This window comes from Camelus dromedarius, chromosome 12, assembly GCF_036321535.1.
Source record: "Camelus dromedarius isolate mCamDro1 chromosome 12, mCamDro1.pat, whole genome shotgun sequence".
Classification (NCBI taxonomy): Eukaryota; Metazoa; Chordata; class Mammalia; order Artiodactyla; family Camelidae; genus Camelus; species Camelus dromedarius.
The window spans coordinates 12,380,771-12,440,940 of NC_087447.1; the positions used below are offsets into that span (position 1 = coordinate 12,380,771).

A 60,170-nucleotide genomic window follows, 5' to 3' on the forward strand; every position below is an offset into this window, starting at 1 on the left:
GTTCTCAGTGTGCAAACTGACGGTATTTAATAAATATATCAATTAGGGAACATGTTAGAACATATTTTATTTACCTGTGCTTTCTTTTATACTCTCTATGTTTCAGTTAGAAACCCTAATTTGCCAAAATACTAATCATTATATTTAAAATCTTGGCATACACATGAAGTTCTATATTATCTTATTCTTAATTATCTTTATATTTTCATTTATCCTTTTTCATTTATTCTTTTCCCTTGCTTAGTAACTCTTCTGTGCCATGATGGACTCATGGGCACATAGAGTCTTTCACAGAAGTGTTTATCAAAGTATTAATGGTAAATGATAATGTTCTCTGTAAGATTTATGATCTGTTGTGCCCCATACTTTTGCAAAAACAGTGAAAATGTATCAAAATTGTCAAAATTTTGTGATAGTTTGAATGCTCAATCTCACTTTCAGTAGTGTCTCATCATACAGTGAAAGCAGAGAGTCCAAGGACTGGTATTGGTACATGGACCACACATTGAGTAGCACTGCTCTATGGTGTCCATCCATCATAATTTATCTATGTGCTTTCGTAGTGAAGGATAGCAGATGGCCAGCAATTTGTCTTCACTACAAATAACTCAGTGTGAAAAATTTTCTGGGAGATTTTCCTACAGACAAATTTTTTGAGTCTGATCATATGCACATATTTGATTTAACCAAGTTTTTTCAAATCACTTTTCATAATGGCTACACCAGTGCACACTCCTATTATTTGAGTATGGGGATTCCACACCCTCACTTCCTAGTGAATACTGGTATTTTCCTAATTTTTTTTAGCCAGGAAAATAGATGTAATAGGTGATATCTGATTTTATTTTTTTTTCCCTTTAATTACAAGTAAATTTGATCATTATTTAATGTTCCTAGAATTTTGGGATTCTATTGTTTTGTAAATTGCTTGTTAATTTTTTTTGGTAAAATTTTCTTTTGAGTTGATTGCAGATGGTCTATGTTTATCCAAGATTTGAATCACTTGTCAGTTTTTGACTTAAATCTTTCTCACATTCTACCATCTACTAATTTTGTCTATGATATCCTCTTTGTAATGAAATACTTAAATTTAAAATAACTATCATTTTTTCCCTTACAGTTTCTTTTAAAAAAATAATTGAATAAAGGTCATTTCTTTCCTTAGCTTATTTTTCCAGGAGAGTAAAAAGCAATAAGAAAACTTTTTTTTCCTGTTTTATACTGCGTTGCTGGCATATGTTATTTGTGGCATTATGACTTTTCATATCATACAAATAATTTGATAAATGTTTGTGTTCTCTCAATATTTATTTTTTTACAAAAGAAATAAGACTAAGAAGATACTTACTGTATTCTATGTGAGTCTCTGTATGTGTGTGCAAAATACTTAAATATTTTAAACAATTATATAATTTGACTTGTTATTTAAAAATTTACACACAGACCCTAGACCCAACTATTTTACAGAAACTACTACGAAACATTTATGGAGCAGATAAGTCTAGCATTATATAATCTTTTCCTGTAAGTCTCAAAGAAAATATTACCCAACTAATTTCATGAGGCAAGTGCAACCTTGAAACCCAATTAAGTAAATTCTGAGAAAAAAACTAGAACCAATTTCACTTGTGAATATAGATGGAAACTGCTTTAAAAATATACGTTCAATAATCAAATTCATTAATACATTAAACAACTGATTGCTAGGGTTTCAAAGAAGGGTCCAAGTGAAAAGCTATTTTCTTCCTTTCCCAGGATTTGAACAAGTTGAGAAATAAAAGATGGCGTGTATATATGGAGACCATTATATCACCTTCAGACACCTGGGGGAAAACTTCAAGCTTATTAGTCAAGTTGCTTGCTCCCAATGAACACTGTAAGCAGACAGGCTTATCCACCCAGTCTTGGTGGCAGTGACGCGGGCAGCCCTCTTGCACACTGTGGGGAAGCACCTCTGAAATGCAGGGGCCCGTGGGCTTCAACAGCCTGCCTGCTCCTGAGGGTTAGGGCAGAGCAGGGCGCGCCAGGTTGTTCTCAGATTTAACAATCAGATAAGCCCCTCCACCTTTCTAGGAACGCAGTGAATAAAATGGGGACAGGGTGGCCGTGATTACACAGATTCAGTTCTTTTTGCAGGAGAGAAACATCAGGAGTAGGGACGAAGTATTCTCCAGCAGCAGTCATGACCAAGTTGTACCAATGTGGTATTTCCCCTCATATTAATTCATAAGTTCAATGCAATTTCAGCAAAATGCTTGAGAGAATTTCAAGTACACCTTCAAAACTTATAAAATGTATTATGGAAGAGAAAAGAGCTAAGCATAGCTAAGAGAATTTCAATGGATAAAAGGGAGGGATTTGCCCTATCAGAAATCAGAACTTAATATAAAGCTACAATAATAGAGACAGTGTGGCACTGGTGTGAGGAGAGACAAGCAGGTCAATGGAACTGTGAGAAAGCCCAGAAACAGGCCCACAAGGCACTGAAGCTTCAAGTATGAGAACAGTGGCACGTGCAACAATGAAAAATGGCCCATTAAACTACGGTGCTGTAAATGCTTGTATGTATGAAATGTTATGTTATATTTCTACTTCTCATTTTATCAATTCTAAATGAATTAGATTTAAATTGTAAAGTTGTAAGATTAAAGCATAACAGAATATCTATGACTTAGCTACGAAGTAAAAAATTTAAATAAGACTTAAGTGCACAAAATGTAAAACATTGAAAATTTAACTTTAAAAACACCAACATTTTAAAAAAGGAAAGATTAGATACTGACTGGAAATTTACTCAGGTGAGTTTGTTTGCAACACATATACATGACAAACAATTAGTATCCAGTACGTTTAAGTGATTTCTACGAATTTCCCCAAGGTAAAAATTCCCAAAAGACATAATCAGAATATTTATAGAAGGAAAATCTTAAATAGTCAATAGAAATATGGATATACATGGATATATATACACACAGCTCACTGGTAAGGCAATGTATTAATATTGCATGGAAATATAATTTTATAGTCCTCAGCCTCTAAAATGCAAACTTTAGGGGAGAATGTGGACTCGCTTTTTTTTTTTTGTAGAAGTAAATTTGCATATTCATGTTGGAGACAAATTTGGAAATACTAGTAAAATTAAACATTTATGTCCCTGGGTCCAGAATGTTTACTGTAGGGATATAATCTAGATTAATTTTTGACCACGTAAACAAGGATATGTACACACATTTACATACACATGTAAATATATGTATGAATATGTGTACGTGTAAATATACTTATATACATATAAGAAAATCCATAGCAGCATCTTTGAATATAGTAAAATATAAACTATTAAATAAATCAGTAATAAAAAGTAAGGTGCAGAAGTTAGATGGTGGCTACATGAATGGTTGAATTCTTTTACGTAAAATTTTGTACATCTTAAATATTGTGCAAGGACAGAAGGACAGAAGTTTCTCACAAAGACAAAACCCCACCCCCAAACCTCAGTAGAGGGCTCCTCACTCTGATGTGGGTAACTCCGGGCAGGGCTGTAGCTCCATGGACGGGAGGGTCAGTTTGGGATAAGAAGGTGCCTTTAGAGGTGGGGAGTACAGCAAACCCACCTGTGGCGATGTGGGCAATCTGGTTCTCTCAAACATCTTGAGAAATAAACAGAGTGGGGTAACTCTGTGGTGCTGGAACAAGAAACAATTCTTCTCTTTCAACATTTAGTGATGGTCACGGGCCAATAAGTATGTGTGAGCTGCCTCCTCAGGTTAAATTTATTGTAAAACAGATTAACTGCAACCCTTTCGAGGAGGCTTCCATGCAGTGTGTGGAAGCATTTGCCAGAGGAAGCTAGCACTGGTCGTGTGTCCACTTAAACTAGAATCTTTATGAGATAATGACATTTACCATATTATTTTATTCCTTTTGAATTAAAATAAAATGTATGACATATGGAGACAATTTTCAAGAGCTCTGGAAAACCAGTACAAGGGACACACACACTGTCAAGCCAAGTACCTGAGCATTTTGAACCTCTTATCCTGTACTGAACCCTGGAGGTTCTCAAGCTTCATTTATACCCAGCACTGTGCAGTAGAAGGGAGACAGGCATGGCTGGGTTCAAATTCTGGTTGCACCATCTCTTAGAGGAAAAGGATTTAGATTCCTTTCTTCTCAATTCCACCCTCTACAAAATGTGGATCACAGAATTACTGAGAAGTTGATAATGTTCATCGTAACAATGTGTACAATAGCAGAAGTTTGGATAGGGTTAAACAAGTCAGAGCAGATTTGTATTATGGATCAATACAGAGTCCAAAAAGTATGAGGAATATATATACTTTCATACATGTTTTATGAACGGTGCTCATGTTGTGTTTTCAAATGAGCAGAACAAGCTGCAGAATAATATACAGAGTGTGGACCCTTTCAAAATAAAAATTCCTTTCACTCCCAACTCTGTTTTTCTCATTTTCCTTACCCACGAAAAAGCTCAGAAAGAATTCACACCAAACATACAAGTGGTTATCCTTGGGAATGGGAGTGGGGAGAGAAAGTCTTTAAATTTATAAACTTCATCAACTTTCCTTTTAAAAATAGCCTTAAGTATTTTGAAACAGAAAAGGAAGGGTAAGAGTGAAGTCTGGTTTGCAGTGATGTGACTTAAGGCAAGGAGATTTGTGTAAAATTCCCAGCACAGGGCCAGGCGCTGAATGGGAGCTCAAAACTGATCATAACACAGTCAAATAATACACTGAAGGTATATAGTATCATTCATTCATTCATCCATTCATTCATTCAATCTTTCAATCTTTCAATCATTTGTTCATCCACATCCTTCTCAGGCAACACTCAGCCCAGTTCAGGTCCCTCACTCCATTTCCATTGTGTCACCAGGGATGAAGTGATTACTCCCGGTCTTGGCTGAAACTTACTAGAACTTTGTCTCTGACCCCTTGGCTCTGCTGTTTCCAGAACACATTGGGAGGGCATGTGGCTGGTTTTGAAGAACAGGGTTTGCCTTTTTTTTACTTACACCGGGGCTGCATCCAGATTTTCCTTCTGCAGCTGGCACAGGCTGATGGCCACCAATGTCTCTGTATGTTTCTTTCTAACTGGAGAGTTTAAAGCTGGAGACTAAGGGACTGATACTTGCTCCCTTGAGAAACTGAGCTTCCAGGGGCTGTAATGGAATTGGAATAAACAATGTTTAGTAGTTATTTTCAGCTGAAGAACATTTAAGTTTCCTCTAGAGAAATAAAATTAATCATGTTACGGTCATCAGGGACTTTGTGTGTGTGTTGCCTTGTTATAGAGCAAGGCTTTAAAATTTTTTCTTGTTGTGAGTCGGGTTGAGCAATTCTTGCTATGTCTATAAAGTTGTATTCAGGTCTAGAAAATTGATCTTGTCCCCCAAATCAGCAAAAGACATGGCAATCTGGAAAAAAGAAATCCAAAGCTAATCTGAATTTAAGATTATAATTTTTTTGGATCTATTTCCTAGCAAAGGAAGCAAAAGGGAAAATAAACAAATGGAACCTGATTGAACATAAAAGCTTTCGCATAGCAAAGGATGCCGAAAAGACAATCTACTGAATGGGTAAGGTATTTGCAAATGACACGACCAATAAGGGGTGAATAGCTAGCATATATAAACAGCTCATACAACTCAACATCAAAAAAAAAAAAATGCCCAAACAATCTGATTAAAAAATGGGTAGAAAAATTGAACACACGTTTTTACAAAGAGGAAATTCAGATGGCCAAGAATTTCTGTACCTTAGAGGCCACTCAGTCTATGTAATTTATAATAGAGCCTGAATGAACACAACTGGAAACCACTACACATACATTCCAATTTTATTACAGCAAATAGACACAAATTATAACCACCTCGATAAACATATATAGATGGTAAATTCTGTGAGGTTCCAAACTTGAAGCTTTCATTGTCCTCGGGGACACAGTACCTGCTGGAGTGTCAACATGTGGCTGTACGCATGGACTGTGGCCAAGTCAGGAAGCTCACCTGAACCTTCAGTGTCCACAGTTCCTTTTGGGGCTCTCTGTCACTGCTCATGTGGCTGATCTTTAGTTCTCAATCACGTTCATGGTTATACCTTTAGTCCCCATTTCCTCTGGAGTTTGGAGCTGATAGGGCACATCCCAAAGCCCTGATCATAAATCACACTGTTGGACTGTCCAGTGGCCAAAGCCTCCAGGCAAACAAAGCCACTCCTCTTAAGGATGGCATTTCAGGGTCTTTGAGGTCACTTCCCAGTGGGTGGAGACAAAGTTGGGACCTTTCTTCAGATAAGGTTAATTCTTCACTACACACCCCTACATACATTACCTTTACCCAAGGCCACATCTCAGGGACGTAAACTATGACACGTACCACTCTAGCTCCAGTGGAAGCTAGGAATAAGTACCTGTTTATCTGGCTGCATCACCTGCCACATAACACTGGGTTTTTAAGTGTGGAATGAGAGGAGAATGGAGAGTGGGCAGAAAAACCAGTATATTTTGCCATGACTAGTGGTGGTGAAGAGATTCTTTGTCTTCCAGCTTTTTAAAGTTTTCTCTTCTCCATGTCATTCTTGTTCAAAACTTTTACATGTGATACCATCTTTTCTTCCATTTTGGTCTAGACTAACAAAGTTAGCCATCTTTGCTATTCCTTGATCTCAAATTTTGGTTGAAGAACTGAGCCTTTATCATAATGTCTTAGAGACAGTTGGTGGACACAGCAACCTGGGATGCAACGTGAGATGTTATAAGAACAGTTAGCTGTACTGGGCTGTAGCTAGTATTTTTTTCTCATTGTGGGGCCATAGTCAAATTTTTGTGTGTATTCTTTGCTCATTCTTTTAGTAAGCACTTAATGAGCACATAATGTATTCCTTAATTAATGGATGCTGGGGACATAATAATGAGCAAAAGACAAATTATCATTATGTTTACAGAGATTAAATTTGAGTCTTTGTCATGCACACACCTATGGCAGTATAAATCATATCCTGATCAGGGTGTCGGCTAAAAAATATTTATTCCAGGCAGGAACATGTTCTGGTAGGTTATAAATCAGGTCACAAATTATTTCCTTCAAGGCAGGCACATCATTTCAATGTGATGTTGCAGGTCCTTCCATTAAGTGGTAGTCAGTGACTCCAATTCTTTGAATCTGGGTTGGCTATGTGACTTGCTATGGCCAATGTGACATCAGCTAATGCAGAAGAACACCCTGCTTGGATTCCTCTGGCACTCGGTGTCAGATTTATGCCCAAGCAAGAAGGACTTAATCCTTATTGATTTTAGAGCTTCTTTTACTTCCTCATTTCATAGTCAGTAGATGAGGAGATTTAACATGGAATCGTAATGCCACACAATAAGGATGTTTTCCCTACTCTTGAGAGTTGGTAGATATAGACTGTAAGTACATGCAAGAGGGAGCCCTAAAGAAAAGATAAGAGCTGTCAGGAGCAAGACATCTGTGACAGAAGTCCTTTACTTCCCCTATTCCCGAGGGCAAGCTCAGGATGGTAGATGATGTGTGTGTGTGTATGAGAAAATAATGAGCAACACAGTTCAAAAAGAAGTTAATCACAGGATAGATTAAAAATATTTTCATGAAATATTTTACAATTGAATTATTGAGATGATTATAGATTTATGTGCAGTTGTAAGAAATAACAGATGGAGATCCATTGTACAGTTTGCCCAGATTCCTCCTGTGATAGGCAGAGTAACAGTTCCCAAAGAATCTTCATCTACGAACACCTGGAATCTGTAAACCCATTAGACTGCGTGGCAAAGAGCAACTAAGGTTGCAGATAGAATGAAGGGTGCGAATTAGCTGACCTTGAGATCAAGAGACTACTCGGAGTTTTCTAAGAATCCCTAAAATTGGAAGAGGAGGGTAGAAGAGTGAGAGTCAGAGGGAGATCTGAAGATGCTATGATGTTGGCTTTGAAGATGGAGAAAATAAGCTATAAGTCAGGGAATACAGGTGGCTTCTAAAAGCTGAAAAGAAATCAGGAAAATGGATTCTCCTCTAGTTTACACACAAAGAAATAGAGCCCTGCTAACACTTGATCTAGAGACCCATTTGGAACTTCTGACTTCCAGAACTCTAAGATAATAAATCTGTGTTGTTTTAAGCCATTAAACTTTATGGTAATTTGTTACAGCAGCAATAGAAAACTAATATACCACTAATAGTAACATTTTGCAGAACTATAGTATAATATCACAACCAGGATATTGGCATTGATGCATTGCACTGATTTTATTCAGATTTCTCCAGTTTCCTCCAAACTCATTTGTGTGTGTGTGTGTTTGTAATAAGTTCTATAAATTTTTCTTTTCTTTCTTTATTTTTTAATGGAGGTACTGGGGATTGAACCTAAGACCTTGTGCATGGATTTCACTGAGCTATATCCCTCCCCTGCTAAAAATTTTTATGATCCATGCTGATTTCTATAGTCATCACCCCGGTCGAGATACTGAACAGTTGCAAACAAGGATCCCATGTATTGTTCTTTTAGAACACACCCTACACCTCACCCAGCCCTTACTTCACTCCATCTCTAACCCTGGTACCCATTCATTTGTCCTCAACTTCTATAATTTTGTCATTTCAAATATGTTCTATAACTAGAACTATACAGTGTACAACTTTGGGGTTTGGCTTTTTTTTTTTAAACTGAGCTTAATTCCCTGGAAATTCATCCAAGTTGTTGTGTGTATCAAAATTTTTTTCATTTTACTCTTTATTAATTTCACTTTTTAGGAGGGTGTCCTCTTAACGGTTGAGCTTTGGGCTTCTGCTTCGTGGATATTTGCTTAGCGTTCATCCTGTCTCAGCCTCCAGCTACTCTTCCAGTTGGTTCTCCCTGGCTCCCGGGCTGCTGTTCTAGGCTGGGAACGAGCCCTACTTCTATCCTTGTGATTCCTTGGAATTAGGTCAACAAGTTATTATTATTATTTCTTTAGTGATTTAGGTGCTTCCTAAATCTCTTGCTAGTACCTGATTCAATTGTGGGTGCCCTGTGATTCTACACTACCCTCAGTAAATGTTTGAAATTGCAACAAAACAAAACAAAACAAAACAAAACAAAACAAAACAAAAAAACCAAACCAAACAAACAAACAAACAAAAAACCTGAATGGATGCACAGAATACTGGTTCACTCAAGATGGGGGTTTGTATTTCCTGCTCCCCTCAGTCTTGACCGGCCCCAAACAGCTTAAAGGCAGCTGATGATTTATGAAACATATGTGATTATGTAACATCAGACCACTGCTACTCTACACAATGCCAGAAGGGATGTCTCTCTCTTGGACAAGTGCTAACAATTGCTAATTGTTCCTGTGTCAGAACCCACATCAACTGTTTCGTCCTTACATAAGCCTCTGGGATTTTTGCTACTTTTGTCCATTTACCATTCAGTTTATTTCCTTTTGGGGTTTCTTTCACTTAGGTATTCAATGCCTAGTACTACACAACTCTCCATTTTGTGCCCTATTTCCAATTTGGCCACTTAGACTTAACAATGTGCACTAAGTTCTTCTTTGCTTGATCACCTCCCTCCCAAATTTACTTGAGGTATAACTGATAACATTTGTATATACTTAAGGTATATACTTGGTATTTTGATATAGATATACATAGTAAAATGATCATAACAATTAAGTTCAAAATATCCATCACCTCACATATTTAAACTTTTCTTTCTTTCCTTTCCTTCCTTCCTCTTCCTTCCACCCTCCTCCCTCCCTATCCTTCTTTCCTCCCTTTCCCCCTCCTCCCTTCCTATCCTTCCTTCCTTCCTTCTCTCCTTCCTGCGGTGACAATGCTTAAAATCTACTCTCTAAGCAAATTTCAAGTATATAGCACTGCGTTTTAACTACAGTCACCATGCTGTACATTAGTCTCCAGTTTTCCCCTCCAGGGTCTCAGGAAATCCTCTGTACTTTCCATGAATCTCCAGCTATTGTCCCTGGTCCTGATCTTTGAAGACACATGGATCTGCCCTGGATACAAGATCTCTTTCTTTCTAAAGGTAGAGTTTTGCTGGGCAGATTCTGGTCATGCTGCATTGACTTCAGGTTAATTTTAACTCATCTCTTAGAATTTATGTAGGATAATGTACTTGAAAAAAATATATTCTTTTCTTGCCCAATTCTCCCTGTGTTGTTACTTACAGTACATTCTCTGGCCAGTTCATTAGATTGGCTGCCATTACTTTAATATGAAACTTCCTCTTTCATCTAGCTAGCATGGCAGCTTTAGATTTATGTGAGGATTTCCATCACTTACCCACAATCCATGTGCTAAAGTTTTTTCTGTTAACAGTTTGTCTTCCTGATTCAAAGCACTCTTGGACTCTTGAACTTCTCGCTTCATTTCTAAGTTTAAAGTTTTCTGTCTGGTCTAAAATGATTGGTATACCTTTCATAAATGAATGACCACTGCCATTTTAGATCCACTTACATTCTAGGTTTTCTATCTCTCCAATAGAGAAGTTTCTTTATTTCTAGAAGTTTCCTTAACTTCCTCAAGAAAAGGAAGGATTCAAAATAAAGAGGGTAACTAATGAAAAAACAAGTCACAATGTCACATAAAAAGTAAGTGTTTTCAAGTGCTGTAAGTAGGAAGTACAATGGCCTGAGCCATAAGGTGCTTTTCAAAGCACTATGTTTATTTTGCATTCTGGTTTACACAACAATTGGAACAGAACATATGAAGAGCCTCTTCATAGATAATTTAGGAAACTTGTTTAGATGGATAGGGAACAGTGAACTTCAATTTTAATATTGATTATATGCAAAATACAGTCTTTAAGAACATATCTACAATATATTTGTAATAACTCTATACTTTGTAAAGTCTACACATATTCCTTAATATTTTAAATAAGCTTAAAACAGTTCTTCATGGGTAGTATGTGATGTTTCTCAAAATATATAACTGAAAAATTAGTCCCATGAGATGTCACTATATTTATTACATTCTAAGAAATTATCCACTGAAGGAGGTAGCATTGGTTTAAGAGGTGAACAGGTTCCCTATTTCAGAAACATTAAATATGGTCAAACATCTCTACTGCATACTTTGGTGTGCTGAATTCTAACCCTTGGGATCCAATCTAGAAGAATTTCTTCCCCATCACTTTTAGAGCTTCTTTTACCTCCTTATTTCTCAGACTATAGATCAGGGGGTTCAACATGGGAATCACAATGCTGTAAAATACAGAGGCTACTTTCATGTTCGCCTGGGAATTTTTAGAATGAGGCTGTAAGTACATGTAAGAGAGGGTCCCATAGAAAATGGTGACTGCTGTCATGTGGGAGGAACACGTGGAGAAGGCATTTTCCCTCCCTGCAGTAGAAGACATCTTGAGGATGGCAGCCAGGATACATGTGTAGGAACAGATGACGACTGACACGGTGAACATCAAGTTAAATCCCACAAAGACTACAAGTAGCATGATGTTGATGTCAATGTTGGAGCATGAGAGGGCAAGGATTGGAGGAACATCGCAGAAGAAGTGATTGATGGTGTTGCCCTTGCAGAAGAACACTGAAAATGTAAACCCTGTGTGCACAGAAGCATTTATTGTGCCCATGACATATGAACCAGCTACCAATTGGATGCAGACTCTTCGGGACATGACCATGGGATAGCGAAGTGGGTTACAGATGGCCACGTAACGGTCCACTGCCATAGCTGCCAGGAGGTAACAGTCACTCGTTGCAAATGTTGCATAAACCAATAATTGCATGACACAGCCCTTGAATGATATTGATTTGTTTTCAGCTATGAAGTTTTGCATTATCTTGGGAGTGATAGCAGAACTGTAACAGATATCAACAAAAGCCAAATGTCGTAGGAAAAAGTACATGGGTGTCTGAAGTCTGGAATCTGTCTTGACGAGTAGGATCATTCCACTATTACCCACCATGGTGGTCACATAGATGACCAAAAATACAGTGAAGAGGACATACTGAAACTTGTGTTGGGCACCAAATCCCTGAAGAAAGAATTCAGTCACTTCGGTGCTATTTCCTTGTGTCATGACTATCAAAAGTCTAGAAAGGACCAAGAGGAGGACCAAGAAAGGAAAGGAAATCTTTGTGAGCTATTGAGTAGAAGGGCTCTTATTTTACGTCACTTTTTAAAAATTAGATTTTCATGGTGAGCACTCACAACAGCGTTTATTTCTTTCCAATTTTTTTTCTATTTTCTTGATAAGAACCCACCATAGAAACAGTGATGTGTGAGCCATGGATACATTTTCAAAATAAAGAAGTTTTCACAGAAGTAGTAGGCTCATGTCTAATATCTGCGATTCTAATATAGAACAACATATATTTCCACTATATTAAACAGGTATTTATAGTTTCATAGAGTAATATTCAAACATAATCATGTCCTTTTTTAGTAACCTATAGTTTTTCTCAGCCATTTATCATTTTAATCCTAGTTCAAGGTGCTGAAATTAGTAGCTTTTCAATTAGAGAAATTTTTGAGATTTATTTTATGTCTGAAGGCTTCAGAAAGTTTGTACTGCTGTTTACCATGCACCTCCCTTTAGATGATGTTCTTTGCAAACCAAGGAGTCCTCTCATTGTATATATATATATATACATATATATATATATATATCAGGGTAAAGGAAACTCATTTAATAAACTCACTTTGAGTTTATTAAATGAGTTTCCTTTACCCTGATGTCAGTAACTGTAAGCCGAGCTGTGTATCTGCATATATAAGATGCTAAAAATGTGTCTTTAGTGGTAGAAATGCAGCAAACTAAGCCTGTTGTTGATATGGGCTTCTCTGGTTCTTTAAAATATTTTGGAGTAAGCACAGGTGGATAACTTTGTTGTCAGAGAACAAGAAGCCATTCTCTTTAGTTCAACATTTAGTGAGGGCTGAGGAGAAACAAGTTGGTGCAAGTCCCTTCCTCAGGTTAATCTGCTGTAAAATAGCTGAAATGCAGCCCTTTCAAGGAGGCGTCCATCCTTTGGGTGTAAGCACTTATAGGATGAAGCTAGAATAGATCAGGGGTCCACTTAATGGAGAATCTTGATAGGGTAATTATTACTACATTTACCATATCAACTTGAGTTTGATCAGCCTCTTCTCAAGAGCTAATGAAACTAGTAGAAGCCCCACAACCCATATATGGCACACAATGTGTACGTTAAAGGTGGGCTGTCTCAGTGTGAAGTTCTTTCTTCCATTGAATTTCTCTCTCTCTCTCTTTTTTTTTTTTTTTGGAAGGGAAAGTAATTTGGTTTACCTATTTATTTTTAGAGGCAGCACTGGGGATTGAACCCAGGACCCTGTGCAAGCTAAGCATGCACTCTACCACTGAGCTATACCCTCACTTTCTTTGTTCCATTTAAGGTGAAGGTATTTGCTAATCAAATGAATGATATGTAGAAAATGGCCAACTACTGAGCAGTTTGAATGTGCTTAACATAGGCTGAGTCTCAGTCTTTCTGAGGCTCCATTTATATTCAGCATTGGGCAGTGGAAAGGAAACCAGCAGACCTGGGGTGAATTCTTGTCCTACCAGTTAATAGAGACAAAGGGTGTAACCTCTTTCAGCCTCAGTTCCTTCCTCTGTAACATTGAGATCCCAGAACTGCTTAGAATTTAATGATATTCATCAAAACACCGTTTATAATCAAAAGTTTGGAAATAGGGTTAAATAGATACAGCACATTCTTATTATGGATCAATACACAGTCCCAAAATGTGAGATAAATATATACTTTTACCAAAAAAGTGCCTATGTATTATTATCAAATGATAAAAGTTGTAGAATAATAGGTACAGCGTGGACCCTTCTAAAAACCAAATTTTCTCTCACTCCCATTCTCTCTTTTGATTTCATTTTTTATTTATTTATGAATGAAGGTCAGGAAAAAAACACACCAAACTCTTAAGTAAGAACTCTTACTTAAGTAACCAAACTCTTTTTTTAAAAATTGAAGTATAGTCTATTTACAATATTCTATTAGTTTCTGAGGTACAGCATAATGATTCATATATATATATATATACATGAATTCATATATATACACACACACACATACATACATGTACTTTTTCATATTCTTTTTCATTATAGGCTATTACAAAGTACTGAATATAGTTCCCAGTGTTATACAGTAGGACCTTGTTTATCTGTTTTATACATAGTAGTTAGTATCTACAAATCCCAGACTCCCAATTTATCCCTCTTCCCCTTCCCTTTTGGTAACCATAAGATTGTTTTCTATGTCTGTTGAGCCTGTTTCTGCTTCGTAAATAAGTTAATTGTGCTATTCCTTTAGCTTCCACACATAAGTGATATCATACGATATTTGTCTTTCTATGTCTGACTCACTTCACTTCATATGATAATCTCTAGGTCCATCCATGTTGCTGCAAATTACACTATATTACTCTTTTTATGGCTAGTAATACTCCATTGTGTATGTGCGTGTGTGTGTGTGTGTGTGTGTATCTCACAACTTATCCAATCATCTGTTGATGGACATTTAGGTTGCCTCCATGTCTTGGCTATTGTAAATAGTGCTGCTATGAACATTGGTGTGCAAGTACCTTTTCAAATTAGAATTTTCTCCAGATATATATGCCCAGGAGTGGGATTGCTGGATCAGATAGTAAGTGCATTTTTACTTTTTTGAGGAATCTCAACAGTTTTCCATAGTGGCTGTACCATATTACAATCCTAACAGCATTGTAGGAGGGTTCCTTTCTCTCCACAGCCTCTCCAGTATTTATCATTTGTGGATATTTTAATGATGGCCATTGTGACCAGTGTGAGGTGATACCTCATTGTAGTTTTGATTTGCATTTCTCTGATAATTAGTGCTATTGAGCATCTTTTTATGTGTCTATTGGCCATCTCAATGTCTTCTTTGGAGAAATGTCTGTTTAGGCCCTCTGCCCATTTTTTGATTGTGTTGTTTGTTTTCTTGTTATTGAGCTGTATGAGCTGTTTGTATATCCTGGAAGTTAAGCCCTTGTCAGTTGCATCATTTGCAAACAATTTTTTTCCATTCTGTAGGTGGTCTTTTTGTTTTCTTTTATTTCTATTGCCGGGGTAGACTGCCCTAGGAGATCATTGCTAAAATTTATGTCAGAGAATGTTTTGCCTATGTTTTCTTCTAGGAGGTTTACAGTATCTTGCATTATGCTTAAGTCTTTGAGCCATTTTGAGTATATTTTTGCGTATGGTGTGAGGGAGTGTTCTAACTATTGATTTACAGGTGGCCGTCCAGCTTTTCCAACACCACTTGCTGAAGAGACTGTCTTTTTTCCATTGTTTATTTTGCCCCCTTCATCAAAGATATATTGACTGTAGGTGTGTGGGTTTATTTCTGGGCTCTCCATTCTGTTCCATTGATCCATATGTCTGTTTTTTGTGCTAATACCATGGTGTTCTGATTACTGTAGTTTTGTAGTATTGTCTGAAGTTTGGGAGAGTTATTCCTCCAGCTTCATTCTTTTTCTTCAGTATTGCTTTGGCAATTTTGAGTCTTTTGGGACTCCACATAAATTTTAGCATTATTTATTCTATTTCTGTGAAAAATGTCCTGGGTAGTTTGATAGGGTCACAGTAATTCTGTAGATTGCTTTGGGTAGTATGGCCATGTTAACAATACTTATTTTTCCAACACAAGAGCATGGGATACCTTTCCATTTCTTTAAATCATCTTTAATTTCCTTTATGACTGTTTTATAGTTCTCAGCGTGTAAGTCTTTCACCTCATTGGTCAAGTTTATTCCAAAGTATTTAACTTTTTTGATGTGGCTTTAAAAGGGATTTTTTTTTTTTTTACTTTCCTTTTCTGATATTTCATTGTTAGTGCAAAGAAATGCAACAGTTTCTGTATGTTAATCTTCTATCCTGCTACTTTGTTGAATTTGCTCGTCAGCTCTACTGGTTTTTGTGTGGAGTCTTTAGGGATTAAGTACTCAAATTCTTAAATTATTCATAGGTGTGGGATTGGATGAGAGAAAACTTCAATTTTTAAATTTATAAACTTCTGCACTTTTGCTTTCTTTTAAAAGTGGTAATTGATAATGTTTCTTGTTTTAAAAATAAAGATGACCATTTACATTTTATGGATTCATTGATTTGCTAAGTCTTAAGTGTATCATATATTTTGTTTTCTTTTTTGTTTCAGGTTTAATTTGTTTGCATTTGTGTGGGTCACTTGATCATTTTTAAGAATTTCATTTTGATTTATCTATAGTGGTTTTACTGCAAATCTATATAGTTTTTTTATAAAATAGTTGCCACTCAAAGTTTACATTATATGTACATAGCTGGTGTTACATTTAACAGTTTGAGTGAAATGTGGAATACACTGTGAATCATATTCATCAAGGTTAAAGTTTTTGCCTTATTGTCAAACATAATTTAGAAACTTGAAGAGAAAGAAGGTCTGCTGTTTTTACTCATATTTTTATTCTTTCTTTGCTCTCTCTTCTTTCTTTATGTTCCAAGATTCACTTTTTAAATACCAATTAAAAGGAAGAATTTGACCAGGTGGAAAGAACAAAGCAGGTTTCTGTACACAGCAATTAAATGCTTTTGAATTGCTGTGTACCGGAAAGCTACTTCAAATGTAGTGATACATATATGTTTCGAGGAAGAGAAAAATATATACTTGTGCAAACATTAATCAAAAATGAAAGAGTGGCTACATTAATATCAGAGAAAGTAGACTTCACAGCATAGAAAACTACCAAGGACAAGTGAGAGACAACATGTAATGATAAAAGGGTTAACCTACCGAGAAGAAATAGGAATCTTAGGGTGTGGGCACCAAAGACTAGAACTGCTATTTAAATATGATGCAAAAACTGACAAAACTGAAGGGAGAAATACATAATTATAATCAGATACTTCAATACTCCTCTCTCAACACTTGATAGAGAAACTAGACTGAAAATTACAAGGATATAGAAAACCCAACATCATCATCAACCAACAGGATCTAATAGACATTTATTGAACACTCCACCTAAAAGAGAATATACACTTTTTTTCCCAGTGCTAGAAGTATATATACCAAAGTAGATCATATCCTAAGCCATAAAAAATCCTTCATAAATTTAGAAGAATTGAAATCATAGTGTACCTTCCCTGATCATGATGATATCAAATATGGGAGCTCCATGTACTAGCTTTGCAACTTCTCATGAATGTATATTTATTTCAAAATAAGAAGCTAAAAAATGAAGGAGAGGAAAATGTAAAATCTGCTTTGCAATGTTGTAAGGTGCAAGTGAGCAAACTTAGGTAAACTTGCCTGCAGAAGGCTAGATATTGTATTACGTGCTCAAAGAATGGCCATAGTAACACATGCAAATGTTTATTTAAGGGCATACAATATTGATTGACTGATCAATTAATTCACTCAACTATTTGCTCGATTATGTCCTTTGCTAGGCAATGCTCAGCCCAACTGAGTGACCTCACTGCATTTCCATTACATCACCAGTGATGAAGTGATTGCTCCTGGTCTTGGGGCAAGGCATGGTGGAACACTGACCCTCACCCTTTCACTCTGCTGCTCCCTGCACACACTGCAGTGATACACGTCTCATGTTGAAAAATAGGATTTACTTTGTTTTACTTACACCAAAGCTGTCTCCAGATTCTCTTTCTGCAAATGATGGAGGCTGATTGCTCACCAAGTCTCTCTGCATGGTTCCTTCCAGTTGGGAGTTTATAGCTGGGACCTAAGGGCTCAATATTGGATCCCTTGAGAACCCGAGCTTCCAGGGCCTGCAATGGAATCGGAAAAAACAACATTCATTAGTTATTCTCTGCTGTATAAGAGTTCAGACTGCCAGAGGGGACAAAATATATTTTTGTGTTATTGCCTTTAGGGACTTCCTGGTTTCGTTGTTAAGAGTTGCCCTACTATTGACAAATTACCTTCCTTCTCTCCCTTCCTTTCTCCCTCTGTGTTTTCCTTTCTCCTTGTCTTCCTTCTTTCTTACCTCTCCCCTTCCTTCCTTCCTCCCTTTCTCCCTTCCTCTTTTCTGGCTTCTTGCCTTCCTTTTTGTGGGGAGGTGTATAGCCAATCATCCACATGGTTAAAAATCCAGATGTACCAAAGTGCACAGAGTGAAAAACAAGCTGCCTATCCCTTGATTCTCAATCTCTAGTTTCCCTCCCTGGATATCGTCATTGTTACAATTTCTGTATTCTTCTATATTAGCCTTGCATTGCTTTTGAAAACATACTAACATTATATTCTTTCTTCCTCATCAATAAAAATGACAGTGTATCACCCACATAGTTCTGCAACTTGCATTTCACTTAATATTCTTAGGTGATCTACATGGAAAAAGAAATCTCACTCTTTATTGGCTGTATAGTATTTTATTGAACAGCTGCATTGCTTAATATGTTTAATTAAACTCTCTTCTCTATTGGTACATATTTAGATGGCTTCCAATTTTTACTAAAAAAAGTTATAATAAATATATTAACGAGCATAAGTGTGGGATTAAAGGATATTTAGAAGGATAAACTCCAGGTCAAAGAGTGTAAAACACTGTACGTTTTGATAGATATTGCCCAACTGTCCTTCAGAAGTAGGCTCTGTCAATTTAAATCATTTCTAGCAAGTCTAGAGTGACTATTTCTGCAAATATTCTCTAATACAATGCTGATAACAGTCTCATACATAAAAACAGTATATTTTAGTCTTATTTGCTGTTTTCTCCTGTAAACCAGATTGAATATCTTTTTCCATGTCTGAGAACCATTAGTATTTCATTTTCTGTGAATTATGTTTATATATGTTGCCCTCTTAAAAATATTTTGCTTTTATACTGATGTTTTGAGTCAAGAACCCTTACTTCCTTATAAAATTTGCAAACATGTATTTCTTAATATTAATCATTTTACATTGCTAATTTTATATTTTACATGCAAAAAACTTTGATTTTTATGCAGCAAAGTTATTTTCAATTTTTTTGTTATATTTATTAAGGCCTTATTCACTTTAAAGTTTTTAAAATACACTTTAAAACTGCCCTTAAGGTTAAGTATTGATTGATTGATTGACTAATTGATTTACAATCTAAAGTTATATTATTTTACTCATTAACCTTAAATATGTAACATGTGTATTTCTAACCAAGTCTGAACTATTCATATCTTTAGCCCTGAAAAAGATATAATTTCTAATAGGTATTTTTACCTACATCTGAAAAGCTCAATCTTAAATTCCAAGGTATTTTGACTAGAATTTTCATTATAATTACATTGAATATATATAAAGTTACTGTTATTATCTTAACACAATCATATAATTTGTGTTAGCCAAAATGTCCTATTGATGGTTTTAATTAATTATAAGTGACATATAACTTTATATTAGTTTCAGGTGTACAGCACAATGATTTGTTTACAAGGCAAAATGATCACCATAATAAATCTAGTTAACATCATTACCATACATAGTTACAGATTTTTTTTCTTGTGATGAGTAAAGATTTACTCTTGTAACAACTTTTGACTATGCAATACAGTATTAACTATAGTCGTGGTGCTATAAATTATATTCCCATTATTTATTTATTTTATAACTGTAAGTTTGTACTTTTTGTCCCCCTTCACCCATTTCATTCACCCTCCACCCCCTGCCTCTGGCAACCACCAATCTGTTCTGTTCTCTGTACCTAAGAGCTTGGTGTTTTTTTGGTTGTTTTTTGTTTTGTTTTTGTTTCAGATCCACATATAAGTGAGAACATACTATATTTGTCTTTTCTGTCTGGCTTATATATTCAGCATCATACCCTTCTGAAGGTCCATCCATATGCCTCCATGCTTTCTGAAGAGAAATTAGCTAGTAATCTTACTGAGAATCCTTTTATATGATCAATCAGTTCTCACTGCTTTCAAGATTCTATCTTTGAATTTTGACAGAATGACTATCATCTGGGTATGTATCTCTTTTCTCTTATTCTACTTGGAGTCCATTGAGCTTCTTGGCTGTGTAGATGAATATTTTCCATATTTGGGAAGTTTTCAGCCAATAAATCTTAAAGTAGATTTTATGTCTCTTTCTTACCTCTCCTTCTGGGACTTCCGTTACCGTATATTGGTATTCTCGATGGTGTTCTACAGATGTTTCAGAATCTGCTTATTTTTCTTCATTCTTTTTCATTTCCATTTTCAGACTGGATAATCTCAATTAACCTAGCTTCAGGTAAACTGATTATTTCCTCTGCCTGTTCAGATCTGCTGGTGAGCCACTCCAGTAAATTTTTCACTTCAATAATTTTACTTGTTAACTCCAGAATAGTTATTTAAAAATTTTATATATTTTAATGATATTCTTTTTCATGAAACATTATTCTCATATTTCTCTTTAGTTCTTTATAAGTGTTTTTTTTTAGTTCTTTGAACATATTTAAAATAGCTGATTTAAAATCTTTGTCTAGTAAATCTAAAATATGAGGTTTCTCTGGGACAGTTTCCATTCATTGGCCATTTTGCCATGTGAGAGTCTTATTTTCTTCATTCTTCTCTTTTCTCACTATTTGTATTGAAAAATAAGTATTTTATAATGATAAACAATGTAGAAATTCTGGAAATCAGATTATCTTTCTCCCCAGCATTTATTTTTGTTGCTTATTTTTCTTGTTAATGTTTGTGTTTAGTGACTTGTCTGAATGAATCCCGTAAAGATTGTATTCCTTTTCATGTGTGGTCATTGAAGTGTCTGCTTAATTACTTTGTGGTCAGCTAGTGATTGGAAGGAGATTTATTTAAATGCCTGAAACCCATAAATCTCCCAGTCTTTGCCAATGAGCTCTGAGTATATGTTGGGTTATGCATTTAATCCTCAGTAAAGGTAGTTTATAATGCCACATTTGCCTTCACTTGCTGCTTGAGTGTCAGCCTCAGGGTTAGCCAGACTGAGTGTTTAAGATCTTCTTAGGTCTTTTCATGAACATGAACATAGCCCGGCGCAAGCTCACAGTACTACAGATGGTCATAGTCTTGTAGTTCTTAGGAATATATTGGAAGTTTTCAATATCCTTGTGAAAGTTTCATTCTCCAGCTTTTATTTTTAAGCTTCTGGTTTGCCTATTGTTTGGCTCAACACTTATCTATATCTTTAGGCAGCTGCAATGTTACAGCATGACCTCATATATATATATATTTAAACAAGTTTGCTTGGGAAAAAATCTCTTTGCATTACATGAGAGTTTTGAGTTAGGTCAAATAATGACAGGGGGGTCTTCCAGGGAGCCACCATATGGGTGCAATATTTTTGATCCATGGTTGGTTGAATCGACTAATTCAGAAACTGCAGAAGTGGTAGGAAGAACATAGAGTTATTTTCAAGACCATTGTTTTTGAAAAGACAGTAATTTCGTAATGGAATTGGTTAGTACTTTTTTTGACAATCAGCTTATCATATGTTTGTTGAGCTTTTTTTTAAAACTCTGTTCCATTGTTCAATGTGTCTTTCTTATGTTACTATAATGCTGGTCTATATACCACATCTTTAAGCTAGACCTGAAAAGAGGCCGCATAGGCCCTCCAGCTGTGGTCTTCATTTAAACAATGTTTGACCGTTCTAGGCTTTTTGTTCCTCCAAAAGGGCTTGGTGCTTTTTTTGGGGAGAAGGCTGCCCTTTCATTACTTATTCTTTCCATGTTAACTGTTCTTTGATCTCTTCTGTAATAACTTTTTGCCATCAGTATTCTCTTAGTAAAAAGACATCCTTTCCATCAGGTTCTCTAATACATTTAGATATTGCTCAGCTAAGTATTCTTCTCTTATTTTTAAAGGTTTTCTTTGTTTCTTAGTATTATTTTTTGATAAATTAGCATATCATTTATCCATTTTATTGTTACTTTTAACTTCAGAAAATGAATCCTTAGATTTATTATTTCTAACACTTATGTGGTTTTTAATATCAATTAAAATAATTATTACTTTTCTTCTTTCCTTAATCTTATTTTCTTATGCCTTGAAATGTATACTCATTTAATTTATTATTATTTCCTATTTATTAACACAATTACTTACGGAGTTATAAAATTTTATTTGGACACCCCTGTAGTTTATAGAATTTTACGTGATAGTTGATAAAATATTATATTATATGTATTTGTCAATTTTGTTTTTATTTCATCTTCAACCAAAGGGTTGTTTAAATGAGAGTTTCAGTTTAAAGTGGTAGAATTTTAGTTGTTTTTCACCTTGAAGTTTTACTGTTAAATTCTAGTTCTAAGTCATTGGATCACAGAATATTTTCCATGTATTTCTGATTTTTGGAGTTTATTGTATTGCTGCAATTCTTCTATGGGCACATAAAAAGGAAAGAAGGAAGGAAAAAAGGAACGAAGGGATGGAAGGAGGAAGGAAGGAAAGAAAGAAAAAGAAAGAGAGTAGAAGGAACAAATAAGGATGGTTTCCTGGTTTCAAGCTACTATGAAGATGAAAATCAGTTCTGCCAGTAATCAGACAGTGATGTGTCTAACACAGTGCCAGGAGTCACAGAAAGCCGACCAGAAGCTGCGGGTCTAACTGGACCTCCCAAGTCCACAAGGCAACTGTAAAAAGACTAACAACTCCCACTTCTAAGTGACTGCTACCTTCTCACCAGTGACATACTGTTACTACTTTCCTCCTTCTGCTTCTTGAGCAGTGCTTACCGAGATACCCAGTTGTTGTTCTTCTCCTGCTTTTTGATAGTTTCCAAATCTAGAGAGAGTATCCACTTCCCTAATCCATACTCGGAAACATCAGCAAAGCCCATACACTGCAAAAAGCCCTCTCCCCTTCCTCTTACTGATGTATCCACAGCTTCTGGGGAGTGAGTTGCAGAAGCAAAATAAGTCTAAATTTTGACTCCAAGTGAGTTTCATTGGTAGGCTTCACCAATATAGAGTTTCTGTATATGGTATTTACTCTCATTAATTATGTCAAATAACTCTTCTGTCATTTTATTAAAATTATTTTTCTCAGTTTGATCTACCATGAACTGCAAGAGGTAAATTGACATTTACTATTACAGTAACATGTCTCTTTCATCAGTGTATTTCCTGTTTTTTACTTAATGAATATTAAGACAATATTATTTAATTTACAGATTTTTCCAAGAATATGTCTGCACAGTCCAGTTCCTCTATACAAAGCATTTACAGCCAATACGTTTAAGGATGTTTGTAAAAGGAGACACATCAGAAGGGAAAAAGTTAGAGTTGTCTCTGTCTCCAGAGACGGTTTTGGGTAGTGAAGATAAAGACCTTTCCTTCCTTCTCTGAAGAGGATCTGCTTACATTCCAAGTGAAAGTACAGTTTCTCTCTGCAAAGGAAGATCTGGGCAGGTCCCAGGCAACCTGGAGTAGGATCAGAGCTTCCGAATGTTGCGAGTCTCTTCCAGAGTGCAGAAAAGTGCACTCTGCTACATGGGCTGGTACCGTCTGGTTTCTTTTGATATTGTTCGCGTTATGATTGGATCCATTTCACAGCACTTCTGTGCTCATAATTCCACCCACAATTTGGAACTTCTGGAAATGCTGAAAAAGGCAGTAAACTCTCATCTTCTCAATCCTCTCAGTAGCAACATACTGTGGTTTTACCAGATTAATGAGATTGAGAGAACTACAACATGTGATATCTTTTTGTTCAGACGCCTGGCAATAGGATGGGTGTGCGCTTGATTCTGTCTTTTCCCGAGTGGATGGAACACTCATGCCCAAGCCTAAGTATGACTTCTCAAGTTTCACCTGGATTCCTCCATCTCTCCACATCCTTGGAGACTGAGGGAAATAAGATGCCAATTCTGGGTAAATGAGTCTGTTCTGTAGCACCAAACCCTGCATTACGTCTGGCTGGAGATTCAACTTTCATGTAAAATAAAATTTTACCAAAGTAAGTTGCTATGATCCATATTTGCCTAATTCCTGTGTCAATTTCCTAGTTGGTTACAGACCATGTATAGAAAAGAGGGATATTGCTCCATAATGTCTATGTAGCAATTCGCTCTAGTGTTTTTTCCCTCTTTCCGCATATTTGCTCCAAAAACTGGCTCTTTGACTTATTCTTTATAAAATTAAAATAATGTAGCTATAGAGTCACAGTAAGAGTAACAGCATCTGTCAAGGGAAATCAGAAAAGGTTTTTGTCCTGGTGAGCATTCATGTTATACTTGTTATGGGTACTTTACAACAGTTTTTATACACTTCTCTGTATTTTTCTTTTCTTGTTTAAGGGCAGGTATTTGAAGAAAAAGGCTCCTCAAAATGTACAAAAGCAATATCAAAGACCTTTTCATATGCTTTCTCCTTAAGAAACACATGAATTAGAAACTTATTTACTCATTTAAGATGTTTTCATTACATTTCAGATCTACTGATATAATTAAGGAATGCCTTTGTAACCCACAGATACTTGCCATCCCTTCTGCTGTTGGGAAATAAGAGAAAACTGTTGGTTTGCTTGTTGAACTGCACTGACTTAGTAACTGATGTTCAAACTAGAAGCACTTCTTTCCAACCCCTTTCAGGGCTTCTCTCACGTCTTGGTTTCTCAGGCTGTAGATGAGGGGGTTTAACATGGGGATCATAACACCATAAAACACAGAAGCCATTTTTTCTTGCTCTGAGACTCTATGGTACTATGGTGCAGATACATGTAAGAGAGCGTCCCATAGAAAATGGTGACCACTGTCAGATGGGAGGCACACGTGGAGAAGGCTTTTTTCTTCCCTGCAGCAGAAGAGATCTTCAGGATGGCAGCCAGGATAAATATGTAGGAAAAGATGATGACCAGAGAGTGAATGTCAAGTTAAATCCCACAAAGGCTGCTAGTAAAATGGCATTGAAGGAAACATTGGAGCAGGAGAGGGCAAGAATTGGGGGTGCATCACAGAAAAAGTGGTTAATTTTATTGGATTTGCAAAAGTTCAGTGAGAAAGTAAAACTTGTTTACAGAAGCATTTAGGAAACCCATGAAGTATGAGACAACTAAGAGCTGAACGCAGACTCTCTGGGACTTGACTGTTGCATAGTGGAGGGGGTTACAGATGGCCACGTAATGGTCCACCGCCATAGCAGCCAGGATGAAGCAGTCACTTGTTACAAAAGTACCATAGACAAGGAGTTGCACTATACATCCTACGAATGAGATGGAATCTATTTTGCTCATCAAATTCTGCAACATCTTGGGAGTGATAGCAGATGCATAACAGAGATCAACAAAAGCCAAGTTTTGGAGGAAAAAGTACATGGGGGTGTGAAGGGAAGACTCAATCTTGATGAGTAGGAGCGTGCCAATGTTACCCACTAGGGTGAGCACATAGATCACTAGAAATACTATGAAGAGGACATGCCAAGACTTGTGTTGACCAGCAAATCCCAGGAGAATGAATTCAGTCACTTTGGTGCCATTGTTTTGTTCCATGGCTGGCAAAGATGAAATATTAGCTGAAAAGGCACAAAGAAAGAAGAGCAGAGAAAGCTAAGACCATCATGATCATCTACCTAATTCTGGAATTGAAAATGGTATAACATCTAATCTCATAGTGGGGTCAGAGAATATTTTCTGTGACATAATTAACTCAGATTTTAAAGACTGAACCTTGACACCTGACTCAGATATTTTCATTTCCAGTTGAGGGAAGTTGTCATGGTTTGGTATCTATGTTTTTCAGGGTGCAGAGTGATTGGTATTTCATAAATCTATCAATTCAGCAACAAATGAAATATACATAGACATTTAAGTATGCTTTCTTTTATGCTCACTATATTTTAATTAGAAACCCAACTTGCTTAAATACTAAGCATTATATTTGAAATCTTCACATATCCATAGATTTCTAAATGATCTTGCTCACAATTATCTCCATATTTTCATTTTATCCTTTCGCCTTCCTTAGTAACTCTTCTCTGCCACGATGGTCTCATGGAGTTGTAGAATCCTTTATGGAAGTGTTTATCAAGGTATTACGGTAAAGGATAATTTTCTTTGTAAAATTTCCAATCTGTTGAGGCCCTGTATTTTTATAAAATGCAATAAAAAGGTCTCAGCATTGTCAAAATTCTGTGATAGTTTAAATGACTGATCTCACTTTCAGTGGTTATCTCATCATAGAGCAGAAGCAGAATCTAAGCACAGGTGCTGGTCCATGGACCACACACTGAGTAGCGCTGCTCTACGTGTCCATCCAACATAAGCACCTATGAGCTTCCCTAGTGATGGGTAGCAGATTGCCTACAACTTTTTCCCACTACAAAGAACTCAGTGTGAAATTTTTCTAGGGTATATTCCTGGGAGAACATTTTTGAGTCTGGGGGTGTGCACACATTTAACTTGACCACGTTTTTTCCAGATCACTCTTCATAATGCATACACCATCTACATCCCTACAATTTGTGCGTGGGGGTTTCCATGTTGTCACTTTCCAGTGAACACTGGTATTTTCCTAATCTTTTTTCGCCAGGAAAAACAAGTGTAATGTGTTATATACTTTCTATTTGTTTTCTTTCCATTTAATGACAAGTAAATTGGATCACTGTCTAATGTTCTTAGAATTTTGGGATTCTAATTTTTTTTTTGGTAAACTGCCAGTTTATATTTTTTGTAGACGTTTGTATTGACTTGATTTTAGACATTCTTTGTTTATCCAAGATTTGAATTCCTTGTCAGTTTTTGACTTAACAGATTTCCCTCACATTTTATCACCTTTTAATTTTGCCTACACCATCCTTCATAGAACAGTAATCCTTAAATTAAAATAATAACTATCATTTTTTTTGATGTATGTTTTGTTCTTTTGAGAAGTAAATTTCATTCCCTAGTTCATTTCCCCAAGATAGTAAAAAGCAATAGTAAAAGGTTTTTTTTTTTTTTCCATTTTAGGTTACTGGCACATGGTATCTGTGGCATCATGGCATTTATATCATATGTATAATTTAATAAATTTTACTTGCACTTTCTTAATATTTATTTAAAAAAGCAGGCAACAGGAGAGTGATAGTAGTCACTGTGTGTGTCTCTGTGTGTATATGTGCAAAATATTTAAAGATTTTTAAACCATTAACTGACTTGACTTTATTTAAAAATTTACACACACACTCTAGACACAATTATGGTATAGGAACTTTTTACCAAACGTTTTTGGAACAAATAATTCTAATATCAAACAATCTTTTCCTGTAAGTCACAAAAGAAAACACTCCACATTTCATGAACCTAATGTAACCTTGATACCTAATTAAAGTTTGAGAAAAGAATATTAGAACCTTTTCACTTGTAAAAATAGATGCAAACAGTGTTTAATAAATACATATTCAACAATCAAATCCATCCATTCATAAACAAACAATTGCTAGGATCTCAAAGAGGCTCTGAGTGAATGGCTATTTTTTTCTTTTTCGAGGGTTTGAACAAGTTGAGAAATAAAAGATAGTGTATATATATGGAGACCATTATATCACCTTCAGACACCTGGGGGAAGACTTCAATTTTATTAGTCAAGTTGCTTGCTCCCAATGAACACCGTAAGCAGACAGGCTTATCCACCCAGTCTTGGTGGCAGTGACGCGGGCAGCCCTCTTGCACACTGTGGGGAAGCACCTCTGAAATGCAGGGGCCCGTGGGCTTCAGAAGCCTGGCTGCTCCTGAGGGTGAGGGCAGAGCAGGGCGCGCCAGGTTGTTCTCAGATTTAACAATCAGATAAGCCCCTCCACCTTTCTAGGAACGCAGTGAATAAAATGGGGACAGGGTGGCCATGATTACACAGATTGAGCTCCTTTTGCAGGAGAGAAACATCAGGAACAGGGACAAAGTATTCTCCAGCAGCAGTCATGACCAAGTTGTACCAACGTGATGTTTCCCCTCATATTAGTTTACAAATTCAGTGCAATTTCAGCGAAATGCTTGAGAGAATTTCATGTTCACCTTCACAAGCTTATAAAACTTATATGGAAGAGAAAAGAGCTAAACATAGCTAAGAGAATTTCAATGGATAAAAGGGAGGGATTTGCCCTATCAGAAATCAGAACTTAATATAAAGCTACAATAATAGAGACAGTGTGGCACTGGTGTGAGGAGAGACAAGCAGGTCAATGGAACTGTGAGAAAGCCCAGAAACAGGCCCACAAGGCACTGAAGCTTGAAGCATGAGAACAGCGGCACGGGCAACAATGCAAATGGCCCCATAAACCGTGGCGCTTAAGTGTTTATACACATGAATGACTTACACTGTGTTTCTACTTCTCGTTGTATCAATTCCAAATGGATTAAAGACTTAAGTTGTGAAGCTGTGAGAGTGAAACACAGCAGACTACCTTCCTCCTAACTACGCAGTAAAAAATCTAAATAAGACTTGAGTGCATAAAACATAAAACACAGAAAATTCAACGATATCTAACTTAAAAACACCAATATTATGAAAGAGAAGAGACCTGGTAATGACTAAAATTTTACTCAGGTAAATTTATTTGAAACACATATAAAGGTCAAAGAATTAGTATCCAGTACATTTAAGTAATTTCTGTAAACTGCCCCACGTGAAAAATTCACAAAACGTATAATCAGGATCATTATAGGAGAGACTTAAATGGCCAATAGAAATATGGATATACGCACAGCTCATCAGTTATCAGATAATTATTATTAATTATATTAATATCACATTGAAATACTATTCTATAGTCCTCAGTCTAAAATGCAAAGTTTAGGTTAGAATGTACACTCACGTATTTCTGGCCAGAAGGTAAATTAGAATGGTCATGTTGGAGACATACTTGGAAATATTAATAAAATTAAATATACACCTTCTTTTGATCCAGAATTTCAACTATAGGTACATATTCTAGATAAATTTACAGGCTACACAGACACACACACGTAAGGGTATCTATGAATACAGGTACATATAAATATATACACAGAAGAATACTCCTAGCAGTGTGCTCGAATATAGAAAAAAATAAGAACTATTAATAAATCAGTGAGAATTCAGTGAACTGGTGCCACAACATCCATGTGGACACATTTCTTACACGGAATGCTGGGTACTGAAAAGGAAGTTGGGGAACTTACATGTTGGTACATCAATGGTTGCTACCTTATTTTAAATATATTTTTATGCATCTTAAATATTTTGTCACAAAGACAAACCCCACCCCCACACCTCAGTAGAGGGCTCCTCACTCCGATGTGGGTAACTCTGGGCAGGGCTGTAGCTCAATGGACGGGAGTGTGAGTTTGGGGTAAGAAGGTGCCTTTAGAGGTGGGGAGTATAGCAAACCCACCTGTGGGGATGTGGGCAATCTGGTTCTCTCAAACATCTTGAGAAATAAACAGAGTGGGGTAACTCTGCGGTGCCAGAACAAGAAACAATTCTCCTCTTTTGACATTTAGTGACAGCTAAAGGCCAGTAAGTGTGTGTGAGCTGCCTCTTGAGGTAAATTTATTGTAAAACAGCTTAACTGCAACCCTTTCAAGGAGGCTCCCATCCAGTGTGTGGAAGCACTTGTCAGAGGAAGCTAGCATTGGTCGTGTGTCCACTTAAACTAGAATCTTGATGAGATAATGACATTTACCATATTAATTTAATCCTTTTGAATTAGAGTAAAATGTATGACATGACATTTTTCAAGAGTTATGCAAAAACCAGTACAAAGGACACAACACAACACACATGCACGCACACACACACACAAGACAAGAACACAAGTATTTTGAACAGGCTTAATCTGTACTGAATCCTGGAGACTCCAAAGCTTCACTTACATTCAGCATTGTGCAGCAGAAAGCTCCTGGGTTTGAATTCTGATCCCACTACTTCATAGAGACAAATGACGTCACCCCCTCAGCCTCAGTTCTACACAGAATCACTTAGAAGATAATAGTGCTCATTGCGACACTGATTACAATGGCAAAAGTTTGGAAATATAGTTAAATAAGTCAGAGTAGATTCGTATTATCAATCAATACACATGAGGAATAAACACTCTTAGGGAAAGGTGCTCATACCGTATTGCCAGATAACAGAGCAAGTTGCAGAATTATATGCAGTGTGGGCCCTCTTAAAATAAACTTGAAAAAAAAATCTCCATTCTCTCTTTTTCTCATTTTCTTTATTTATAAATGAAAAAGCTCTAGAAGGATTCACACCAAACTTTTAATGGCTATCCTTTGTCACAGGAATGGAGAGAGGGTCTTTAAACTTGTAAACTTCATCAGCTTTTCATTTTGAAATAGCTTTATTGTTTTAAGAAGGAAGAAAAAGGGAAAGAAGTAAAATCTGCTTCTTAATGATGTGACCTCAAGTCACTGATGTGATTTATGTAAATTTCCCAGCTGACGGTCATGCTTCGAATGGGACTCAAAACTGGTCATAACATATGCAAATAACACACTAAAGCCATATACTGTTCATTCATTCATTTGTTTGTCTAATCTTTCAATCATTTGTTCATTCACATCCACTCAACCCAATTCAGGTCCCTCACTCCATTTCCATTGTGTCACCAGGGAGAAGTGATTACCCCTGGTCTTGGCTGAAACTTACTAGAACTTTGTCTCTGACCCCTTGGCTCCACCGTTTCCAGCACACAGTGGGAGGACACATGGCTCATTTTGAAAAATAGGCTGTGCTTTGTTTTACTTACACTGGGGCTGCATCCAGATTTTCCTTCTGCAACTGGCACAGGCTGATGGCCACCAGGCTCTCTGTGTGCTTCCTTCTAACTGGGGAGCTTAAAGCTGGAGCCTGAGGGATCAATACTTGCTCCCTTGAGAACCTGGGCTTCCAGGGGCTGTAATAGAATTGGAATAAACAATGTTCAGTAGTTATTTTCAGCTGAAGAACATTTAAGTTTTCTCTAGAGAAATACATTTAATCATGTTACTGTCATCAGGGACTTTTTGTGTGTTGCTTTGTTGATAGAACAACTCCTTTAAAATTTTTTTCTTGCCATGAATCAAGTTGAGCAATTTTTACGATGTTTAAAAATTGTCTTCAAGTCTAGAAAACTGACCTTGTCATGATGTTCAGCAACAAACATAGCTATCTGGAAAAAAGAAATCCAAAGCTAATCTAAATTTAAGTCCCTATGTCCCTAATGTAACAAATTGAGTTACTACTACTTAAATAATTATTTATATTACTACTTTGATCATTTTTTAAATTTGAAGTAAAATTTTACTCTTGATTCCTTTTTTTTGGTCTAGTAATGTTTATATTAAAAAAAAAATCAGCGCTGGCTAAAGACACCCATTCATCCTGTGACACTTCATAACTTCAGAATATTTCAGATAACAATCTATGGAATACAAGAGTTTGAGGAGTGTTTGGCTATATTGCTGCTAGAGTTAGAGCTTTATTCAATGAAAGGTGAAAGCTAGATTCAATGAGCCTGTAGCTTCTTGTCTCTAGGAGACTTACTGCCAAAGTCTGGTGAACTGACATTCAGTATTCCTTATTGCAGGACTAGCGTCTCAGTTAAGAATGTGTTCCACTGTGAGTAGATAAAAATCCAACTTACTTTGACTGCTACTTTTATAAAAACAAGGACTTATAGCAACAGCCTGGAAGTCAGGACTCACACTTCTGTGATGTGCTTGGTCTCTCCCACATGCTGGTTGCCTCACTGTCTATCATGTCTGCTATGGTGCCAGACATCACACACCCTTTCAAAGCAGGTGAGAGGAGTCCTGGAGGTAAAGATCCAGGACAGAGTGACAACCACATGCACACTCTTGACCAGGAAGAGAAAAGCTTTGCCCACATCTAGTGGACTTCTACTTCCATTGCGTTGGCGTGAACTGTGTTACACGGAGCAGCAGAAATCTCTGTCCCGCACCACAGACCCTCAGCTACTGGGTATCAGTGCATCCGTGTGTGCGGCTGTGTCTGTGCTGCCCGGGGCAGGCTTCCTGTGGCACCTCTGCTCCCTGCTTCTCAGGAGTATCTCAGAAGCTGTGGAAGATGCTGGGTGACCACCAAGCAATGGGGGAGGGGAAGCAAATTACTGTCTTCAGCTGTTGTCCTTCAGAGGGACAGCTGTGGGGACATTCTACGTAGTTTACCAAAGTCCCCTGTGGGATTGAGGTCCAGGTCCCAGGGTGTAAGGCAGCTAGTTATTCACCCTTTCCTTGCTTTTGTCCTTCTGTACCTCACTCTTCCTGCTCCTCTCTGAGCCACTTAGAATAGCCCCCTTCAGAGAGATTAACAAACGGTACAGTCTGTGGGAACAGTTCCCATAGGGCTGATGTCAGTTCAGACACTAGTCAGAAGTCAAGGGTCATCAGAGCTGCTCGCATTTGTACCTGGCTGCAAATAAGGGGTCTCCACAATCACCCTCAGGTTTGATAATTTACTGGAATCCACTCAATATTATTGACAATGTTTGCATCTCCCCCCCACCAAATTCATCTATTGAAATCCTAACTCCCTGTGTGGTGGTATTAGGAGGTGGGGTTTGGAAAGTATTTAAATCATGATGGTTCAGGCCTCAAGAATGGACTAATGCCCTGAAAAGAGTCCCCAGAGAGTTCTCCAGCTCTTCTCCACCATGTGAGGACATAATGAGAGGCTGGCAGTCTGCTACCCAGAATGGGGCTCTCACCAGACCTCAACCGTGCTGACACCCTGATCTCCAGAAATGTGAGAAATAAATTCCTGTTGTTCAGAAGCCACTCAATCTATGTAATTTGTAATAGAACCTGAACTAACACATCTGGAAGGCACTACACATACAATTACAATTTTATTACAGCAAATAGACACAAATCATAACCATCTAAACAAAGATACACAGAGGGAAATGTCTGTGAGGTTCCAAACTTGAAGCCCCCACCCCCCTCAGGGATGCATCGCCCGCTGGGGTGTCTGTGATGCGCACGGAGTGGGGCCACCTCAGGAGGCTCACCTGAGCCTTTGGTTTGTTCCTTTTGGGGCTCTCTGTCATTGTTCATGTGGATGATCTTTAGTTCTCAACCCCTCCTGGAGGTTCAGGGCAATGCCCTTAGTCCCCAGTTCCTCTGGAGGTTTGAACAGACAGGGCATATCCCATAAATCACACTGTTGAACTTTCCAGTGGCCAAAGCCTCCAGGCAAACAAACACACTCCTATTAGGGACGACATTCCAGGGGCTTTGAGGTCACCTCCCAGTAGCTGAAGGCACAGAGCGACCTTTCTTCAGGTAAGATTAATTCTTCACTACACACCCCCCACATACATTCCCTTTACTCAAGGCCATGTCTTAGAAACATAAATTAAGACATGTACCACTCTAGCTACAGTGAACGCTGAGAAGTATCTATTTACCTGGCTGCATCTCCTTCCACATAACACTGGGTCCTTTTTAGGAAGAAATAAGGAGAGAATGGAAATGGACAGAAAAACAAGCATATTTTGCCACAGCTAGTGAGTACACACGGGGATAGGTGAATAGATTGTTCATCTTTCAGCTTTTGTAAGTATTCTCTTCCCCAGGTCATTCTTGTTCAAAACTTTTATGGTGATACTATATACATTTTTTTCCATCGTGGTATAGACTAATATTTTTCTATAGTGTTAGCCATCTTTGCTAGTCCTTGATCTCAAATTTTGGTTGAAGAATTGAGCCTCTATCATAATGGCTTATAGACAGCTGGTGCACCCCCAAAGCTCTCATAATATGGGATGTTACAAAACAGTTAGCTGTACTATGCTGTACTGGCATTATTCCTCATTGTAGTGGATATGGTCGGTTTTTTGGGTGCATTCACTGTTCACTGTCTCAGTAAGCATTTCATGAGTACTTATTATATTCCAGAACTAATAGACACTGGGGTTACAATAGTGAGCAAAATACAAATTACACTGTGTTTACAGAGATTAAATTTGAATTGTTTCTGATCTATACACCTATGGCAATATAAATCATATCCTAATCAAGGTGTCAGCTAAAAAAAAACATTTTTTTTCCAGGCAGGCACAGGGTGTGGTAGATTATAAAAATGGCCACAAGTCCTTTCTTTCAGTAGAGCCACAGCATTTCAATGTGATGTTTCAGGTCCTTCCATTAAGTGGTAGATCAGTTACTCCAAGTCTTTGAATCTGGGTTGTCCATGTGACTTACTATGGCCAATGTAGTACCAGCAAATATCAGAGAAACACTCTCCACTTGAATGCTATACTTCCTGTATTCTACTAAGCTATCTACTGAAGAAGGTATCACTGGTTTAAGAGGTGAACGCATTCCTTATTTCATAAACATTAAATATGGTCAAACATCTCTACTGCATACTTTGGTGTGCTGAATTTTAACCCTTGGGATCCAATCTAGAAGAATTTCTTCCCCATCACTTTTAGAGCTTCTTTTACCTCCTTATTTCTCAGACTATAGATCAGGGGGTTCAACATGGGAATCACAATGCTGTAAAATACAGAGGCTACTTTCATGTTCGCCTGGGAATTTTTAGAATGAGGCTGTAAGTACATGTAAGAGAGGGTCCCATAGAAAATGGTGACTGCTGTCATGTGGGAGGAACACGTGGAGAAGGCATTTTCCCTCCCTGCAGTAGAAGACATCTTGAGGATGGCAGCCAGGATATATGTGTAGGAACAGATGACGACTGACACGGTGAACATCAAGTTAAATCCCACAAAGACTACAAGTAGCATGATGTTGATGTCAATGTTGGAGCATGAGAGGGCAAGGATTGGAGGAACATCGCAGAAGAAGTGATTGATGGTGTTGCCCTTGCAGAAGAACACTGAAAATGTAAACCCTGTGTGCACAGAAGCATTTATTGTGCCCATGACATATGAACCAGCTACCAATTGGATGCAGACTCTTCGGGACATGACCATGGGATAGCGAAGGGGGTTACAGATGGCCACATAACGGTCCACTGCCATAGCTGCCAGGAGGTAACAGTCACTTGTTGCAAATGTTGCATAAACCAATAATTGCATGACACAGCCCTTGAATGATATTGATTTGTTTTCTACTACGAAGTTTTGCATCATCTTGGGAGTGATAGCAGAACTGTAACAGATATCAACAAAAGCCAAATGTTGTAGGAAAAAGTACATGGGTGTCTGAAGTCTGGAATCTGTCTTGACGAGTAGGATCATTCCACTATTACCCGCCATGGTGGTCACATAGATGACCAAAAATCCAGTGAAGAGGACATACCGAAACTTGTGTTGGGCACCAAATCCCCGAAGAAAGAATTCAGTCACTTCGGTGCTATTTCCTTGTGTCATGACTATCAAAAGTCTAGAAAGGACCAAGAGGAGGACCAGGAGAAGAATGAAATCTCTGTGGCTTCTTAAACAGAAAGGGTTATATTCCAGTCACCTTTTTTTGACTCAGATTTTCATGGCAAACACTCACAACAGGGTTTATTTCTTTCCAATTTTTTTTTCTATTTTCTTGATAAGAACCCACCACAAAAACAGGGATATGTGAGCCATGGATTCATTTCCAAAATAAGTAAGATTTCATAGAAGAAGACTGTTTTCTAATGTGTGTTAATCTAGGAAACATAGGTTAACACATGTTTCCATTATATTAAACATGTATTCATATTTGCTTAAACCAATATTCAAATATGATTTTGTATCTTTCAACAACTTATAGCTTTTCTCAGCCCTGTACCATTTGAACCCTGGTCAAGTTCCTGAAGTTAGCAGCATTCACTAGGGTAATTTTCTGAGATTTGTTTATGATCCACATATGAATGGAAGACTTCAGAGAATCTTTATAGTAGTATCCTTAGCATGCAACTCTATGTGTATATATATCTATACATATATTTATACACACACACACACAACACACACACACACACACACACACACACACACACATACTCAGTGTGGAGTAATATGTCATGGGCCTTTGCTGAGGCAGAAATGGCCTCATCAGTAGATCTGCCTTCTCTTCTAGGCACACAGTTAGACATCACTTCCAACCAAACTTTCTTAAGCTTGACCAGGACACCCTGTTTGGCCAATGGAACTTGGAAAAAAGGAAAGAATGCTGCTTCTAGGCCTGAACTAGCTCTTCCCTGCTCCCCTCCAACTGAAACCATATGACTTTCTACTCCCTTTATCCCTCATCTTTTGACTGGATAGTGACATTCAGGGAAACTTTCGAAGCCACGTGTTAAGATAAAATACAGGACACTCAGTTAAATCAGAGCTGCAGATAAACCACATAATTTGTTAGTATAAGTATAATTTAAATATTGCATGGAAAATCTATGAAAAATTACTGTTCATTTGAAATTCACAGTTAACTGAGATTTGCATTTTTATTTGCTAAGTCTGGCAACCCCACCTATGTCACTATTGCAGCCTCGTTCAGTCTCTGATCTTGAATGACTATGTGGAGCAGAGACCCTCTGCCAGCAACCTGTTTCCTCGACTGGACTGTATGTGATTGAGAACTTCGGTTGTGAGAAGTCACTGAGATTTTGAGATCTGTTTATTCTCACAGCTTGTGTTATTTTAATCAGCTCTCACTGCAGTCATGCTTCTGATTATTCATGAGTGACCTTTAATCGTCTGGTGCACAGTAGTTTGGAGTACTGCTACGGTAAGACTGAGTCTTGTGAGTTGTGAGGGTCTGTATGGTTTAGAATGTGTCATTTTCCAAAAAAGAAAGCATAATTGATACATTTCAATGTCAATTTTTTTTTGTTCTCTGTACTTTGTCTTTTGGGGCATTAAAAGAAATTAAGTGTTCAAAATTCTCTAAACCTAACCATCATGAATATCAAATGACAACTGCATGTGGGAGTGTGGCTGCAAAAATCACAGGACTAATTTATATGCAGTAACCCAGCAAAATATTAAGATTAACATTTTACCAAAATCTCACATTTCAATGACTATTGTCATATTCAATGTGCTTCAGACACTGAATATTTAATACCAGTGATAATGCCTTTAACAAAATAGTTTTTGAAAATTCTCCTCTGATAATTGCTTTCAGAATCTGAAATCCATCTTCCTGAATATAAATCAATAGTGGAAATGTTTGTTCCTTGAGGGGTGATTCAAAACAAGTGAGAAGGTGGGGAGAATTATTTTTGAAAATCCCATTCATCCTTCTGCTCCAAGCCACGTAATATAAAAGATAGTGAGAAAATCAGATTGTACCCAACACCTGAAAATGCTGGACAGCACATAACAAAGATCGCTGTAAAGTCATACTGAGCTCAGAAGCAGGTAAGAAGAGTGCCCAGCCCTGAAGATCTAGAAGGAACCTGCAAACCAGATGAGATGATGCGCAGGCTGCCACAAGGATTTCTGTTGTTATATGAAACAGTGCAATTTGGTCTAGAGATGTAAGTTGGGGATGGGAAATTATGTCTCAGATTTGCAGAGTGTAGATGGAGCCAAATACACAATTTCGGTAAATAATGGCTTAGAATAAAATCACCTTGACAGAAAAAGAGCTTCTGCTTTGGCAAAAAAAGAAGTAGGAGAAGGAGAAGTCCCACCTGAATATTTATAACTATCACCTTGAATTCACATGGGTTTGGGGTTTAACTTTGCAATACTAGGTAAGAAATTAACAGAAAACTGTGCTGGGCTGTGAATACCTTAGCTACCTGGCAGAAACAAAGTAAAATCCTGAAGGGGAATATACCAATAATCCAGATTACCTTAAGATTCCTGCAGGTAAAATCAGTAACAGTGATATTATAACTCAAAAAACTTAAAAAATACAAAGAAAAAAGCCATCGTGAAGAAAACTTTGCAGAAACAACAAATAGCAGGATTGAATAACACAGGATTTAGGATATTCCAGTTACCAAGTATAAAATACAGAGTAATAGACCTTTATTATTTAAAGAAATTAAAAATGAAAATAAAAGCAAGGAAAAAAAAGATTACCAAAACGATTTATAAAAGAGTATTAGATTTCCTTAAAAAATCCCTGAAATGACTCAGTTGGTGAGTTAAATCTGCAAAGAGAATTGGTGAGCAGGAAGACATATATGAAGAAATTTCCTAGAAATGGTACACAGTGACAAGGAGATGGAAACTGTGAAAGACAGGTTAAGAAATGTGGAAGTTAGAATGGAATGCACAAAATTAGCATTTCAGAAGGAAAGAGAATGTTTTAGGAAATGATGGCTGAGAACTGCCAAAAGTTAACAAAATTTGGAGAGTATGAAGCCTTTCAAGCTGAACAAATAAAAACTGTCCACACCTAGAAATAACACTGTGAAAAAAGGTTGAACAACGAAAGGAAACAGAAGATCATAAAAGTAGTCTAAGAAAAGGGAATGACAGAGTCTGAAAAAAAGACTTCCCAATATGACAATAAGCCAGAAGACAGCAGAGTAAGATCCTCAGAGCGCGGAGAGAAAACAATCACAGCCTAGAACTGTACACCCACATCTCAATTACGCAAAGTGGGTGCGGTGGGAGGGTCAAAAGCAGCACCTCCCGTTGTTTTAATGCCAGAAATGTTTATCCTGAATCTAATTAAGACGAAGCTACCTGAAAAAATCCAGCTGATGGGAAATTCTACACATCAACTGGCTTGGACACCTAAATAAATGTCAATTTCATAAAAGACAGAGAAACAAAAAACAAAACTGAGAACTGTTTAAGATTTGAAAAGACTAGAGAGGGGAGGGTATAGCTCAGTGGTAGAGCACGTGCTTAGCCTGCACGAGGTCCTGGGTTCAATCCCCAGTACCTTCATTAAAAAAAAACCTAATTACTTCACCCCACAAAAAAATATTAGAAAGAAAACACTAGAAAGACATTACAACTAAATTTAAAGCACAGTCCTTGATTGGATCCTGAATCTGAAAACAAAATATCTATAAAGAATATTGTTGGGACAAGTAGAATTTAAATAAATAATAGAAAATGTTATTTTATCAATGTTAAATTCCTTTGGAGTGAAAGCTTGGTTATAACAGACTTCCTTTGTAGGAGATAGATGTTAAGTATTTCTTACCTATTTGTCTATGTACAGACGAAACTAGATGGAAAGAAAAAGAACCAGTTAATCTAAGTGAAATGTGTGTCAGTGTTTCTTGTACTATCATTTTAAATGTCAGTCTATTATTTATCTTGTTATAATGGTCTTACATTTAAAAATAAGAAGCTAATGAAAAATATGGATAAAATAAAACACTTTCATGCAGGATCAAATGGAGAGAGTTTGCCATCAACAGTTGTGCACTGAAGATGCTACTGAAGACTGTTGTCTGAAGAATGTGATCTCTGAAAAAAGTCTCAGAAGCAAGAAGAAATGCTAAGCTTAGAAACTGGTAAACATGTGGGAAAGAACATACTGGAATAAAAAGAGGCAGTATTAAATATTAATGATATTGTCTACAGGGAGGTGATAAATTAAAAATATCAGTTTACATTAATAGATTGGAGAATTCATTACATTTGGGTTACTCTAAAATTCTTGTGCTTTAGAATTTTACTTAGATGTATATATTTTCAATAATTACAAAACACAAAAAGGAAGTTTTTTTTTTGAAGTTTAGGGGAACAAATGGAATTTTAAAATCAATCAATCTAAATAAAGATAACAAAGGAGACAAAAAGGATAATAGGAAAAATCAAGATAAACAAATCATCTGAGGAGGCAATAAATAAATTCAAATGAATTAGTAAGGAAAATAAATATAAGTGGACTAAACTCAGCATTAAAATTCAAAGATTATCAAATTGGATTTTCAAAATATAAATCAAGCCATGTGATATAGTAGACAAAAAATGAAAAACAAACTAAATAACTAATAATTAAGTAAACATGGTATAAAGAATAGAATATTATGCAATAGTGTGATATTATGCAATATTCAATACGCAATAGAGAAACAAGGGAATTACCATGTTAAAAGTTAAAAGAGGTGAATTCAATCCAAAGGAAAAACAGAGCAGCTCAGTTGCTGAAAACAATGTTCTGAGACTTAGGGTCAAAAATGGTGAATCAGTCACGTCCACAGTCCTCAAGTTCAACTGTCACAGTGATTCTCTCTGACAAAAGTCAGAGATAACAGTGCCCAAGAGGAGATACAAACCACATGCTATTTGACCTTAGTTCAGGGAATGGTGTCCTCTTGTCACAGGATCTAGAAGACTATTCTGAGATAAGCAGCTTTAAAAGTGTACTAGAAATATGTTTGGGATTATTTCAGGTGGAGATTTGTGCAACCAGGAAGGAAACTCCAAACAGAGGAAGTTCTTTGACCAAAGCGCAGTGATGCTGCCTCACAAGCTAAGGGCAAAAGTGGCAACAGGGACTCACAGTGGACACAATTCCAGGAATGCTGCTCTGATTAGCATCAGTTTCTACATTAAATCACAACAGACTTTTCTTGTATCTCTTTCAGTGACATTCTTTCCCACCCCTGCTAGCTTTATTGAGGTAAAATGGAAATATAATGTTGTGTAAGTTTAAGGTGCGTAATGTCATGATTTGATACACATATTGCTAAATGTTACTGCAGTGAGGTTAGTTAGCACATCCTTCATGTCACATAACTACCATGTTGTTGATGTTGTTATGGGGAGAACGTTTAAAATCTACTCCTACAGCAACTTTCAAGTATACAATACAGAACTGTTAACTGTAGTCACCATGCTGTACATTAGGTCCCCCAAACTCATTCTTCTTATAACCAGAAGTTTATGCTCTTGGACCAACATTTCATTTCCCCTACCTTCCGGCCCCCGGGCAACCACTGTTCAACTCAAAGAAATTCTTAAGTAAAGTTAATTTTGAGTCTAGACCTGACTTCTCCCCTTCCCAAAGTGTGAACTGGTAACTAGGATGAATCAATTCAGTCCCCAAACTTTTACTGAGCATTGACAATATTTGAGGCATTTTAAAAAAATACTCAATGTCCGAAGTGCTCCCAACTCACCCCATCAGTAGATTCTCTGCTCTGTCTCTACTGCGGATTTTCTGGAGGAAGATTTTCTGGAGCCTGCAAAGAACCAGAGATAAAATTCCTGGTGTATTTCTCTAACTTCTAGGCTTAGATTTTCCTTCCAGACACTATAGCAAGTGTCTGCTTGGAAAAGTACAAGAGTTACTTTTTTATGAACTCCCATTTATTTTAGGCTATCCCTTTCTGTACTTGCTGACAAGGTGATATTTTGCTTTTGCTACAAATGAGGAGTTTATTTTTGAGGGCTGTGGGATTAAGAACTAGCCCCGTGAGAATCTCAGACACTGGGGCTGAGCTCAGTGCACCGTATTGAGTTTCCCAGTTGAGACAATTACAAAAATTTTTTTTTCAAGTTTCTGTCCTGTAGGGACTTGGCCTCTTGTTTATTTTCATGAGTTTGGGGATCATCTGTTTCAACCTGAAGCTGATTTTAGATCTTGAAAACCTGATTTTGTATCCTAAATTTTCTACCTAAAATTTTCTAAATCTCAGTTTCTCCTTTAGTGAAAAAAAAAAGCTTAATGACACCAGACATGGCTGCCTTCATGGTGCTGGAACAACACGTGGGGAATGCACGTGCCTACACCTCCCGATCCTGTATGCCTGTGAAGGGCACTGCCACGGAAGGGGTCATCAGGATTATTACTGTCAGAAGGCGTCTCCAAATCTGAGTGGCTCTCTTTCTTCTTTCACTGCTGCAGCTGTCCTCACTGTCATATACCTAACGGGCTCTTGGGGCCTTACACAGCCAGCATCCTCCACTGAAGCTCTGTCTGGCATCAGCAAAGGCATTCACATGTCTCACTTTATCAACACGATGAACTCCATGCCTCACTTGTTAACTTGGGGTGATCAGTATAAGAAAGTTCCCAGGTTATTTCCCTATAGGTCTAGACCATCATTTTAGAGAGCTCTTTATGCATCCTCCCTGAGTTGAATCGCTGAGTGATTCTACAGAATTCAAATCCCTTCTCCTCTAGGCGGTAAATGCCCTGGTAGGGACTCTGGCTGGACAACAGAACGCTGTTAAAATTCATGTTTTTATTGCCTCCTCTTCATATATATGGTGACCTCCCAGTGGTAATCATGAAGTATTGAGTGGCTGTCTCCTTGATCTTTTTCCTAGGAGGATGGGCAAGGTGGCAGGCTGCATGGCACAGGGGTTTTTAAAGCACAAACTCTCAGAGTCATCCTGCCTGTGTCCAAAGCCTGGCTCTATTACCCATTAGCCTAGTGAATACGGGCAAGTTACTGGGCCTCTTGGAGACTTCAGACTTTAGGTTCCATGGGTTTAAGAATTGTATCATACAATTAATTACTTAATCCATGTTTACTGGAGCACTCAATGGATTTTAATCTGTTGCCTGAATATTGACCAAGTAAAGTGGAGGCATTTTAAGAGACTTTGTCCAACTGAAAATGATGAAAAGCTGCTAACAGGGGTCCAGAAGGGTCCAAGGAGACAAAGACTTTCCTTGGCCCCTTTACAGAATTTCTTAGTAGCTGGGTTGCAGAGGAAGCCATCCTGTGGAGCCCTCCTCAGCAGCTCGGGGCAGGTGGGGAGCCAGGCAGCTTACTGCAAAGGCAAATAGAAACCAAACAACCAGAGCTCCCATTGCAGCCAGCCCCTTAGCTGCTCAGACTTTCGGAGGGCAGGTCAGCTGAGCCCTCGCCAGTCTCCCATAGACAGGAACAGGTACTGCACAACGAGTCCAACAGCTTTGCAAGAGCAGGAGTAGGTGGTCTCCGAGTCCCTCCCTTTCTGACAGTCTATCGTCTGTTATAAGGCGTATTGATCCTTTTCACCTGACTGGTACCCCTCCATCCTCCACACAGAGAATCTACCTGGACACCTGGCTCTGGTGCATTTTGGTCACCCTCTTTGGGCTTTGGCTCTAAATTCCTAAGATATCTTTCGAGGGGGGCATTTCCTAAGCTAATAATATCACCAAGACAATTTAAGAAGGTCTATGAATAGGGAAAGGTGAAATTTACAGTGATACCATTTTACTGGATTTTTTTTTTTATTGTCTAAATGACTGATGCCTCACAATTTCTACAAGGTCAAGGAATTTTGTTATTGAAGATGGAAGAGGCTCAATCATCCAATCATTTAACCGATACCCACTGAGGACCTGCTATGAACCTGTCACGATTCTAGGCACTAAGAATCTGGCAGTGAATGACAGGTAAGTTCTCAACTGTCAAGAAGTTTACATTCTGGTAGGAGAGATAGATGAAATATTATTGAAATTACTAATAAAAATTTTGACAGCATGTTAAACGGTACCCAGACCTATAGTTACAAGATAACCCATCTAGCTATAAAAACTGCTAGAATATCAGAGGTAGATGAAAACTTAACTATCATCTTGTTTAACTCCCTTGTCTATTTAGGATATGAGAAATCCAAGGCCCAGACGCCAAAGCCCAGAAGGCATTGTTGCCAATGTTTTTTTATTCTGGAAGACCACATTGACTCTTTCATACAGTCTTAATTGTTGCTACGAGTATTTTTTTTTAATTTGAATGCTGATGGATTTATTGTCAATTTCAGATGTAAAATTGGTATTTTGCTATGTTTTTAAAAAGAACCTTTATATTTTACATACAGATTGAAGTATTTGTGGATGAAATGATATAACATCTAGGAATTGACTGCAAATAATCAGGTGAGGGGAATGGAAGAGGTTACTGAAAACAAGACTGGTTATGAGTTAAGAATTATGGAAGCTGAGTGATGGCTACATGGAGGTTCATTATAGTAGCCTCTTAGTTTTGCATTAGGTAAATTTTCCATAATAACAATTTAAAAAATAGAGCATGAGAATTCCTTGTGTGCAGGTTCCTTGGGTTCTATTCCAGCTCCTGGGGTCCCTCCCAGGAGCCATTAGCCTGTATGCCTCTGAGCCTGCCAGCAGAAGGCTTTGCGGACCTCCCTGAAAAAAAGGCCATGCCTCCTCTGGTGGGTTCACGTCCAGAGGCATAAAAACAAATAAATAAACAAACCCTCAGAGGTAAAACATAAAAAGGACCAGTGGATGAAGAAGGAATCCCAAAGATGATGTTTGTGTAGGGTGGGCAGTGAGAATGACTTCTTCCTGCCAGTGTCTCAGCAGTACTTGGCTATGGAGACGGAAATCCTGGTTCCAGTGGTGCCTCCATTACCTACCAGCTGTGTGACCTTGGGCAAGTGACTTAACTTCTCTGTGCCTCAGTGCTCTCACTTATACAATAGGGATAAGATTACCAACTTTTTGGCGGGAATTATGTGTTCATGTCTGGCACAGAATAATGCTAAATAAATGTTGGCTGGTGGTATTATTATTATCGCCTAAGTTTCCCAATCTGTGACAAAGTGCACATTGGGGTAAAAAGCAGCACTGAGGTACTGCAGAGGGGGTTTCTATCCTGCAAAGCCCCAGGCTGTAAGGGCTCACTCCACTGTCCTGACCACCTGCAGCACAGCTACCGGCACAAAGGCTCCAACTGCTGCTGCTGTGGCACGGGCTGACGTCTCGGGGGTGGGGGTGCTGTGCTGAGGGTTTGTCCCCACTGCGGGCCCACCAGGACCTCCCCGGGAGATGGGACTCGCTGGATGTGTGGCCACCGGCAGCCCTCGGCGGGCAGTGGACTTCCTAGGATGGGGCAGGTGGACCTGCCCACAGGCCGCGCACCAACCTGGGCTGGACGTGGGTTCCGAGGGCTGAAGACGGCGACGGAGGAGCAGCGGGGACGCCTTGCAAGACGACTCCGTCCCTTGTAGGTGGGCCACGGACAGCGGCAAGTTCTGGGCCAGTGGGTGGGGCCGGCGGGGATGCCTCCTCAGCCAGGAAGCCGGCCGGGTCCACGCACTCTAGGTGGAAAGACTCGCCGTCATCCAGAAGGCTCGTCCCAGACGGGCGGCCCGAGGGAGGCCGAGACGGCCAAGGTGCTGGCTGCCGTGGCCTGGCCTTCCTCCCGCTTTCCCTTCGCCCTTTCCTTATCCGGGCGCACCGCGCGCAGCGGGCCGGGGTGTGGCTCTCCATGGGCCTCTCCGGGACCAGCGGGAAGCAGCCCGGCAGGTCTCTTCCTGTGGCGCTGCTTTCCCGCGCGCGGGAAGCCCGCAGCTACTGCGCAGGTGCGCAGCGGCCCGCCCGCCCCACGCCGGGGTCTTTCGGAGACAGCCCCGGCCGTCTTATCTTTCTTTAAAATATTTATTTGTCATGTCTTCTAATTTTGTCATCTCCTTGAGGGCGGACCTGTGGCGTGTCCACAGTCCACGTGCCGGCAGAGCATCTTAGCCGCAATACAAGGATCTCTGAAGCCGGGCATCGGCCGCCCTCCCAGTCTTCCGCCGCTGGGCTGTGCTGCTGGCTTTGCCCTCAGAAGTCCCGGCCAGGCCTGCACCGTGCACCCTCTGCAGGACCACTCTGGGATGTTTGCTGGATTGAAGGGGAAAAAAACAATCCTCGGAAAGCAGGTATTCACTGAACACGCACTCTGGGCGGCTTTGGTGCTGGAGAAATCATAAACAAACCAGCCCCAAACCTCTGCTCTAATCGAGCTGACGTAATGTGCCCATTCTCCTTACGCTTTATAAATGACAAGTGTGTAATAACGTTCATTCATTCATTTGCCAAGCATGCTTCCGCATTTCTGTGTTAAAACTTATATTCTGGTGAGGTGAGGTTAGACAACCATAAACATGATAATTTTGAACGGTGTTAAAAAATTGTGAAGAAAGTAAAACAGGTTAATGCTTAGGGAATGACAGGCAATCGTGGTGGGGAGGAGAGGGCATAGGTTTCTGTGCCTACATTGGACGGGTTGTAAGGTGACTAGCATAATAAATAGGTACCGCTCATTGCAAGTGTCTGGGAGAGTCCAGGTAGCTAGGACATTGAGTTCAAAGTTGCTGATGAGGGATGAAGAGGAGAAGTAATGAGAACAGTTTAGGAAGCTAATGCAGTGCTCACGACAGCAGACCAGTGCCAGACAAGGTGGTGACACTAACATACGTTGCATGTTTAAAACCCCCAATAATTCCTTGTATTTCATTCATTATCTATGAACAAAGGAGGTAATTTCTAAAAGGAAAGAGCAAGCTCATAATCAGAGAGTTAGGAGTAGATGTGTAACTATTAAGACAACCCAAGTTTAGGGCTCTGGGCACTGCACCCCCATGGCTGGAAACTCCCCATTGTGGTTTAGGGCAGCCTCGCTGTCTCATCTCTTCAGCTCTGCCTAGTCCTTCTCCAATAAATCTTGTGTCGGAATGCACATTCTTTTGGTGTGGGTTAATGTTTGGGTTTGTCCCAATGAGAGGGAGACCCAAGTCACTCTTGCGTAACCTTTTCCAATGGACTGAGCAACGGGCTCCTACTTATGGGCTTTAACAGTTCCATCCACTTAGATGAGTTTTATTTGATTATGTTTTTTATCTCCATCCATATGGAACAGAGAGCGTCAGCTGGATTCTAGGCAGCAATTACCAGGAATTTTTGGAATACTTGTCATGAGAAGAAAGAGTAACTAGTTAATCTAGTTAATTATTTATTAAAACATTTATTGAACACCCAGGCAATGCCAAACAGTGGACTGGGGCTGGTGACAAAGTGGTGAGTAGGAGCACGCAGGGTCACTACCCTCATGGCGTTGTCAGTTAAGTGGGTGTAAAGGCAGAAATAAGTTGTACACAAGGGCACAAGAGCTTGTAAAGGGGGGATTAATCTGGTCTGTTAAATCTGGGAAGATTTCCCAGGGAAAACTGTGCTTGTGCTAGACTGCTCTAGGAGAACATTGCTGAGATGTATGTGAGATAATGTTTTGCCTATGTTTTCTTCTAGGAGATTTATTGTGGCTTGTCTTATGTTTAAGTCTTTAAGCCATTTTGAGTTTATTTTTGTGCATGGTGTGAGGGAGTGTTCTAATTTTATTGATTTATATGCGTCTGTCCAGCTTTTCCAACATCATTTGCCGAAGAGGGTGTCTTTTCTCCATTGCATATCCTTGCCTGCTTTGTTGAAGATTAATTGATGGTAGCTGTGTGAGTTTATTTCTGGGCTCTCTATTCTGTTCCATTCAATGAATATTTTAAAGAGTTGTGGATCTGAAGTAATCTCCTAGGGGGAGCTTTGCTCAGATGATTGCATGTTCAAGTTTCAATGCTCTCATTAAAGATAAATGAGAATAAAGATATTTTAGTTGATGCCAAGCTCATATCATCTCTGATTAGGTTGTTTGGGATTTTTTCCTCCCTCAGTAAAAATCTGAAGGTTTTGGTAGAGCAAAGGATTTGAAAGCACATCAACCTAGTTTCATGTACTAGATGTATAAATGTTGCTGTGTAGTTTGGGCAAATTACTGAATCTCTTTGAGGCTCAATTCCATCTTCAGTAAATATAATATAATGACATTGACATTTGTGGATTGTTCAAGGGGACATGAAATGCTGTACGTAGAATGTTGAGATATTTATTTTTTCTCCCCTTCCTTGTTACATTAATCATTTATAGAAGAGTAAGTAGTTTTGCATATTTGACGTCTCTCAGTAATGGGTCTGTACGTGTTTTAGGTCTGCGCTGTCCAATACAGTAGCCTTTAGCCACATGTGAGTATTGAGCACTTGAAATGTGACAGTCATATTAAGATGTGTAAGTGTATAATACATACTGGATTTGAAGCTTCAGAATAAAAAAAGGGCTGTAAAACATCATATTAATAATTTTTATGTTTATTACATGTTGAAATGATAGTATTTTGAATATAGAGGTTGATAATAAAGTGGCTTTTTAAAATGTGGCTATTAGAAAATTTAAAATGATTCAGGTCATTTTAACATGGCTTGTATTTTATTTTGGTTGGACTACGTTGGTCGAGATACTGTACACTCTGGTAGAGGGGGATGAGTATGTTTGCAAATCTGTGGATGTTAGCAGTGCCTCTCCATAGTCTTTGTTGCAGCGTCCTCTCTTAGCAAACCCCTCTGACCCCATCCATCATAACGATATTCTTACCTCTACTACTCCTTAACACCCTTGCAGTGGAATTGCTCTCTCCACCCCAGATCTCTCTCGACTCTCACGCTTGAAAGGGCAGCCTCAGGTTCCTCGTGTACTCACCACCACGTTCTGGGGCTGCACTGCTCTCTCCATACGTCTCTCATCAAATCGCATACCACCCACTCATGCTTCTAATCGGTTATTCGCTCATTTATTCACCTATTCATTATTTATTTTAAAGTATGTCCCACGTGTCAGATACTGAGCTAGGCATTTGGAATAGAAAGATAGATATGATAAAATGGGATTCCCTCCCACACTGATGAAACATACAGTCTAATGGGGGCAGTAGACATTTACACAGGGACACTGCGATCAGCAATGATACTCTTTTTCGGTTAAGTCTTCCAAGAGTGAACATTCTGGCCTCTCCCACTAGCTAACTGTACGCTTTTCATCAACGAATCTCTGTGGAAATTTGTCATAGGAGAGACAGGTTTTGATTCATGATAAATCAGGGAGCAGAGCTTGACAGTGCAAGGTCCTGGGGCTTAGAACAGTGGTCAGGGTCATGATGGGTGTGATCTAAAGCCACTGGCTCCATGCCGGCCACTCTGTCTGGAAGTCACAGTTACTGAAGACGAGAGAGAGGGTGATCGAGGGGGAAGTGAGGATTATCAGCTGCCTTCAAAATAGGCTTCCACTGAACCATGTTTCATACAGGTACCATCCTAAAGCATTTCTCATGTCCAGGCTACGTCTTTTCTTGGTGCAGTATAAAGAAACCATCCTGAATTTAAATTCCTGCTACTAGGTATGTGGCCTTGGACACTTTCTTCATCTGTGAAATGGACAAGGTCGCTGAAAGGATTGTGGGAAATAACATGCTTGACACTTCTCTCTCTGAAAAATATTTTAGGATGTAGTCATGGAAACAGTATAGGACCAGGTTTTCAAGGAAGGTCTTAACATCAAATATTCTGCTTCTTTATCCCTATAATAATAACTTACTCATAGTTTTCAAAGAGTGCATACTGGGGGAGGGTTGAAAAATATGCTAACAGGGAGTTGGTTTTGATTTCAGCATTGCACAAAAATCCAAAATGTATGCTGACATTTCGTGGTTTATTTTCAGAAAGCCTCTTTTATTCTGCAAACACTGCAAAGACCAGAACATATATATTTTTGCACAGCTAGTGAATGAAAATTCCAAAGAATCTCATATCTGTGTGTTTTCCAGGGGGAGGGTACGTTGATGTAAAGTCAAGTTTTGAAATTTGAAACTGTGATACGTGTAGAAAGCAAGGATGTTGTTGTTTATGTTATGATTTTCTTTGTTACCTCCCTCCTGCCCACAGGTAATTTTCTCTCCTGCGCAAAGTTGAAGCCTGTATTCATTTTTGGCTCATAAATCACTGGGTTTGCTTGCAAAAAGGCAGGGTACGCTTGATTTGCTTTTAGAGCCATTTCCCATTGACTGACTCTGTTTGTGAGTCATCAAGGTTATATTCATCTCAACTAGTGCACATTTGTGGAGACACGGTTTATAGAGCGCTGTGTACACATTTGAACCAGTAGGAAAGCAGTGACTTTTTTTTAAAAAAAGCACACCAGGAAAGGTGGAGCTGATTGGAAACACTGCATCCACTGGCATCAGATGAGCTGCTAGTTCCGTCCAGGGGAGAGAAGTCTCACCTCCCTCTGGTCCCTCGGAGCAGGGGAGGGAGGCCAGGAGAGTCCACTGCCTGAATCTCACGACGTGAGAAACCATCTCTGCTTTTCTTCTGTGGTAAAGATTTCCACGTGAACCCAGAAACGCTGGTGGGTAGAGGGCGGAACGGTGTGTCTACAAGAATTTTCCGGTTAAATGAAACACGTCACATAAAATGGCAAAATCTTATCCATTTTAACCATTTTGAGTAAAACACATAACTCTAATATGAATCCAGACCCAATTCTGTTTTTTTTGTTTTAATCTACTTAAGCCTCAGTTTTGTTTTTTTTTTTTTCCAGCTGGAAAGAGGGTAGATGAGAAGACTTGGTGATTCCAAGTATCTTCCAGTTTAATGATGCAGTGACTCATGGCCTCCTTCCCCAGCTTCTTAATAACATTACAGTTAAACATTTTTCTTAATGATTCTGGGTCCTCATTTTGATTATGGAAATACTGTTCCTAATATTAGTAACAGGTAATGATCACTGAGCATTTTCCTTACGGCAGGCACTGTGTTGAGCGTTAAGTATTACCTGTAATGCTAAGTACAGGTCGAAGCCATCATCAGTCTCCATTTTACAGCTGGAGAAACTGAGGTTCATAGACAGTAACTTCTTCAAAGTGACTCAGCTGACGAGTGGCTGAGCTCGCTCAGAAGGAAGGGCTGTCGTTAGGGTGGCTGTTGTTAATCCCGGCTCCAGGTTAGAATCGCCTGGGGGGGCTTTCAAAACCATACTGACGTCCAGACCCCCGCCATAAATGACCTAAATCAGAAAAGTCTGAGTGGGCAGTGTTTTCTAAAAGCCCTCAGATGACTCTAAATGACAGTCACAATGGAGCCCGCACCATTTAATACTGTGCTGTGATTTCTCTCACTTACCGGCTTCTGGACATTGGTTTAAAGAGTTAATTAACCCCTTGGAACAGCCGTCTTGGCTGGAAAATAGGGGTTCTGTCATCCCCACTGTGTGAGAATTACATGAGACAGTTGCTTAACGGGGTCACTCCTGAGCCTGGCACTCACAGGCTCTCATCTAGTGAGCGTTCCTGTCTGCCTCCTTCATCCTCTGCTGCCCGGGGTTTCTGCTCACTGCTCTCTGCGGGCCTGGCCGCAGCATTCCCCTCACTCTTATTTTTTGGCCACTTCCAAGTCACTGTAGGCTGGGGGACCAGATAACCAGGTCCGATAAAAAATGATAAAAAAATATCGTTTTTTTTTTTCTGGTTAAATGACCCATGTCACGTAAAATGTCAGTGTGTTATTCATTCTAACTATGAATCCAGATCCAATTCTGTATGACTTAATCTATTTAAACCTCATTTGCTCAACTGGAAATAGGGTAGATAAGCCAGTGATTTAAGTATCTTCCAATTCAATATAAAGCCACTTAGTTAAGGGAAAGCGGCTCTGAGTCAGGGCTTATGAGTTTTTCTAAAATGACCTGGCTTGAATGCAGGGATTTGGCTTAGTGCAAGGCTCAGAGGCATTTTCCCCGCTTCCGGGCCAGGGTACATAGTCACCCAAGCCTAGCCTGTCATAGAAGAGCAGAGATCTGGTCTGACTCCTAATATTAGAGATGAGAACACTGAGAGCCGGAGATGGAATGTGACCTACTCAAGGTCACCCAGTGAGCATCACCAGAGCTCGGGCTAAAAGCTACTCTCAGCAGTCCTGCACTGTTACCTGGGTGTGTTTGTTGGTTCATCCATTCATTCATTCACTCATTCATCCATTCATCCATTTATTCAACAAATGCTTACTGAAGGTCTGCTGTGTGCTGGGCTCTCTGTGAGGCATCGCACTGCAGTGTGCCCAGGACAGTGTCCCTGCCCTCCTGGAGCACACCTCGCGGGGATGAGACCAGCTGGCGTCATCGCCATCTGCTTTTTGCAGCAGTCTGGGTTTTGCAACCCTCAACTCTCTTTTTTTCCTCCTTTTTACACACTTTTAGTTAATGAATATTTGACTCAGTAATCACGTAAAAACCACAAGAGTAATTTACGCTGAAAGATGGAAACATTGATGATAGACCAGTTTTAAGGAAATATAATTTTATTTGCATAGATACACGTACACATAAATACAAAACCCATATAAAGGGTGAAAAATAAGTATTTATCACATAATCTCCGAATCAAAGTTGAAAAATGTTCAACTGGCAAACAAAGATGACATTAAGACTCCAAAATTTCTAAGCCATCAATCAATAGCCAACATGAGAAACTCTTCAAATGGTTCTAAAGCTTTGTAGCAGAACTCTTGATGAGACACAACATTGTACAGCTCTTCCCTGACTTATGATGGGGTTACATCCTGATCAAACCATCTTTAATTGAAAATATCAGTTAAGTAGAAAATACATTTAATCCACCTGGCTTACTTAGCCTAGCCTGCTTTATTTTTAATTTTAACTTTAATTTCTTTTTACTATTTTTTATTGAAGTATAGTTGATTTACATGTGTTAATTTCTAGTGTACAGCAGAGTGATTCAGTTATATATTCATTTTCATATTCTTTATCATTACAGGCTGTTACAAGGTATTGAATATAGTTCCCTTGCTATACAGTAAGACCTTATTGTTTATTTATTTTATATGTAGTAGTTAGTATCTGCAAATCCCAAACTCCCAATTTATCCCCCCCACCCCCGGTAACCATAGCTTGTTTTCTATGTCTATGAGTCTGTTTCTGTTATAAGTTCATTTGTATCCCTTCTTTTTTTTTTTTTTTTTTTTTTGAGATTCCACATATAAGTGATATCATATGGTATTTTTCTTTTTCTTTCTGGCTTACTTCACTTGGTATGATGATCTCTAGGTCCATCCATGTTGCTGCAAATGGCATTATTTCATTTCTTTTTATGGCTGAGTAGTATTCCTGTATGTGTGTGTGTGTGTGTGTGTGTGTGTGTGTGTGTGTGTGTGTGTGTGTATCTCACAACTTCTTTATCCAATCTTCTGATGATGGACACTGAGGTTGCTTCTATGTGTTGGCTATTGTAAACAATACACCTATGAACATTGGAGTGCATGTATCTTTTTTTCCTCCAGATATATACATGGGAGTTGGATTGCTGGATCATAGGATAAATCTATTTTCAATTTTTTAAGGAACTTCCATACTGTTTTGTATGATGGCTGTACCAAACTACTTTCCCACCAACAGTGTAGGAACTCTCAACTCTTGAACAGAGCCATTTGACCGTCCTTCCTCACTCTTTCTATTCCTCTTTACTTTTATCTATTCTTCTGCCTCCTTTCCTTTATTTCATCATAGCCCCACTCTTTTAGGACTAATCAGGCCTGCTGGATTCCCCTAGCTTCCCAGCAATAAATGTCCAGAGCCCTTCTAAGAATATTCCTACTCACGATTTTACAGGGTACATCTCCTGAGACGTGGTTCCTTAACAGGGTATCAGGGATTGCCCTAAATAGTTTATTGGGTAAGAAAAAAACATTAGAGCTTCTTAAATAAAAATAAACCTTTTCCTCTTAAAAATTTAAAATTCTAATTTTAGCATGTATATAATATAATGTTATATTACATATTAGTGTGTATATAACTAGTATCTGTATTGTTAGTATATTTACATTTGTTTGTGGGGTGTCAACAAACATTATTTTACACAATCAGACACACTTGGAAACCACTGCTTAATGACATGACTTTCCAGAATCCCATCATACCCCCTGTTACATTCTGTACCTTGAGATGATATATCACAAATCTGTGCAGCAGGCAGTTCCACTTGGACTTCTTGAATGTGGAAAGGTGTCCCATGTCATGCTGCAGAAGTGAACTCTGAGCCTGGAAGAGACAGAGTTGTTGTTAGAAAAGTTGGCAAGTCAAGAAGAAATTAATCTTTCCAAATCTCAAGCTCCCAAATGTTAACCACTATATATAAAAATAGATAAAAAAACAAATTTCTTCAGTATAGCACAGGGAACTATATTCAATATCTTGTAATAATATTTAATGAAAAAGAATATGAAAATGAATATGTGTGTGTGTGTGTATATACACATGAGTGGGGCATTGTGCTGTACACCAGAAATTGACACATTGTAACTGACTATACTTCAGTTTAAAAAAATGACCAAAAAAAATGAAGAAGAAATTAATAAATGAACCTGCAGGTAGATTCAGGAGCCCATTTGAGGGAACAGTGGGTGACCTCATCTGACCTCAAAGCCAGTTGATGTTCCATTTCCCACACATGCCGAGTTCTTTACCACTTCAGTGCCTTTGGGATGGTGCTTCTCTCAGTTTAGGATGCTCTTCTTGTCACTGTCAACATCTTCCAGTGTGGAGTGGAGAGAGGATGACTTTGGAGTCAGGCAGATTTGGGTTCTAAAACGTCCTTCACCACTTAAGAGTTGCATGACTCTTGGCAAGTTACTCAATAGCTCTGAACCCCAGTTTTTCATCTGATAAAGATTATAATACCTCGCTCACTGGGCTGTTGTACAACTGAAATACATGTGAAATTCCTGCTTATGCTAAGCAACCAAACAAATACTTGTCTCCTTTCTTGTTTCCAACAGTCAATTTTCAAGGAATAGAGCAAGTTGGCTTTTCACAAAAAAAAAAAATGAACGTATAAAATCTTGGAATTAACATTGATGTTAATTCTCGATAAAACCTTCCCCAGTTGTTAGAGTTAAATGCCTCTTTCTGCTCCAACTGCACATGCTTGTTTCTTTCCTTTCTATCTGTAGTATGTTCAGATATTTGAATGACCATCTCCCTCACAAGATGACCTATCTCCCAAGGGCAGGGACTAGGTGCATTTCCCTTCATGTCCACAACACAGTGTTATGTTCATAGAAGGCCACCTTCGGAGATCTGTGCTTCATTCAACAAGGATTTATCAAGGGCCCAGCTGCCTGCCAGTTGCTAGTTGTCATTTCTGGCAGAATCCATATGTTCTTATTCTCATGTAATAAGGTGTGGTCTCTGCTCTTCATCATCTAGTACAGTGGTAAGTGTCAGTCGGTAGAATTTTTTGGAATATTTTAAAGATAGGTATTAACTCTTCTTTAAATGTTTGGTAGAATTTATCTGTGAAGTCATCTGGTCCTGTACTTTTGTTTTTGGGGAGTTTTTTGATTACTAACTCAATTTAATTACTGGTAATCGGTCTGTTCAGATTTTCTGTTTCTTCCTGATTCACTCTTGGAAGATTGTATGTTTCTAGGAACTTATCAGTTTCTTCTAGGTCATCCATTTATCATTGTAAAATTGTTTGTAGTAATCTCTTCTGATCCTTTGTATTTCTGTGGTGTCAGTTGTAACTTTTCCTCTTTCCTTTCTGATTTTATTTATTTGGCTCCTCTCTCTCTCTTTTTTTTTCTTTCCTTGATGAGTCTTGCTAAAGGTTTGTCAATTTTGCTTATTTTTCAAATATCCAGCTATTAGTTTCCTTGATCTTTTCTACTTTTTAAATGTCTGTTTCATTTATTCCCCCTCTGATCTTTATTATTTCCTTCCTTCTACTGATTTTGGTTTTGTTTGGTCTTTAGGTGTAAGGTTAGGTTGTTCATTTAAGATTTTTCCTGTTCCCTTAGGTAGGCTTGTATTGCTATAAACTTTCCTTTTGGAACTGCCTTTGCTGCAGCCATAGATTTTGGAACTTTTTGTTTTCATTTTTATTTGTCTCAAGGTATTTTTTGAGCTCTTCTTTGATTTCTTTAGTAATTGGTTGTTTAGTAGCATATTGTTTAGCCTCCATGTGTTTGTGTTTTTTTGCAGTTTTTTTTCCCTTGTAGTTGATTTCTAGTCTTATAGGATTGTGGTCAGAAAAGATGCTTGATATGATTTCAGTTTTCTTAAATTCATTGAACCTTATTTTGTGGCCTAACATGTGATCTATCCTGGAGAATGTTTCATACGTGCTTGAAAAGTACGTGTATTATGCTGTTTTTGGATGTAATGGTCTTTATATATATAGCTATATCTTTATATATCTATATATTCCATTTGATCTAATGTGTCATTTAAGGCCAGTGATTTTTTTAAATTGATTTCCTGTCTGCATGATCTGTTCATTGATGTAAGTGGGGTGTTAAAATCCCCTATTATCACTGTATTACAGTCAATTTCTCCCTTTATGTCTGTTAATGTTTGCTTTATGTGATTAGTTGCTCCAATTTTGGGTGCATACATATTTACAAGTGTTACATTTTTTGTTGGATTGATCCCCTTTTCATTATGTAATGCTCTTTATTATCTCCTGCTACAGGCTTTATTTTAAAGGTACTTGTCTGGTGTAAGTAGTGCTACCCTGGATTTCATTTGCATTTGCGTGTAATGTCTTTTCCCACCCCCTCACTTTCAGTCTATGTGTGTCTTTAGACCTAAAATGAGTCCCTTGGAGGTAGCATATATGTGGGTCTCGTTTTTTATCCATTCAGCTCCACTGTGTCTTTTGGTTGGCGCTATAGGCACACTGGTGTGTGTGTGTGGCTGGCTCGCTGTGTGGCTGATTGCAAGGCCTGGCAGTAACTCTTGACTGGTTTTGTGTGTGTGACCAGCCCCCAGTGCTAGTGCCACTTTAGGGGTGCACTGGTGCCAGCCAAGGGTGCCTGCCAGCTCTGGTGGGGCTCAGGAGCCTGCTTTAGAGGGGTTCCAGTGCTGGCTAAGGGCATCCACCAGGACTGGTGGGACAGAAAGGGCTGCTTTGGGGGGCTCCAGTGTCAGCCAAGGGTGCCCACCAAGCTTTGTGGGGTGGGAGGGCTGCTTTGTATGAGTGCCATCTGGGTTGGGTCCTTAGGTGAACCCAGGGTGGGGCAAGCATGCTAGTAAGTTAGATGGGAAGAGTGAGAAATGGTGCTGCCAGCATGAGGCCTGTTAGGTAGAGGGTGAGCTAAAACGAACAACCAAAACCCAAACTTGTGCCTGGCAGTTACTCTGTACACAGAAGAAGTTCCAACAGATCTCTGCTCTTCAGGCACATGCCCTAAAATTAGTTTTTTTACATATGACCCAGTTGCTTTTCAAAGTGCTGCCTCTATCACTGGGACTTGAAGTGAGTGAGTTTTTGCGTGCACCCTTTGAAAGCAGATTCTCGGTTCCCTTCAGTCCTCCATTTTCCCCAGATGTAAGCCCCACTGGTTTTCAAAGCCAGACATCATGAAGGCTTATCTTCCTAGTGCAGGTTTCCCAGGCTGGAGTGCCTGGTGTGGGGTTTGGCACCCTTGCTCCCCACAGAGGAACTCTGAGGCTCTGACATCCCTCCTGCCTGTGGGTCATAGCCCCAGGACTGTGGGTCCCAGCCAGACTGCATCTCCACCCCTCCTACCCATCTCGGTGTGGCCTTTTCTTTTTACCTTTAGCTGTGGAAAACCTTTTCTGCTAGTCTTCAAGTCATTCTCAGGATAGTTTCTCTATGTGTAGTTGTACTTTGGTGTGTCCGTGGGAGAAGGTGAGGCCAGGATCTTCCTACTCTGCCATCTTGTTCTGCTCTCTTATATAATTTTTCATTATTCTTTAAATGAAAAATCTTCTTCTGAGGACAGAGCCACTAGATATAATAGAAAGCTTTTTAGAGGAACTGAAAATGAAGACTAATGTGCCTAGAGTCTTTGAGTGAGGGTCAGATAGTGGTCAGAGAGTCACAGAGTAAAAGAGATAACAGATACAAGATTGTGGGAGCCCATGATTGGGTTAAGAAATTGTAACAGACCCCAGCCGCTTATCTCCTTAAAGAAGATGTGCTTAGTAACACCTTGCTTGCATAGTTGAGGTTTTAGCAACGACCCAGGCCCCCGGCTATAAACGCTGGGCGTGCCTGCTGTTAGTCTTCTATCCCCAAAACAGCCTTGGACTGGAATGGAAAACAAGTTATAAAAAGCTGCAGACTCCGAGGTGAGAAGGCTGGTTAGCCAATGACGGGTAAGATCCCCTGAGAGGGGCAACCTAAGACAGGCACAGTCGCCTGAGTCCAAGTTGTCAAGCAGCTGATTCCCATACATTCCACCCTGATAAGCTAAAGGCTCAACACGAACATGATTCACCAAAAAGGGTCTTCTGACCTTGAGCCAAAAACCAACAATAAACAAAGCCTTTGTACTCATTGTGATCCCACCCTGTCCTTCCCTAAATTCCTGCATTCCTCCTTTGACTGTATTCAATAAATATGGGAGCATTTGAGAGGGTCATGGAGTTGGCTCCCGACTCCCTCTTGCTCTCTTGACTTTTTCCAAGGTCTTGAGTAATTCATTCTGTCTCAGTGGGACTTCTGCTGGCCAGAACCCACAACTGGTGATGAACCCACACAAGATCATGCTACCTTGATGGAATTTGGATTTTATTTAGGGTACAACTGGTCACCAATGAAAAGTTTTAAATAGCTGAGAAACATGATCTGATTTGAGATTTTCAGAGATCATCCATCTGGAGACCATGTAGAAAGAAATTAGAGAAGAATGAAAGAAGAGAAACCAGTTAGAAGCTCTTCTAGTAATCGAGGTAAGAGGTGATGATGGATGGTGTTACAGAAGCGGCAGTGGAAATGGAGAGATTGTGCAACTGAATTTATTCTTCAAGATTCTTCTTTGATCTATAAAAAAGTTCAATTTTAAAAAGATATGTCCTTGGTCCTTGTAACCATTTCCCTGTACTCCTACAATACCCAATGCTTAATCTCATCAGAACCCACATTAAGTTGAATCATATATAATTGCCATTTTTTGGATGTCAAGTCCGTCAAATGTCATAAGTTTCATATGGCTTAGGGTAAATAAACTTAATTCAGTTGAACACATGCTTTTTTAACATCTGTTTTGTGCCAGCCTTGTGCTGGTTCCTACTATGTTGTATTGTGTCTATTTTAATCATCTGACTGCTGTCATACAAGGACACTTACTAAAAGGCAGAGACCACAACTTGTATATCTGCATTTCCAATCACCTGTACAGTGACTGGCAGATTTTAGCAGGAAGAGATTACCTGTACAGAAGAAGCAAACCTGAAAAGGTTGGAGTCCTTGGCCAAGTCAGGAGAAAATGTGAATAAAATCAGCAAAGATAGTGACTCTGGGATGGATTTTCTGGTTCAAAATGTCACTATCCTTATGGTTGGTAAATGATTGCAGACACAGAGAGAAGTAGGAAGAATAGAGAGAATTCTATAATTCTTACCCAAACCTAAGGGGTTGCTGGTCTCGTCCCTTTAGCTAAAGTCCTTCGAATTTTTTACTTTTTACTTCTAAAGTTGAAATTTAGCTGACCTTCTGGTGTGGCGCTGTGGTCTCCAAGATTGGCTCATGCTTTGGAACCTTATTCTGAAAGAATGGGGTTGAAGTCTAGTTGAATGGCAGGGATAGCCAGTGAAAGTCTTTTATGAAACAGAGTAGGCTTGGAACCTCAGGATGGGAGTATACAGCTCTGCAGAAGCAGCATGTGGCTTTGTGGGGGGTGGGATTTCCTCTGCTGATCCTGTGAGAGCCACCATGACCTTGTCAGCGACCTAATGCATGTGATCTTTGAACCTAATCCTTCGCACCCTGGCCCAAGTCCAAATCACGACCTCTGTAGTGTGACAATAAACAAAATGGGCTCTCCTCTGACAGGTGAAATAAACACACCCAGGAGCAGCACATTTGTTTGAAGTATGAATGATAATGGTGATGATAATAATGGTAACAATAATAAAACATTTATTAATTACCCAAGATGTGCCAGCCCTCTTCCAGACACTTCGCATGCATTAGAAAAGTTAATCCTCACAACAGTCCTATGAGACAAGTACTGAGCGCTTTCCTAACTTGCCTGTATTTGCACAGCTCATAAGTAGTAGGGCTGGGAAAATCACTTACACCGTGACTAATCTTCTAGCCATAGCTACACTTCACTGCACTACCATGAAACTTCCTTCTGCGCAGATCTTAACTTTGTTTTTGTCATATGCTTTGTTTGAGAGCCTCCTCACTTTACCTAGCCTGGAAAATTCCCGGGTATGCATTAAGACCCATTTAAGGAAATATGGGATGACTTCTCTAACTTTTTTTGTGTTTTCTTGGGACTTGGTACATTTTGCTATCACACTAAGTTATTATTATGCGTCTAAATGTTTGCCTCCCATTATTAAACTGTGAGCTCCAAGAGGAACAACACTATGCTTTTTTATTCTTCTTTTCTTTGGGACCAGGACTAGGTCAATGCCTAATAAATGTTTTATGAGTGAATAATGAAAGAATGACTATAATAACTTAATTATCTGAACAGAGCCAGAATTCAAACAGTAAGCAGCCCAAATGAATGGCCCAGCACTCATGAGCTCAAGTGCATGCAGTGCCCTCAGAGAAGTGTTGTTGAAGTGTATCAAATTATCTGTCCATCATCTCTTTCTAATGGCCTCAACCTCTGATGATGTAGTCCCACTGGAGCACCCGTGTCTCTGTAACGTGATCCCTCGCCTCTAAGCCACAGTGGCTGATTCATGAGAGCTACTCAGCCCTAGCTGAGCCAGTGGACTTCTTTTGGAATTGGCTATTATCTT

General features: G+C 38.7%; 2 protein-coding genes and 1 pseudogene across 2 annotated transcripts; all 3 read right to left on the bottom strand.

Annotated features, from left to right (window-relative positions):
- Positions 1 to 11,150: 11,150 nt before the first annotated feature.
- Positions 11,151 to 12,080, bottom strand: LOC116155478 (putative olfactory receptor 5AK3). The gene has a single exon (XM_064491824.1). The coding sequence runs from the start codon at positions 12,078 to 12,080 to the stop codon at positions 11,151 to 11,153; it is 930 nt and encodes a 309-aa protein (XP_064347894.1).
- Positions 12,081 to 24,555: 12,475 nt separating this feature from the next.
- On the bottom strand, positions 24,556 to 25,481 carry LOC105102347 (olfactory receptor 5AK2-like; annotated as a pseudogene).
- Positions 25,482 to 34,354: 8,873 nt separating this feature from the next.
- Positions 34,355 to 35,290, bottom strand: LOC116155219 (putative olfactory receptor 5AK3). The gene has a single exon (XM_064491825.1). The coding sequence runs from the start codon at positions 35,288 to 35,290 to the stop codon at positions 34,361 to 34,363; it is 930 nt and encodes a 309-aa protein (XP_064347895.1). The 3' UTR covers positions 34,355 to 34,360.
- Positions 35,291 to 60,170: the final 24,880 nt, after the last annotated feature.

What these genes read in the sequence shown, in the direction of transcription:
- LOC116155219 (XM_064491825.1), bottom strand. Translation starts at nt 35,290, where the DNA reads ATGACACAAGGAAATAGCACCGAAGTGACTGAATTCTTTCTTCGGGGA.
- LOC116155478 (XM_064491824.1), bottom strand. Translation starts at nt 12,080, where the DNA reads ATGACACAAGGAAATAGCACCGAAGTGACTGAATTCTTTCTTCAGGGA.